Source organism: Elephas maximus, chromosome 5 (genome assembly GCF_024166365.1).
Source record: "Elephas maximus indicus isolate mEleMax1 chromosome 5, mEleMax1 primary haplotype, whole genome shotgun sequence".
Classification (NCBI taxonomy): Eukaryota; Metazoa; Chordata; class Mammalia; order Proboscidea; family Elephantidae; genus Elephas; species Elephas maximus.
The window spans coordinates 12,534,501-12,606,589 of record NC_064823.1 but is presented as its reverse complement, the minus strand read 5'-3'; positions in this window follow the sequence as shown (position 1 = coordinate 12,606,589).

Sequence of the window (72,089 nt, the reverse complement as noted above, 5' to 3'; positions counted from 1 at the left end):
ATCAATCTATATGCTAAACATATAATCTGAGAGACTGGGCTATATGAAGAAAAATGTGGCATAAGAATTGGAGGGAGATTCATTAACAACCTGAGCTATACAAATGATACAACTTTGCTTGCTGAAAGTGAAGATGACTTGAAGAATTACTAATGAATTTCAAAGACGACAAGCTTCACATGGATTACAGTTGAACATACAGAAATAAAAAATCTTTACATCTGAGCCAATAAACAACATTGCAATAAATGGTGAAGAAACTGAAGTTGTCAAGAATTTCATTCTTCTTGGATCAACAATCAATGACCAGGGAAGTGGTAGACAAGAAATCAAAGGACTATTGACTTGGGCAAATTCACTTATAAAAGACCTCTTTAAAATGTTAAAAGGCAAAGATGTTATTCTGATGATGAAGATGCACCTACCCAAGATATGATATTTTCCATCTTCTCATATGCAAGTGAGAGCTGGACAATAAAAAAGGAAGATGGAAGAAGAATCGGACATTTGAATTGTGATGTTGGTGAAGAATATTGAATATACCATGGACTGTCTAAAGAATGAACAAATCTTTATTGGAGGAATTACAACCAGAATCCTCCTTAGAAACAAAGATGGTAAAATTTTCTCTTGCTTACTTTGGACATTTCATCAGGGGGGCCACTCACTGGAGAAAGACATAATGCTTGGTAAAGTAAAGGGTCAGGGAAAAAGGAGACCTTCAATGAGATGGATTAATACAATGGCTGCAACAATGGTCTCAAACATAGTCACAGTGCCTGGCAATGTTTTTTTCTGTTACACATAATGTCACTATAAGTTGGAGCCGACTGAATGGCACCTAACAACAACAATTTAATATTTTCATGTGATGTTCAATAGTTTTATTATCAAATAATTATTTTCTAGTAATTGTTTTATTAGAAAACCTTGCTAAGTTTACCTTTTTAAAATTTATTCTTGCTCAGTTTACTTTTTGGCTAGTTTTTCTATAGATTAATTTGGATTTTCTATCAACGTCCTATAGAAGTTAATCATGCTAGTTTTATCTCCTTTTATCCAAACCTTATATGTTTTGTCATTTAGTTTTGAATTTAATTTGGATTTTCTATGTATGCAAACTCAACATAAAGAAAACAAAAATCTTCACAACTGGATCAATAAGCAACATCATGATAAATGGAGACATGACTGAAGATATCAAGGATTTCATTTTACTTGGCTCCGCATTCAACATGCATGAAAGCCGCAGTCAAGAAATCATAATTTTTATTAAATTTTCCATTACCATAAAAAGAAACTCAGTGCTCCCTAAACAATGATTCCTCCTTTCCCTTTTCCCCCTCCCACTTTGATCCCTATACTTTTGCTATTCTAGACATGTCATATAAGTGAGATCACACAATATTTTTCCATTTTTGATTAACTTACTTCACTGAACACATTTTTAATACTCATTCGTATGTAGCACGTATCAGGACTTCATTTCTCTTTATGGTTGTGTAATATTCCATTGCAAGTATATGCCACATTTTATTTATTCATTCATCAGTTGATGAGTATAGGTTTTTTTTTTCCCACCTTTTATCTATTGTAAATAGTGCAGAACATTGTGAATATATTAAATACCACTGAATTGTACACTTTAAAATGGTTAATTCAATGTCATGGAAATTTCAATTCAATTAAAAAAAATAATTACTTTGAAAACTGAAAGGACAGAATGTTAAGGAGCAAACAAGTTTATAAGGAATGATTCCATTTGTGTATTCATTGAGAAATATCCAGATAGTTAAAATTATGTTAATGTGTGATTAATTCTCAAATTCCTGTTTAATAAAGCTTGTTTACTTTTTTCAACAACGTATTTTATTTTAAGCAAAGACTCCTCTGATTAGGGTAACTATAGTTTCTGGCTTTTTAGACTGATAAATGAGTGCATTAGACATATCCCACAGCTAATAAAATTTCATACTTCAGTTCGGATGACATCAAATGTGTCACAGATTGTTTATTTTTCTGAGCATAATTTGTAATGTTACCTATAATTTGTTATGATCCACACAGTTGAATTCCTCCTCATGGTCAATAAAATGCAGGTAAAAAATTTTATTTGGTATTCTCTGTTTCCGGCCAAGATCCACCTGACATCAGCTTTAATATCCCTTTTTCTACATCCTTTTCTGAATCCAATTTGAACTTCTGGCAGTTCTCTGTGAATGTGTGGTAGCGGCTGTTTTTAAATTATCTTCAGCAAAATTTTGCCAGAATGTGATAGTAATAATATTATTCAATAATTTCTGCCTTCTGTTTGATTGCCTGTCTTTTGAGTGAGGAAGAATATGGATGTCTTCCAGCTGGTTGGCCAGTTATCTGTCTTCCAAATTTCTTGACATAGACAAGTAAGTGCTTTCAGTGTTCTGTCTGCTGTTGAAGCGTCTAATGGTATCCACCAATTTCTGGAGCCTTGTTTTTCACCAATGTCTTCAGCGTAGCTTGTACTTCTTCCTTCAGTACCAGCAGTTCCTGATTATGTGCTACCTTCTGAAACAGTTAAAAATCAACCAATTTTTTTTTCTTTTTAAATTTAATAATAATAGCATTCAACAACACATAAAAATACTAAATATCTGTGAACAAATCTAATGAAATAGGTACAAATCTTCTTTACAAAAACTAAAAACAAGGACAAAAATTAATAGCAATCAAATAAAAAAGTTAAATAGTGCATTTAGTCTATAAAATAAATGCACAGATTCAAAGAAATTCCAATCAAAATCAAGCATATTTTTAAGGAAATTAAAAAGTCAATATTAAAATCTGTATTCATTATCTAAAGTATTCGCTATTTCTCTAACTTAAAAATAACTATCTCTATTTTAATTAGTAAAAGGAAACCCTGGTGGTGTAGTGGTTAAGTGCTATGGCTACTAATCAAAAGGTCAGCAGTTCAAATCCACCAGGTGCTTCTTGGAAACTCGGGCAGTTCTACTCTGTCCTATAGGGTCGCTATGAGTCAGAATTGACTCGATGGCAATGGGTTTGGTTTTGGTTTCTATAATTTATAAAAAGTGATGAATAGGATAAGGATAAGGAAAACTTCCTATTAACACCAGAAAAGCATATTTGTGTTTGCAACAATGCATTACTTGGCACTTTATGTAGGCATTCAGTCAATTAATGATTTATACAATTGTACCAGCATACTGCCAATATTTGTACATCTTTTTGCCAAGGCAAACACAGGGGGTAAGTATTTTACTGGATAGGATATACTGGAAAAGGATACCTCTATTGAAATTGTCAGTGGAATAGAGACACAGAGAGAGGCATACACAGACGAACCAGGGGTCCTGTGTTAAGAAAGCCTTAAAAAGCATCAGTCTTATTTGTGTGGTACTAAATATATTTTGAATAAAATGTTTCTGTACTGAACACCTGCTCTCTGCCAAACAACATTTTCAAACTATATGCTTTGGCAGGTCAGCAGGTGAGTAGAATTTACCATCAAACAATGTTTAAAATGACATTATTAATTAGTTATTTTAAAAGACCATCTTACTTTGACTTGATTTTCCAAAAAATAATTTTCTTAAAATTATGTTAATGTGTGATTAATTCTCAAATTCCTGTTTAACAAACCTTGCTTACTTGTTCCAACAATGTATTTTATTTTAACCAAAGACTCCTCTGATTAGGGTGACTATAGTTTCTGGCTTTGTAGACTGATAAATGAGTACATTAGACATATCCCACAGCTAATAAAATTTCATACTTCAGTTCGGATGACTTCAAATGTGTCACAGATTGTTTATTTTTCTGAGCATAATTAATTAGAAAAAACATCTCAGATATGATTATGGTTCTAAACAATGCATATCTTTATTGATATTTAATAGATATCTTACTTAAAGCAACACTATTGGAACATATCTTTTTGATGCAACAGATGTTGAGTTTACACAAAACAGAAATAAAACCAAGATTCTATACTTGGAGTATTCATCTAATTTTAAGGATAAGAATTTCAGTAGCAGATGGCATTCCACACTGTCTTATGAAATAGAAAAAGAATGTTTGCCTTGATACTGTAAATTAACAGATTGGCTACAACTATGCACATATGGATTAATACATTGGAAATCTGTTTTTTAATGAAAGTAGAAAAAATTCCCACACAGGGCTATAAAATATTTATTTGGCATCTATTTCTAATCCTTACATTGAAAAATCAATATAAATGACATGTTTGCTAAACACAGATCTCAAAACTACAAGTTTATTCTGACTCATAGCGACCCTATGGGGCAGGGTAGAACTGCCCCACAGGGTTTCCAAGGAGCAGCTGGTGGAGTCGAACTGCCGACCTTTTGTAGCAGCTGAGCTCTTAACAAATGAGTCCCCAGAAATCCATGTTTTGGCTTTAGTTGACATTAATTAATAGTAAATCTCAACTTTCGTAGGGAGAAATTAATCATTTGGCAATGTATCAGTTTTACAACTGATCCTGTTAAGAACATATACAGGGTCGCTTTATTTATTCTATCGTAACATAGAAGGGCTATAGGATGTTTATCTTCTAACCACAGTTTACAGTAAGATTATAACTCAACCACTCAAAAATCTTTTCCAGGAATTTTCAGTGAGAGATGTGCAGAACTCTGTTTAAAGCCCAAGTCTCTTCATTCCATTATGCTATGTACATCATTTTTCCATTATGAAAGAATTTCACTTTAATGATAAGGGAAAGAACATAATTATATTTTCATTACATCTCTACCATTGAAATGGTTTAATATGTTACTTTTTCAACAGTATTTGTGTTCCCTTAAATTATCACAGCCAAATTATATAAACATACATCCCATTGGGAAAACTGAGCTATTAGCTAAAAAATTTTATGTCCCCCAAAACAAAGTCATTTTTTCAGTATTTTTATAGCTATGAGATTCATTTACATATCAGCAAAGGAGTCCATTTAAGATGTAATCATAAGCAATGTCCATTCTCTTCCTATCTCTGCAATAATTTCAGCACAATGCATTGTCTAAGTACTCTTAGTTTTAAGTACTTTTGTTTTCCATTAAAGAATGCCTTTCTCAATATTAACTAATTAATACTTTATCAAAACTCTGTGTTGAGTTTTTTAAAATAGATTTTCAGTATCTACCTACCTATCTATCTAGCCAGCTAGCTAGCTATCCAGCTATCTATCTGGTAATAGATGCTGATATATACACATATATATGTATAGATATACAATTTCATGGGATTTGTGGTGAAGTCCTCTCTTTCATTCTCAGTATTGGTAAATTGTATCTTCTGTCTCCCCCCCACCCCAGTCAGTTAGCTGCATCAATGATCTTCAAATTTATTAATTTTTCACCAGATTTTTGTTTCATTGGTTTTCACTATTGATTATTTTCTTTTTCATTGACTTGTAATGCTATCTTTATTTTTCTTTTCTGTGTTTTTAATTTAGGTTTTAGTTTGCTTTTTCTTATCTAGTCACTTATGGTAGAAGCTTGAAACATTAATAAGTGACTTATCTTGTCTAATATAAGTATTTAAGAGTATACATTTGCACTTAAGCACAGCTATAGTTCATCTAAAAATCTAATTTGTCATATTTTTATATTAGACGATATAGACTATATTGGTATTTCATATGCACTTGCGGGGAATTCGAAGTATTTTCTACTTTAATTGGGCATGTTTTATAAATGTCAAATAGGCTATGTTGATTGGCAGTACTCTTAAAGTCTTCCACATCCTTACGGATTTTTCACCTACTTGAGCTATCAACCGCTGAGAGAGCATGTTAAATTCTCTACTACATTTGTGAAGTTGGCTATTTCTCATTGTCTAGTTCTATCAGTTTTTACTTCATGTAATTTGAAACTGTTTTTTTCCCTTTAATGTTGGCCATGCTTTACTTACTCATCTCAAGTCTAGTTTTTCTTTTTTTGTGTGAAATAGACACCATGATATAAAAATATTGGTGGCTTCAGATGGTATCTTCCAGAATAGAGTATTCATCTTCCTCTAAACTGAAGGTAAGATGATGAAAGCAATCACCTAATTATAATCTGAGACTGAGCCAGAGGGTGCTGTTTTGCAATATGACTCTCTTCATCTCTCATTTGGTTCTTATCTTCTCAATTTATTGAATAAAGAAAGGCGGGTTGCTATTTTCTTGTCTTTAAATATCTGGAAGAGACTTGATTCTGACATTTGGATATTTTTAAAATAACTCTTTGTATTACTATTCAATGAAGCTCCACAGTGTGTCAAGCCTTGAAAGAGAGAATGCCTACTTGTTTGAGGCAGTCCCCCTCATCTCTTCGTACTTTGTCTCCTAAGCACTGCAAGACTTCCGGAAAATTATTGTTTTTTTTGGAAGCTTTGGCCCAATGCCCAATTCTCCTGTAGATCCCTGGCAATCAACAAATGCATGGAAAAAACTAGATTTGCATTTGAGAATACTTCCTGTTCTCTCCAGCCAGCCCTCATGACAATCAACAGTTTTAATAGTTTCTTTTTCACCCAGTAGAGACCTCTGCCTGGAAAGTCAGATCCTCACCCTATCCCAAGCATAACAGATGTTTCTATGGAAGAAAAATAAGTCTATGTCTGCTCTCTTTGGAATGGCCCTTTCCTTTCTGAAATTTTAGTTGATATAGTCATTCTGAATCCCTGGCGGTACAGTGGTTAAGAGCTGGCTGCTAACCAAAAGTCGGCTATGGAATCTAGCAGGTACTCCTTAGAAACCCTATGGGGCAATTCTGTGAGTCGAAATCAACTCGACGGCAATTTTTTTTTTTTTTAATGTAGTTATTTCTGTTTCCACAATTCTATGTCTTTTAAAATAAATTTTTTGTTCTGATTTTACTAATTGTTGCAGTGGGAATATTAGCCTTCCACAGAGTATCACATTTTACCAATTATAACAATCCACTTTGAAACGTCATTAAAAGGTGCAATTATGACTTGCATGTTTTTCGTACATTATATTTCCATAAAAGTGTACGTAATTTTGATTTCTATGAGTATATTCTCTTCAGAACCTTGAGATCAAGAACATCTCCACTCTTTCAGTCTGCATGCTGTAGATTTGTTTGCACACACAGACACACATGCATTCACACACACACACAACAACGTATACACTAAAATACTTTCTTGAACATTTATATTTTGGTATTATGATTTATATAATTCAAATACCATATAGGGTTGCTATGGGTCAAAATTGACTTGGCGGCCATGGGTAATGGCTTTTAGCATACGTGTATAGATTAAAGGCAGACCCTGGTGGCATAGTGGTTAAGTGCTACTGCTGCTAACCAAAGGGTCGGCAGTTCAAATCCGCCAGGCGCTCCTTGGAAACTCTAAGGGGCAGTTCTGCTCTGTCCTATAGGGTCGCTGAGTCGGAATCAACTCGACGGCACTGGGTTTGGTTTATAGATTAAAATATCGTCCAAAAACAAACCAAACATGTTGCCTTTGAGTCAATTCCGACTCATAGTGTTCTATACGACAGAGTAGAACTGCCCCATAGAGTTTCCAAGGAGCGCCTGCTGGATTTGAACTGCCAACCTTTTGGTTAGCAGCCGTAGCACTTAACCACTACATACCAAAGTTTCCTAAAATATCTTATCTCTGAAAATTTGGTTATTAATATCACTAGATGTTTTCATTTAAATTGGCAATGCCTCCATGTAATTATTGCTAATTTCCTGCACTGCATTTTTTAAATTTTATTGTGATGAAAATATACGTAACAAAATTTGTACCATCTCAAAAATTTCTTAATGTACAATTTAGTGACTTTGATTGTATTCTTCAAGTTCTGCAACCATTTTCACTATCCTTTTCCAAATCATTCAGTTACCACTAACATAAATTCAATACCCTCCAAACAAAAACTTACCCTTTTCCCCTCCTTCTCACCTTTGGTAATCACTAATAATCTTTAAAAAAAAAATAGTTTCTATATATTTGCTTATTTTATGTAAGTGAGATAATACAATATTTGTCCTTTTGTGACTGAAGTATTTCACTCAGCGTGATGTTTCCAGGATTCAACCACATTGTGGCATGTGTCAGAACTCCATTTCTCTTTATGACTGAGTAATAAAGGAGGGCTGGTGGCAGTGGTTTAGCACTCAGCTGTTAACTGAAAGGTCAGGGGTTTGAACCGCCAGTGCTCTGTGGGGGAGGGATGTGGCAGTCTGCTTCCCTAAAGATTAAATTGTGGAGTCGATTCTGAGTCATAGCCACCCTATAGGACTGAGTAGAACTGCTGCATAGAGTTTCCAAGGAGCAGCTGGTGGATTAGAACTGCCAAACTTTTAGTTAGCAGCTGAGCTATTAACCACTGTACCACCAGGTCTCTGCATAAAAATTACAGTCTGGCAGCCCTGTGGGGATTTTCTACTCTGTTATATAGAGTTTCTATGCTTTGACACCTAACAACAACACGTGTTGGAACTGACTCAACAGTAATGGGTTTGGTCTGGTGTACTAGTTCATTATGTGCACATACCATGTTGTGTTTATTCATTCACCTGTTGATAGAAATCTGAGTTGTTTCCACTTTTGGCTACTGTGAAAAGTGCTACAATGAACACCGCATTCCTGTTTGCGTTCCTGCCTTCACGTCTGGATATATACCTAGGATTGGGATTGCTGGGTCACGTGGTGGTGAAATTTTTGTGGAACTGCCAAACTTTTCTACAGTGGCTGTACTATTTTCCATTCCCACCAGCAATGGATGAGGCTTCCACTTTCTCCACAACCTCACCTACTTCTGTTGTTCTTCATTTTTCTGATCATGGCCATTCTAATAAGGATGAGGTTGTATCTCACTGTAGTTTGAATTTGCATCTCTTTAATGGCATTGGGTATCTTTTCACGTGCTTACAGGCCATTAGAATGTACAGTTTGGTGAAGTGTCTGTTCAAGTACTTTACTCATTTTTTTGAATGTTGTGTGCTCTCTTTTTGTTGTTAAGTTGTAGATGTTTATACATATGAAGCCCTGGTGGCACAGTGGTTAAGAGCTCAGCTGCTAACCAAAAGGTGTGCAGTACAAATCCACCAGCTACTCCTTGGAAACACTGTGGTGCAGTTCTACTGTGTCCTATTGGCTTGACAGCAAGGGTTTTTTTTTTTTTTGGTTTTATGTGTATATGTAAACATACATGTATATTTGTATATATATACATTTATACACACAGAGATGTATATGTATTGAATATGAGACCCTTATCAGATATGAAGTTTGAATTTTTTATACATAGAGGGTAACAATGACTACCATGGAAACCCATTTAAAAACAATCTATTTTTCTACATATTTTTTGTCAAAATGATGACAGAAGTAATATTTTAATATATATAATTTTTTGGCTATAAAAGATGTTTCACTTGAAGGTCTCTAAAGAATTACAATATAGTTTCCTGATAAAAAAGTGTTTTTCTCTTAATTTTTTCTGAATATCATTTTGATAATCTTATATTGGACTGGGAAGCCCTCTTGGTGTAGTGGTTAAGAGTTTGGCTGCTAACCAAAAGGTCAGCAGTTAGAATTTAGTTTTTGGACATTTGGCTGATGTTTGTGATACTGTAGTATAAATTACTGAGTGAGCATATTTAATAATAATTTATTTTTAACAATATCATAGAATGTTTCCCAGAAGCACATGAAATTTCAACTTTTGAGTATTTGAATTTTCCATCCTCTCCTAAGTATGTGCATTAAAATTTATCATATAATTCTGATATTTAAAACTTGTCTATAGCCATTTTCATAATTTTTAATAAATTATTTTTTCTTCATGCAAATCTTAAAAATAAATTTGATTTTACGTTAAGAGTATTACATTAATGTTAGTTCTCTTCTAATTCTGTATTTGAAGTAATCACAACCCTATTCTTTCTCTTCCTCTTTTTCTAGCCTCTCCTCTTCTTCCTCTCCTCTTCCCCCTGCCTTTCCTTATTCTATTTCTCTACTCAGTAATTAGTCAGTACAAACAGTAGCTCAATTGTCATATGCTTCCAATGTGCCCTTGGTCTTTTAACATTTTTTATTCTACATTCAGAACTGAGAGATAAAAGGTATAATTGTTACAATAGCCAGTCTTGGGCTTTTGGGCAGGAGAAATCTAATGTAAATATAATCTTCTGAAAATCTTGATGATAAATGATGGCATTTTTAAAAATTTCTTCCTCAGTTTACAGCACAGAGCTCAACAGAGATGAATATTGTTTCTTCAGACACAATGACTTGAGAAAAAATTTGTTTTCTAAAAGAAGCCACTTATACACAGCTAGTCAATAGAAGATTTTGATAAATACTAAAATTAAGATTCCTTGTTGAATTTTCTTATGAATATATATTACATATTATTATAATTGTTATGAACATTTTTTGCTTTTTCCAGTATAATAAAAAGCTTAACTTCCTTCCTTTCAGTTATGTATCTTCGGTTAAATAATATTCATAAATTATTCCTTCAATTGATGGCTTTTTAGTCTGAAAAAAGTTTTTGAGCTTTTTTATAGATAGAATTACTATACACACTATACAGACTATATTTCTCCTTATTCTCTGTCACTTTTAGTTATTATTGCAGTAACTCTATTACGCTGATGGAAATTTAATCCTCTGGTGTGCCGTTTACTACACTGAAATTATAAATATTTTAACACCATGAGGATAAAAAAAATTAGTCTATACACAAAATATTATGTCATAATGGTAAAAGCTACTAAAACAAAACTAAACTTGCTCTTTGAGAAATTGTAGAAAATATTTATTTAAAAATAAATACCAGAATAGTTTTTTTTTAAGTTATAAGTTTTTGTTTTTTTTTTTTTTAAGTTAACATCTGTAAACTGTACCTGAATCACTATTAAAGGAAAGAGGTATTTATGATTATGACAACTTTGATGGGATAGCTTTGAAGTGGAAAAATCAGTAATTAAGCCGTGGAAGCCTTCACCATTTTTGGTCTCCTCTGCCAAGGAATTATGCTTACCTTGCTCAATTAAACAACACAAATGGTTGTATTTGAAAAGAAAGTATATGAAAGTCAATGTTTCCCTTTTGGCATGTATAAATCAAATACAGATAACTCCAACTTAATTTTTATAAAATCATGCAAAGTAAAACCAACTGGTAAAGTTTAAATATAATCCAAACATACATACATACATGCAAACAAACATACATCGGTATGTTATTATATTTTTACAGACTTTAAGGTAACCGCCTTAGATATCTAGTGCTGCTGTTACAGAAATACCACAAGTGGATGGCTTTGACAAAAAGAAATTTATTTCCTCATAGTACACTAGGCTAAAAGTCCAAATTCATGGCTTCGGCTCCAGGGGAAGGCTTTCTCCCTCTGTCGGCTCCAGAGGAAGGTCCCTGTCCTCAATCTTACTCTGGTTGAGGAGCTTCTCAGGTGCAGGGACCCCAGATCCAAAGACTGTGTTCTGGTCCCAGTGCTGCTTTCTTGGCCGTATGAGGTCCCCAACTCTGCTTACTTCCCTTTCCTTTTATCTCTTGAGAGATAAAATGTGGTGCAAACCACACCTCAGGGAAATTCCCTTTATATTGGATTAGGGATGTGACCTGGTAAGGGTGTTACAATCACACCCTAATCCTCTTTAACATAAAATTACGATCACAAAATGTAGGACAAACAGAAACTGGGAATCATGGCCTAACCAAGTTAATACACATTTTTCGGGAGACATAATTCAGTCCACGACAGTAACTAATTTTGGATCCTTCGAATCAGCATAGACACACTGGATGCCTAAATAGTAGTCAGCATTTGTCAAAGGGAATCGTATTTTGCAGAAGTTGAAATGGCCCACATAGTCGTGCCCTTCTTATCATTCCAAATGGAAAGTATACAAAGGTCCATAACTTGAAGAAGATAACCAAAATTCATCTCAGCCTCTAGTTCACAGTTACGTAATATCATTCCAAGTTAATTTTACTTATTTGCCTGTAAATGAAACCCATTGATGTAGACTCGATTATGACCCCTAAAGACCCTATAGGACAGAGTAGAACTACCCCATAGGGTTTCCAAGTCTGTAACTATTAATGTAAGCCGACTGCCACTACTTTTTCCCACAGAGCTGCTGGTAGGTTCAAACCACTGAGCTTTCAGTTAGCAGCCAAGCACTTAACAGCTGTGCGACCAAGGTTCCTCAATTTGCCTATAGTTACATAGAATGATATTTCTGTAAATTATGTGGAATCAGGTAAAAGATTAAATGACTTCAATCCATTTAATGTGGAATGTCTCAAACACTAGTATGCAATTTACCAAAAGGGGAAGTACTTAAATAATATTTCTAAGGTATTGGTGACAATTTTGCCTTAATAAATTAGAAAATGATAAGGCAGCCTCAATTTCTATCAAATAAAAAACACCTGTAATAGAGTTTTTGATCATATTCATTTCTCTGGCAATAAATATTAAGTTAGCCCATCCAGACTGATGACGTGAAGTGAAAAAATAGAAACTGAAAATCCAGACTTGATGTGCAAAGCATTCACCTGGCGTACATATACCAAGTAATTCTCATACGGGTAAGCATTGCCTAAGGCTTTATGCATAGTCATTGATAATGAAGAAAAGAGCATCTCAGAAAAGATGTGGCTTGACAAATACAGAAATGTTAAGCATGAATAACACACTGACAGTTGGACTTATTTATATTTCCTTAATTTTAGATCATAAGTGATTTTCCCCTTAACACACATTTCAGCGTATTTACCAACAACTCAAAAGTGACAAATATAAAAACTTCAAAACTTCTCTTCATGTTTTGAGAGCCCCAATCAAATGTATGTCATTTTCATTTAACAGGTATGTCACCTCAAAGCACCCTCTCACTGCCTTTGTTCCTTTATGTGGAAAGTGGAAATAATATTGGTACTTATTTCCTTAGTAACCACTCAATATATGGTCATTATTATTTTAATATACTACTACTATTAATGATACCAAATGACAATTAAATATTTAAAATTAAAATGTGTTATTATTATATTTTCTTCTTGAGAGTACAGAATTTGGTTAGTGTACATACATTTTTAAACGCTTAAAATTCCAGGTATAATCATTGGGCCACAGGACCCATGAGTCTATAAATATCACAAGACCTAAGTTTGGAATTGAAAACAAATCTGTTTTCTAAAGTGTAAACACATAAAAATAGAAAACCACACAGCAGTTTCAGAAGAATGTTTCAAAACCATGGTTAGGTGTATCTCACTACAGCCCTTCAAAATTTGTAGCAAAGATATTCTATCTTCTGCAGGTAACATTTTCCTTTTGAGTAGAAGCTTCTGACTTGCTATGGTTCTCCAGCAGAGACTGAATAATTTTCCATGGAAACAAACTGTTAATTATTGGTTAAGCTTATGCCTTGGTATTTAATTTGTGGACTATAAAAGGGGGGTGTGACTCATCTAGGAAAGGAATGGATGTCATCAAAGATGGATAAAATGTCATGCATTCTTTTGGGGGAGGAGTTAGCATGTTTTGGATATATGTGGGATATTTTATTATGAGAAAACATTATTTTGTTAATTCCTTATCTCAAAGTTAAGTATATTTAAAAGGAGAACCCATGAATGCCAAATATAGTAAAAAAGCTACGTATAAATGGCAAATACATTAAAATAGGTGCATATGAATGCCAAGTTGACAAAGGGTAGATTGCTATGTTACTTTTGTTAAGCTGGGAGCTACATTTCCCAGAATCCCTCCTCTGTCTTTTCTAAATTAATATTGACAAAAATAGAAAGTTATAAGAGATTTGGAAAGCCATATTAACCAAATAAAGAGACAGATAGACACACTTCCTGGTTTGTCCTGGCTTGTCATTCTCTTCTAATCACGTCTAGGTCTTCTTCCAGACGGCAGGGGCCGCAGCAACCAAAGGAACCCCAGGCTTACCATTAGATACTATTTGACTTTGTGCCAGCGTAATAGTAGCCACAGAAAGGCAATACTTATTCATAGACCTCTCTACAAGCTCTGCCAAAGTGATCTTCCCTCCTTCTCTTCCTCCTCTTCTTTCTTTTCCTCTGCTGCTGCCACTTCTTCTTCTTCTCCTTCTCCTGCATCTCCTCCTCCTGCTTCTTTCTTCTCCTCCTCTTTCCCCCCTTCCCATCTCCCTCCCCTCCCGTTCTCCTTTTCTTTATCTTCTTTCTCCTCTCCCACTAGTTCTTGCTATTTTCATAGATGCTAATGGCATTCATTTAAGTTGTAGAAGTTTCTCAGCTGCGATGAAGGTGATATTTCTATTAAGGGTGAATTTCAGGTGTTATAGTACAGAAAGTACTTGCAAACCCTTTGAATACGAAAGGAATTTTTCATATGACAGTTGTATAAGGAAACCCTGGTGTTAAGAGCTACAGCTGCTAACCAAAAGGTCCACAAGGTGCTCCTTGGAAACCATATGGGCCAGTTCTACTCTGTCGTATAGGGTCACTATGAGTCGGAATAGACTCAACAGCAACAGGTTAGTTGTATAAAGTCCCTGGCACCACTTAAGAGTTAAAGTAAACTTTTCAGTGAAAAATTATGGGCTGCTGTTTCTCCAATCTCAGAATATTTTGGAGATCCGTTTAAGGAAGAAAGAGAGAGGTGGAATTTATAGTCTAAGAAAAACACAAGAGAAGGTCCTGGGGACTCTGAATGTTTTCCTGTACTCAAGTCATGTGATGATTAAATTTGTAGTATCTGAAATCAAGGGAAGGGAGGTAGATTAGAGGGAAGATTTGAATTTCTCTTGATGCCTTCTCTCACTTCATTGCCTTTCACTTACCACAGTGTTATGTAGTACATATTTGTATTCATTATTTTGGGTAGGATAATATTTAGTTAACATATAAAGTCATATTGGATGCTTAACTGATGAAAACAGATGAAAGCTGATCAGCCTCTTCACCTCTTCTTCATCCAGAACCAATGGGATTTTACAAACTAAGCTGACTGTCTCCTCCTGACTATGCTGCTTGCTGAGAATTTAGAGTTGTTTTTTCTATCTAGGAATAGCAAAATGGATACAGTAGGGATTTTTTTTTTTTTTATTTTGGAATTATCTCTCGTTATTTCTTTAAATTTACCTGGACATACAAAGTTTAAGGAGAAGTTTGTAGTATTAAAGTTATACAAACAATTTCAAGCCATCTGACTTTCAAGCTGTCTGAATAATACAAAACTGTCCAGCAAACTGACCAACACAATAACTACAGATAGCAAAATATTTTAAAATATACGTGATGCTTAAGAATATAAAGGGAGGTATTAGCAACACAGTACAATAAAAACTGCCAAAGTTGGTGTCTGTCTAAGGAGGAAACCTGTCAGAGAAGGGAAACTCAAATTTTTTCCACTAATAGAGAGCAATAGAAAAGTGGTAAGACTTTACCCTATCAAAGGCAGAAAAATTGCAAGACTGGAAAAACAAGGCCATTTCATCAAATTTTGGCCCTCACGGGTTTACTGTTTAAGAAAAAATATATATATATATTTTTTAATGTAGAGTTCTGCTTTTTCTTAGGCCATAGAAAGCCACAAAAGAACCTTACTCCCACACTACCTTTGAAAATGGCCAAATAAACTTAAACAATCATAACTTTTCTTAAGTCCATTGGAGAACTGAAGTCACAAGGTGATCTGAATTTCAGAGAGACAAACCACTGAAAAGAGGTGTGACATGTGAACTGTCTTAGTCATCTAGTGCTGCTATAACAGAAATACCACAAGTGGATGGATTTAACAAAGGGAAATTTATTCTCTCACAGTCCAGTAGGCTAGAAGTTCAAATTCAGGTGTCAGCTCCAGGGCAAGGCTTTCTCTCTCTGTTGGCTCTGGAGGAAGGTCCTTGTCATCAGTCTTCCATTGGTCTAGGAGCATCTCAGCACAGGAACCTCAGGTTCAAAGGACATGCTCTGCTCCCAGTGCTGCTTTCTTGATGGTATGAGGTTCCCAACTCTCTGCTTGCTTCCCTTTCTATCTCTTGAGAGAGAAAAGGTGGTACAGGCCACACCCCAGGGAAACTTCCTTCGTATTAGATCACAGATGTGACCCGGTAAGGGTATTATATCCCACCCTAATCCTTTTTAACCACAGGCAGAGATTATGATTTATAACACATAGGAAAATTACAAAATGGAGAACAACCACACATGGCCTAACCAAGTTGACATATATTTTGGGGGGATACAATTCAATTCATTACATGAACTGTTACACTTTTGGCAGTGCATAGGAGGAAGACATGGCCACTGTAAGAACAGGGGAAAAAAGTTAATAACAAAACACTAAAGACCAATTTTGAGCTATTATGACAGTTAAGAGTCTCTGAAAGGACAGACACATATAGTCTGCATTAAGTGACAAAACGTTTTCAATAGGGCTGCACCAGTTTCCCACAAGAAAAAGCTGGAGTCAGGACTATTTCCTGGAACTTTCCCTCATAGAACAAAAAAGGTTTTAGAACAAAAGTCTTAAACAACTGAGAAAGCCCTCCCATCAACAGCCTCTGGAATATGGGTGGGATCAAAGTCATCTGGCACTTGGGAGAGGCAAAAAACACTCTCTGGGCTAGGATTCTGTACAGGTACGAATAAGAGCTCATTGAAAGAGGGCCGTAAACTTTCTCCCATGCACAGTGCTCCACAGATACAAAAAAGAGATTTTCTACTTTGAGGAAGAAGGAGGAATGCTAATAGAATCCTACCTCTGAGGCCCAGTTACATAAGCCTACTTAGGACTGAAGTTGGACCAAGACAGCAGAAAACTCACCCCTCCTGTCTGAGAATAAGACTCTCACCAAGTAATAAGAACAAAAATTTAGCTCTGGGCAGTGCCAAAAGAATAGAAAAAGACTTGATGTGATAGTATTGTGCAGAACTTACTGAATACTGAGGCCAAGGCAAGAACATGGAGAAAAAAATTCCGGTGCCCAGAGTTCACACTAAATTAGAATTTGGCCTGTGCAGTGCACTGAAGATAATTTTAGCAACAATGAACCCCAGGCCAAGGTCAACTATTGACTAGATCCACTCAAGCTCACACGCTAATGGTGTGACAGAAAAAGAAGCATGTTTATTTTCTATCAATAATATTATTGACCTAAGTCTTGATACAAGGTCTGGAATTTAAATATAAAGCACACAATAAAGTAAAACAGAAGGTAAAACAGTATCAAGAGACTTAGCATTTGACAGAACCAGGCCCGGTAAAACCAAGATGATGAAATTATCAGATAGGGATTATAATGCAACTATGATTAATATATCCAGTAGACAAGGTAGACAACGTGCATGAATAAAACAGAGATTTCAGGTGAGATATGGAAAACATATGAAGAAGCAGACGTTCTTGAAATAAAACACATGATAACAAATGAAGAATTTGTTCAACTGATTTATCAGTAGACTGGACACAGCAGAAAACGATTCAGTGACTTTGACTATATCAAAATAAACTTTCCAAGTTAAAAGAAAAGCTAAGGCGGAGCCAAGATGGCAGACTAGGCAGACGCTACCTCGGATCCCTCTTACAACAAAGACACGGAAAAACAAGTGAATCGATCACATACATAACAATCTACGAACCCTGAACAACAAACGCAGATTTAGAGACGGAGAACGAACTAATACGGGGAAGCAGCGATTGTTTCCAGAGCCTGGACCCAGCGTACCAGTCAGGTACGGCACAAGCACAGAGAGCTGCTCCACCCCCCTGAACTAACCCCAGGAGGGGGACCAGCCGGTTCCACGGGCAGTGTGGGACACAGCCGGTAGGAGAAGTCCCCGGGAGGCAGTGACTGGTCTTGGAGCAGAAAGAGCAGCGTCTGAGCCGGGGAACCGTCCCGCAGGGATTTGGACTGGACGCAGGTACGGCATAAACACGGAGAGTTGCTCCACCCCCCTGAACTAACCCCGGGAAGGGGACCAGCCGGGTCGCGCGGGCGGCATGGGACGCAGCCGGTAGAAGTCCCCGGGAGGCAGCGACTGGTATTGGAGTGAGGAGAACAGCGTCCCAGCCGGGATACTCGGTCACGGCACAAGCACGGGGAGCTGCTCCACCCATCTGAACTAACCCCGGGAGGAGGCCCAACTAGTTCTCGGAGGCGGCACGGCCACGCGGCTGGAGGGACGAGAAGTCCCCGGGAGGCAGCGACTGATTTTGGAGTCGAGAGTGCATCATCCCAGTAGGGGAGCCTTGACGCTGGGCGTGGGGCTGGAAGCGGAGGATCTGACCGTGACTCCAGTGGGCCAGACCCCCCGGGGGCAATCTCCACACAGCCAGCACACATAGGCAACGCGCCCGTGGGAATCTCAGATATAATAGTCATTCCAAGCAAGACAAGCAACTCTGGCTATATTCTGAGGTGCTACTCTCCTATCTCTCTGTTCCCTCCCCCACCCTCCCCAGGTGGCTTCATTAACATCTGAATAGCCTGAGCCAGAGGGAGAACTCTGATAGGGATCTGACTGCATTTTTTTTTTAGCGGATTTTCTGGAAAAACTAGTTTCCCAGTGATGGCTCGGAGACAACAATCCATATCAAACCACTTAAAGAAGCAGAACATGACAGCTTCTCCAACCCCCCAAACAAAAGAATCAAAATCTTTCCCAAATGAAGATACAATCTTGGAATTATCAGATACAGAATATAAAAAACTAATTTACAGAATGCTTAATGATATCACAAATGAAATTAGGATAACTGCAGAAAAAGCCAAGGAACACACCGATAAAAGTGTTGAAGAACTCAAAAAGATTATCCAAGAACATAGTGGAAAAATTAATAAGTTGCAAGAATCCATAGAGAGACAACATGTAGAAATCCAAAAGATTAACAATAAAATTACAGAATTAGACAACGCACTAGGAAGTCAGAGGAGCAGACTCGAGCAATTAGAATGCAGACTGGGACATCTGGAGGACCAGGGAATCAACACCAACATAGCTGAAAAAAAATCAGATAAAAGAATTAGAAGAAATGAAGAAACCCTAAGAATTATGTGGGACTCTATCAAGAAGGATAACCTGCAGGTGATTGGAGTCCCAGAACAGGGAGGGGGGACAGAAAACACAGAGAAAATAGTTGAAGAACTCCTGACAGAAAACTTCCCTGACATCATGAAAGACGAAAGGATAGCTATCCAAGATGCTCATCGAACCCCATTTAAGATTGATCCAAAAAGAAAGACACCAAGACATATTATCATCAAACTCACCAAAACCAAAGATAAAGAGAAAATTTTAAAAGCAGCCAGGGAGAAAAGAAAGGTTTCCTTCAAGGGAGAATCAATAAGAATATGTTCTGACTACTCAGCAGAAACCATGCAGGCAAGAAGGGAAAGGGACGACATATACAGAACACTGAAGGAGAAAAACTGCCAGCCAAGGATCATATATCCAGCAAAACTCTCTCTGAAATATGAAGGCGAAATTAAGATATTTACAGACAAACACAAGTTTAGAGAATTTGCAAAAACCAAACCAAAGCTACAAGAAATACTAAAGGATATTGTTTGGTCAGAGAACCAATAATATCAGATATCAGCACAACACAAGGTCACAAAACAGAACGTCCTGATACCAACTCAAATAGGGAAATCACAAAAACAAACAAATTAAGATTAATTAAAAAAAAAATACACATAACAGGGAATCATGGAAGTCAATAGGTAAAAGATCACAATAATCAAAAAGAGGGACTAAATACAGGAGGCATTGAACTGCCATATGGAGAGTGATACAAGGCGATATAGAACAATACAAGTTAGGTTTTTACTTAGAAAAATAGGAGTAATTAATAAGGTAACCACAAAAAGGTATAACAACTCTATAACTCAAGATAAAAACCAAGAAAAACGTAACGACTCAACTAACATAAAGTCAAGCACTATGAAAATGAGGATCTCACAATTTACTAAGAAAAACGCCGCAGCACAAAAAAGTATGTGGAAAAATGAAATTGTCAACAACACACATAAAAAGGCATCAAAATGACAGCACTAAAAACTTATTTATCTATAATTACCCTGAATGTAAATGGACTAAATGCACCAATAAAGAGGCAGAGAGTCACAGACTGGATAAAGAAACACGATCCATCTATATGCTGCCTACAAGAGACACACCTTAGACTTAGAGACACAAACAAACTAAAACTCAAAGGATGGAAAAGAGTATATCAAGCAAACAATAAGCAAAAAAGAAGAGGAGTAGAAATATTAATTTCTGACAAAATAGACTTTAGACTTAAATCCACCACAAAGGATAAAGAAGGACACTATATAATGATAAAAGGGACAATTGATCAGGAAGACATAACCATATTAAATATTTATGCACCCAATGACAGGGCTGCAAGATACATAAATCAAATTTTAACAGAATTGAAAAGCGAGATAGATACCTCCACAATTATAGTAGGAGACTTCAACACACCACTTTCGGAGAAGGACAGGACATCCAGTAAGAAGCTCAACAGAGACACGGAAGATCTAATTACAACAATCAACCAACTTGACCTCACTGACTTATACAGAACTCTCCACCCAACTGCTGCAAAATATACTTTTTTTTCTAGCGCACATGGAACATTCTCTAGAATAGACCACATATTAGGTCATAAAACAAACCTTTGCAGAGTCCAAAACATCGAAATATTACAAAGCATCTTCTCAGACCACAAGGCAATAAAACTAGAGATCATTAACAGAAAAACTAGGGAAAAGAAATCAAATACTTGGAAAATGAACAATACCCTCCTGAAAAAAGACTGGGTTATAGAAGACATCAAGGAGGGAATAAGGAAATTCATAGAAAGCAACGAGAATGAAAATACTTCCTATCAAAACCTCTGGGACACAGCAAAAGCAGTGCTCAGAGGCCAATTTATATCAATAAATGCACACATACAAAAAGAAGAAAGAGCCAAAATCAGAGAACTGTCCCTACAACTTGAACAAATAGAAACTGAGCAACAAAAGAATCCATCAGGCACCAGAAGAAAACAAATAATAAAAATTAGAGCTGAACTAAACGAATTAGAGAATAGAAAAACAATTGAAAGAATTGACAAAGCCAAAAGCTGGTTCTCTGAAAAAATTAACAAAATTGATAAACCATTGGCTAGACTGACTAAAGAAATACAGGAAAGGAAACAAATAACCCGAATAAGAGACGAGAAGGACCACATCACAACAGAACCAAATGAAATTAAAAGAATCATTTCAGATTACTACGAAAAATTCTACTCTAACAAATTTGAAAACCTAGAAGAAATGGATGAATTCCTGGAAAAACACTACCTACCTAAACTAACACATTCAGAAGTAGAACAACTAAATAGACCCATAACAAAAAAAGAGATTGAAACGGTAATCAAAAAACTCCCAACAAAAAAAAGCCCTGGCCCGGACGGCTTCACTGCAGAGTTCTACCAAACTTTCAGAGAAGAGTTAACACCATTACTACTAAAGGTATTCCAAAGCATAGAAAATGACGGAATACTACCCAACTCATTCTATGAAGCCACCATCTCCCTCATACCAAAACCAGGTAAAGACATTACAACAAAAGAAAATTATAGACCTATATCCCTCATGAACATTGATGCAAAAATCCTCAACAAAATTCTAGCCAATAGAATCCAACAACACATCAAAAAAATAATTCACCCTGATCAAGTGGGATTTATACCAGGTATGCAAGGCTGGTTTAATATCAGAAAAACCATTAATGTAATCCATCACATAAATAAAACAAAAGACAAAAACCACATGATCTTATCAATTGATGCAGAAAAGGCATTTGACAAAGTCCAACACCCATTCATGATAAAAACTCTTACCAAAATAGGAATTGAAGGAAAATTCCTCAGCATAATAAAGGGCATCTATGCAAAGCCAACAGCCAATATCACTCTAAATGGAGAGAATCTGAAAGCATTTCCCTTGAGAACGGGAACCAGACAAGGATGCCCTTTATCACCACTCTTATTCAACATCGTGTTGGAAGTCTTAGCCAGGGCAATTAGGCTAGACAAAGAAATAAAAGGTACCCGGATTGGCAAGGAAGAAGTAAAGTTATCATTATTTGCAGATGACATGATTATATACACAGAAAACCCTAAGGAATCCTCCAGAAAACTACTGAAACTAATAGAAGAGTTTGGCAGAGTCTCAGGTTATAAAATAAACATACAAAAATCACTTGGATTCCTCTACATCAACAAAAAGAACACCGAAGAGGATATAACCAGATCAATACCATTCACAGTAGCCCCCAAGAAGATAAGATACTTAGGAATAAATCTTACCAAGGATGTAAAAGACCTATACAAAGAAAACTACAAAGCTCTACTACAAGAAATTCAAAAGGACATACTTAAGTGTAAAAACATACCCTGCTCATGGATAGGAAGACTTAACATAGTAAAAATGTCTATTCTACCAAAAGCCATCTATACATTTAACGCACTTCCGATCCAAATTCTAATGTCATATTTTAAGGGGATAGAGAAACAAATCACCAATTTCATATGGAAGGGAAAGAAGCCCCGGATAAGCAAAGCACTACTGAAAAAGAAGAAGAAAGTGGGAGGCCTCACTCTACCTGACTTCAGAACCTATTATACAGCCACAGTAGTCAAAACAGCCTGGTATTGGTACAACAACAGATACATAGACCAGTGGAACAGAATTGAGAACCCAGACATAGATCCATCCACATATGAGCAGCTGATATTTGACAAAGGACCAGTTTCAATTAACTGGGGAATAGATAGCCTTTTTAACAAATGGTGCTGGCATAACTGGATATCCATTTGCAAAAAAATGAAACAGGACCCATACCTCACACCATGCACAAAAACTAACTCCAAGTGGATCAAAGACCTAAACATAAAGACTAAAACGATAAAGATCATGGAAGAAAAAATTGGGACAACCCTAGGAGCCCTAATACAAGGCATAAACAGAATACAAAACATTACCAAAAATGATGAAGAGAAGCCCGATAACTGGGAGCTCCTAAAAATCAAACACCTATGCTCATCTAAAGACTTCTCCAAAAGAGTAAAAAGACAACCTACAGATTGGGAAAGAATTTTCAGCTATGACATCTCAGACCAGCGCCTGATCTCTAAAATCTACATGATTCTGTCAAAACTCAACCACAAAAAGACAAACAACCCAATCAAGAAGTGGGCAAAGGATATGAACACACATTTCACTAAAGAAGATATTCAGGCAGCCAACAGATACATGAGAAAATGCTCTCGATCATTAGCCATTAGAGAAATGCAAATTAAAACTACCATGAGATTCCATCTCACACCAGCAAGGCTGGCATTAATCCAAAAAACACAAAATAATAAATGTTGGAGAGGCTGCGGAGAGATTGGAACTCTCATACACTGCTGGTGGGATTGTAAAATGGTACAACCACTTTGGAAATCTATCTGGCATTATCTTAAACAGTTAGAAGTAGAACTACCATACAACCCAGAAATCCCACTCCTGGGAATATACCCTAGAGATACAAGAGCCTTCATACAAACAGATATATGCACACCCATGTTTATTGCAGCTCTGTTTACAATAGCAAAAAGTTGGAAGCAACCAAGGTGTCCATCTACTGATGAATGGGTAAATAAATTGTGGTATATTCACACAATGGAATACTACGCATCGATAAAGAGCAGTGACGAATCTCTGAAACATTTCATAACATGGAGGAACCTGGAAGGCATTATGCTGAGCGAAATTAGTCAGAGGCAAAAGGACAAATATTGTATAAGACCACTATTATAAGATCTTGAGAAATAGTATAAACTGAGAAGAACACATACTTTTGTGGTTACGAGGGGGGGAGGGAGGGAGGGTGGGAGAGGGTTTTTTATTGATTACTCAGTAGATAAGAACTGCTTTAGGTGAAGGGAAAGACAACACTCAATACATGGAAGGTCAGCTCAATTGGACTGGACCAAAAGCAGTTTCCGGGATAAAATGAATGCTTCAAAGGCCAGCGGAGCAAGGGCGGGGGTCTGGGGAACATGGTTTGCGGGGACTTCTAAGTCAATTGGCAAAATAATTCTATTATGAAATCATTCTGCATCCCACTTTGAAATGTGGCATCTGGGGTCTTAAATGCTAACAAGCGGCCGTCTAAGATGCAGCAATTAGTCTCAACCCACCTGGAGCAAAGGAAAATGAAGAACACCAAGGCCACACGACAACTAAGAGCCCAAGAGACAGAAAGGGCCACATGAACCAGAGACCTACATCATCCTGAGACCAGAAGAACCAGTTGGTGCCCGGCCACAATCAATGACTGCCCTGACAGGGAGCACAGCAGAGGACCCCTGAGGGATCAGGAGATCAGTGGGATGCAGACCCCAAATTCTCATAAAAAGACCAAACTTAATGGTCTGACTGAGACTGGAGGAATCCCGGCGGCCATGGTCCCCAGACCTTCTGTTGACACAGGACAGGAACCATCCCCGAAGGCAACTCATCAGAAATGAACGGACTGGTCAGCGGGTGGGAGAGAGATGCTGATGAAGAGTGAGCTAATTATATCAGGTGGACACTTGAGATTGTGTTGGCAACTCTTGTCTGGACGGGGGATGGGAGGATAGAGAGAGAGGGAAGCAGACAAAATTGTCAAGAAAGGAGAGACTTAAAGGGCTGACTCAAGAGGGGAAGAGCAAGTGGGAGTAGGGAGTGAGATGTATGTAAACTTATATGTGACAGACTGATTGGATTTGTAAACGTTCACTTGAAGCTTAATAAAAGTTATTAAAAAAAAAAAAAGAAAAGCTAAGGAAAAATAAATTTTATAGAAAACAGCATCAAAGAACTCAGACAAAATCAAATGGCCTAATATATATGTGTATTGATTCCTAGAAAGAGAAAATGAGACTAAATGCTTATTTGAATAGTAATACTCATATTTTTCCAAAATAATGAAAACAACAAACCATTGATGCAAGAAGACAGAGCATTCCAACCACTATAAACACGCAATAACACACACACAGTTATACAGAGGCACAAACACATACACACACATGAAAATCCACACATACCTTTAAAGTTAAAAGTAAAAAAAAAAAAAATTTTTGAAAGAAGCCCGTTAAAATATAAACAGTATCTACATAAAAAAAAAAAATTTTTCTTATCTTCTTGTCAGAATTTATGTAAGCTAGAACACAATTTAGTGACATCTTTAAAGGAGTGATAACAAAGAACAAAAGAAATAAACAAGCAAACAAAGAAAACACCTCTCTACACAAAACTCTATACTCCGTAAAAGTATATTCCAAAATAAATATAAAGACCTGAAAAAGCTGAAAGAATCCATTGCCAACCCATTTGCGTTAGGGAAGTGTTAAAGGAAATTATTCTAACTGAAGGAATGTGATACTAGATATGAATTCTGGATACACACACACACACGCAAAATCACAAACTTTGTACAAACATTTATAAAAGATAAAAGAGATATGAACATGTAGCAATTCATTTTATGAGGCCAGTATTGCTCTCACTGTATGACCAGACGCGGACATTACAAAGAAAAGAAACTTTCAAACTGTATCCCTCATGAAAATAGAGGCAAAAGTATTTAACAGGGTATTAGCAAAAAGAACCTAGGAATATATAAAATCAATAGAACACCATGACCGTCTTAGTCATCTAGTGCTGTTACAACAGAAATACCACAAGTGGATGGCTTTAACAAATGGTCTAGGAGGCTGGAAGTCCGAATTCAGGGTGCCAGCTTCAGGAGAGGGCTTTCTCTGTCTGTCAGCTCTGGGGGAAGGTCCTTGTCATCAATCATCTGCTGCTCTAGGAGCTTCTCAGCACAGGACACCAGGTCCAAAGGATGCTCTATTCTCCTGGCTTTTGTTTCTTAGTGGTATGAGGTTCCTCTCTCTTTTTTTCTGCTTCTCTCTTTTATATCTCAAAAGAGATGGATTTAAGACACGGTCTAATCTTGTAGATTAAGGCCCGCCTCATTAAGATAACTGCCACTAATCCCACATCATTAACATCACAGAGGTAGGATTCACAACATACAGGAAAATCACATTCCATGACAAAATGGTAGACAATCACAAAATACTGGAAATCATGGCCTAGTCGAGTTGACACACATTTTGGGGAGACACAATTCAATCCATAACAATGTCCAAGTGGCTTTTATACCTTAAATGGAACAATCATTTTATTTTTGAAAATTATCCAATAGATTTCATCATATCAACAGATCAGAAAAAAAAAACTCAGTAGATGCAGAAAAAGCAGTGATAATCTTTTTCATCCATTCATGATAAACAAAATTCTCAACAAATTAGGAATAGAAGAAACCTCCCCTAAGTGATAAAAGAAATCTATAAAAATCTACAGTCAATAATTGTATTTAATGGTGGAAAACTGAATGTTTTCTACTAAGATCTGGAACAAGTCAATGAGTTTTGCCCCCACCCATTCTATTCAGCATAATATGGATTCTCTAGCCATTCCAACAAAACAATAACAAGAGACAATGGACATATCACATTGAAAGGGAGAAATATACATTGCTGTAAATATAGAAAATCATAAGGAATCTAAAAAAAACTAAGCTACTAGAATTAATAAGTGAATTTTTTTACAGCATGAAAGAACAATGTATTAAAATTAATTTTATTTTTATATGTTATCAACAAACAATTAGAAATTGAAACTGAATAGAAAATAGCATGTACAAAAGCATTAAAACCCATAAAATATTAAGGATACATCTAATAAAAAATGTGCAAGGTGTGTTTGCTGAAAACTATAAAACACTGCTGTGAGAAATGAAATAAAACTAAATAGACCAAGAGGTATAGAGGATATATGGACAAAGAGACTCAATATTTTGAAAATATTCTTCCCAAATTGATCTCTGGTTTCTTCACAATTCATATCAAAATCTTATTGCTTCACTTTTCTCAGGAAAGTCAAATGCAAGGTCATCAGCTGAGGTTAATAATGAGGAAATTTTAGAGATTAGGTGAAAGGGAAGTTATGGATAAGTTATCGAAATAGGAGAGTAAATGGGCTGAAAATACAGGACGCATTTCAGGTTAGTGATTGTGTGTTTCATAATGCCTAAAGAAAACAGAAGAGAACAAAAATTAAACAAAAGAAAGGGGAAAATTATAAACATAAGAACAGAAAACTAAGCCTAGATAATTTAAACAGTGGAGATTCTGGGTAAGAGAGATTATAGGACATATACTAAAAGATCTGTCTTGTAAGGGGGAAATTATAAATAACTATAATTTTTGTTATTAATAAACGTAATTAAGCATTTGTTGGCGTTAGTTGCTGTTGAGAAAGCTCTGACTCATGGCTACCCCAGGTATAACTAGAAACCTTGCCTGGTCCTACACCATCTTTACTATCATTGATAGGATCCAGTCCATTTTTGCGGCCACCGTGTGCTCTGAATGCCTTCCAAACTGGCAGGCTGATCTTCTTCTACTCTAATGGACAATATTCTGTTGTGAGGCAATGGTTTTAGTTGGTTAAATTTCTGAAGCAGATTACCAGGCCTCTCCTTCTAATCTGTCTTGTTCTGGATCTTCTGAGGAAACCTGTCTACCATGGGAGATCTTGCTGCTATTTAAAATAATGGTGGCATAACTCCCAGCATCATAACAACATGCAAGTCACCACAGTATGACAAACTGACAGATGAGCGATGAAATTCAGCATTAGTGTGGGACAAAACTTAAAGGCAAAGACTAAAATAACCAAAATAAAATATAAGCATTGAAATATGGAAAAAAAATTATCTATCCAATGAAAAAGATATTACAGTAAATGCAAAAATAATAATAATAAGATGCCATAGATAAGTTTTACTCAAATTGTAGTTTTAATAAATATGAATGTTTTTAAAGTAATCAACTATAGAATAGGTCTCTCAGGTTTGATAAAAATACGAGGTCCAAAATTATGCTGCATATAGAGAAACACATATCAAAACGATATGAACAAGTTTGAAATAAAGTAATTAAAAGTATTTATTTTATAAAAAAAGAATCATAAGAATGAAGGAATAATATTCTTAATATTTGACAAAATATAGAGAAAATATCTAAAGTGACGTTAAAGGATGTAAGCTGTTTAATGGAACAATAGAACTAAATGATATGTGTTTTAACATATATATTCAGCAATTAGAGTAAATACTATCAAGCAAAACTGGCAGAACTGCAGGGAGAAATAAACAAATGGTTTTAGCTGGAGAATTCAATACAATGTTTTTAGAAAATGATAAATCAAGTGGACAAAAGATATGCAAATAAATTGATAATATGAAAGTTAAAGAAGCTCAAGGAATTCATATGTATTAAAAATTATACCCCAAAATAGTAGAGTCTATATTATATCTTAGAATACTTGACTGAACTAAAGTAGACTATGAAAATCCCGTTGCTATCGAGTTGATTCCAACTCACAGTGACCCTATAAGACAGAGCAGAACTAACCCCATAGGGTTTCCAAGGAGTGGCTGGTGGATTGAAACTAACACATTTTGGTTAGCAGCCAAAGGCTTGTTTTAATTTTTTTCTCAGGTGGTGGCCCCACACTATGAAAGGTGTTCTCAAATTACAAATAATATCACACAAACAACATTCTTTAATATAATAAATAAAATACTGGCAAAAAAAAACTATATTTAAACAGTGTTATTTCATGGGAACATAAACGACATAGTAAATAATATTTGTATTACAAAAGAAAAAAAAAAAGAACGGAAACCCTGGTGGCATAGTGGTTAAGAGCTACCACTGCTAACAAAAGGTGGGCAGTTCGAATCCACCAGGAGCTCCTTGGAAACCCTATGGGGCAGTTCTACTCTGTCCTACAGGGTCACTATGAGTCCGAATCGACTCGATGGCACTGGGTTTGGGATTTTTTACAAAAAGAAAGTAAGAAATCCTCGGAATTTGTATTTATGAATCTATGAAACAGGCTTATGTTGAGCTTACAGGTAAATTTACAGACTTAATTATATTAAATAAGAAAAATAATAAAAAAGTTAACAACCACCTAATTGTTTGGCTAAAATGTTGGAAAAAGACATAAAAGCAAATCCAAAGAAACAAGTAGAAGAGACAATGAATACAATAGACACAAAATAAAACATATGAACATAATGCATGAAAAAAATCATTGGTTTTAATAACAAATTAGGGCTTTATCAATAATACTTAAGGAACCAAAACATAAAAGAAGATAATACTGAAGGAAACATGGAAAATACCTACAAACACAAATTTTTAAAAAATAATAAAGTCTACAATAAAACAAACAAACAAAAAATACATTGCTGTCCAGTTGATTCCAAATCATAGTGACCTTATAGGACAGAGTAGAACTGCTCCATAGGGTTTCCAAGGAGCAGCTGGTGGATTCGAACTGCTAACACTTTGGTTAGCAGTCCAGCTCTTACCGAGACAACGTGATATTTCTTATTCCCACAAATATGTTAATTAGTGTTGGAATAGTTAGAACATTTCCCTCCTTTTTATTATCAAGTAAATGGTTACTATAATGAAGAAGATTCAAATACTAGAATGCAGAACTAAGGTTAAGAAAGACCTAGACCATAATTCTCTGTTGTCTGTCAGTGTCAAATAAATAGATCCTTAATAAGCAATGTATGTCCCAATATTCAATAGCAATAACAGTAGGTAAGACCAGACACGGTGTAATTTTAAATGGACTACTTGAGAATAGTTGACAGAATTCCAATTGAGACATTTTGACAAATGAATGCAGCACTGCAAGTATTCACTCGTCTATGCCAAGAAATATGAAAGACTGGAAGAGATCCATATTTATGCCTATTCTCAAGAAAGGTGATACAACCAAATGCATAAATTATTAAGTAATATCATTAATATCACCTGCAAGTAAAATTTTGCTGAAGATCATTCAAAAGTGGCTGCAGCAGTATACCGACAGGGAACTGCTAAAATTCAAGCTGTATTCAGAAGAGGACATGGAACCAGGGATCTTAATGCTGATATCAGATGGATCCTGGCTGAAAGTAGAGAATACCAAAAAGATGTTTACCTGTGTTTTATTGACTATGCAAACACATTCGACTGTGTGGATCCTAGCAAATTGTGGATAATGTTGCAAACAATGGGAATTCCAGAACATTTAATTGTGCTCATGAGGAACCTGTACACAGATCAAGAGGCAGTCATTCAAACAGAACAAGGGGATATTGCGTGGTTTAAAGTCAGGAACGGTGTGCGTCAGGGTTGTATCCTTTCACCATACTCATTCAATCTGTATGCTGAGCAAATAATCTGAGCAGCTGGACTCTATGAAAAGAGCTGGACATCAGGATTGGAGGAAGATTCATTAACAACCCGCATTGTGCAGATGACACAACCTTGCTTGCTGAAAGTGAAGAGGACTCGAAGCACTTACTGATGAAGACAAAAGACCACATCATTCAGTATGGATTACACCTCAACATAAAGAATACAAAAATCTTCACAACTGGACCAATAAGCAACATCATAATAAACAGAGAAAAGACTGAAGTTGTCAAGGATTTCATTTTACTTGGATCCACAATCAACACCCAGGGAAGCAGCAAGCAAGAAATCAAAAGATGGATTGCACTTGGCAAATCTGCTGCAAAAGACCGATTTAAAGGGTTAAAAAGCAATGATGTCACCTTGAAGAATAAGGTTCTCTGACCCAAGCTATGGTGTTTTCAATCGTCTCATATGCATGTGAAAGCTGTGTGATGAATAAGGAAGACTGAAGAAATATTGATGCCTTTGAATTGTGGTGTTGGCAAAGAATATTGAATATACGATGGACTGCCAAAAGAACAAACAAATCTGTCTTGGAAGAGGTATAGCCAGAATCCTCATTAAAAATAAGGAGGGGGAGACTTTGTCTCATACTTTGGGCATGTTATCAGGAGGGAACCAGTCCTGGAGAAGGATATCATGCTTGGCGAAGTAGAGGGCCAGTGAAAAAGAAGAAGATCCTCAGTGAGATGGATTGACACAGTGGCTGCAACAATAGGCTCCAGGGTAACAACTGTTGTGAGGATGGCACAAGACCGGGCAGTGTTTCCTTTGGTTGTACATAGGGTCACTACGAGTCCTAACGGGCTCGACAGCACCTAACGACAACAACAACAGCTTGAAAATAGTTACCTCAGCTAAAGTAATGCGTATCAAAATGATGATTTGAGATAACTCTAATTTCATTTCACTGCAGAGGTCTTGTGAAACCTGTCTACATGGGTGATCCTTGGTAAAAATTCTTTTTTCTTTGAAAAAAGTAGTTATTTTGCAAAGAACAAATTAAATAATTAAAGAGTTTTGCTTTGTTTTCTACTATATTCTATTTAAGCAGAAGCTAGACACTCATTTAAGTTAACATTGTCAGGACCGAAGTTTACTTGAAAAGTGCCAGGAAACAGTATTGTATACTCATTATTTTTAAAAAATAATGTGGTAGAATGAAAAATGACCTTTGGTGCATCTATGAGTCATTCCAGTCGAAGCATAATGGAGGCTGTCTTAGCTTTGTGGGATAGAAATACCCTAAGTAGCTGACTTAAAGAACAGAAACTTATTTATCGCACAGTTTGGAGACTACGAGTCAAATCAGGGTGTTGACTCTAGTAGGGGGTCTTTCCCAGTCTCTGACAAGCTTTAGCAGTTGCTGCAAAACTTGGCTTTCCAGCTCTTACAGACCTATCTGCCTCCATCCTCACATCATGTCTCCTCCTGTGTGCCCATTCTCCTTTTATATACACTTAAGATCACTTCAAATTGATGAGGTTTAGAAACCAACTCTTCTGGTTGGTATAAGTTCAGAATATAATTTAAAGTGCCGTTTTCCAACTACTTTTTTTTTTTAATAGATATTTCAGGATTTGAAAGGCTGCTTTATATGATTATAATAACAGAGCACAGAAAGAGGTATATGTCTCTTCGTCATGTATCTTTTCTCCGTACCAATTGCTAGTTACCCTATTGAATGTAATTTGACATTTATAATGAAATCATTTGATTAAGGTTGGTGTGTCCCACAAGATTGTAAATCTATAGTGGCAATTCACTTCTGTTTCTGCTTGACATTGCAACCTCAGTGCCTGAAATCTTATAAATACTCAATAAAAATGTTTGGATGAAGAGAAGATTAGATGAATGCATGAATGATGACATTATCTTCCACTGGATAAAAGAGTGCACATTTGTTAGATGACTGGCAGTAATTAATCTCTGCAGTGGGCATAGAGAAAAAAATCATCATCATAGACTTATTATTCATGTGCTGTTATACATTATCTGAGAAACTATAAAATAACATTCTTTCTACTGTTAAAATTGTAAATGATCTTACCTCCTAAGCAACGGCACAATAGGCCATTTTTCTTTGTTTCTTATTTTATGTTTCTCTTTCGCCTTGTAGCTGTTCTCTATATATCAAAACTAAGAACAGTTATATGACTTTAGTATACAAACACCATCATACAAATAAAAGTACTTATCTTAAAAAATATAGTCAGGAATATTCTAGTTAAAATACATGTATTACAAGACCTCAGTAAAGAAAAGAAATTTGAATGTAAAAAGCTGCACACAAATCTGACAAATTTAACTTTAATTTTTATTTGAAATGTTATTTGCAATCACTTTTCTCCTAAAAAGACAATTTATTTGTACAGTTAATCAGTAGAATGCCCCAAATAGATTTCCTTTTTTACGGAAAGAAATCTTTTGTAGTTTGCAAGTAATGAAATCGTTTTATCAAGGTTCTATGGTGATTGATAGCCTTAGTTCAGAGGTATTTTTCTTATTCTTTGTCTAAACAATTCATTAATTTCTTTCATTCATTTTTGTAATATCTTACGTATAGCTTCTCATTGTTTACTAGTACAGGTGTTTCCTCTATAATGTCTCCCAATTATTTTATAAAAAGACACCTATTTATAAATACATGCACAGAGATATTAGCTTTTAACACTTTATTTTACTGCTATAAACAATAAGCTTATTAAAAAATTTACACATTAAAGATCCATTTACCTAATAGTTATTTTAGAGAGATTTTAGAATTTGAAAGCTCACCTTCTATGGTTATGAAGGTGGAGCATAGAGAAAGGGAGGTTTATATTACTGTGTTTAATAGATATTTTACATTATGAACAGACAGCAGTTCTCATCATATCCGTACATTGTAATTAGAGGTCAATTTGAAAGAAGGTTTAAATTTGTCTTGCCATTAAAATAGTATATATTTTATAACAGTACCAACTAATCTTCAGTGAAGTTATTTAGCTCTGAATTGTTGAATTCTGTAACTACTACAAAATGGGGTCCTGGGGCAGTATAAATGGTTGACATACTCAGCTGCTAACTTACAATTTGGAGCTTCAAGACCCCACAGAAGAACTTGGGAAGAAAGACGTGGTGATTGACTTCTGAAAAATCAGCCACTGAAAACTCCGTGGAGCACAGTTCTACTCTGACACACATGGGGTCACCATGAGGTGGAGGTGACTTGATGGTGACTGTTTTTTGTGGTTTTGTTTTTTGCTTTTTTTAAAATTTTTATTAAATAAGGAGCAAGGGGAAGCATAAACAAGTGGCAACCCTACCGAAAATTAAAACAAGAAAGTTGACCGCTAAGAAACGTGTGCAATTAAGACAATGGCTCTACTACCCTGTCTTATTTCATCTAAGTCATGCCTCCTGCTGAGCCCAATCAAATGTTTTTGTTTGCATAATTTACTGGAAAGTATTAAACTCTGATGAGGTTTAAAAAGCAGTTTGTTCTAAGGAAAGCCTAGATTCTTAGATTGTATTTTACAAAAAAGTTAAATATACTCATTATTTCCAAGAAAAATAAATTATACTGTAGAAAAGTATTACCAGAAAGAAACACGCAGAATTTATCTGATACATACTTACGTGCATGCATGTACAAGCATTTCAAATAATTAGTGTATAAACAAAATACAGGTAGATGTTTCCTAAATTCTCAAACAGTATTATACTTACTAAGGAAAGTATGACAGCAAGCTCCGTATCATTATGTTAAATTGCATACTTTTTTGTTTAGACACCTTCTTCATAGTGATACGGGGGGAAAAAATACTGCTATACTCCTCCCGAATTTTCACAGATTTCAAATTAATTATTAATTGAGAAAAAAGTTTGTAGGTTAATGTCTGAGTTATCTAGTCCTGCTATAACAGAAATACCACAAGTGGGTAGCTTTAACAAACAAAAATCTCTTTGCTCACCGTTTAAACCAAAAGACAAACCTGTTGCCATCAAGCAGATTCCAACTCACAGCTTCTGTGCAGCACAGAGTAGAACTGCCCCACAGGGGTTCGTGGGCTGTAATCTTTACGGAACAGACTGTCGAATCTCTCTCCTTTGGATACTGGTGGTTTCAAGTTGCTCGCCTTTTGGTTAGCAACCAAGAGCTTTAAGCACTGCACCATCAGGACTCCTTGTTCACTATTAGCAGGCTAGAAGTCTGAAGTCAGGGTGTGGCTCTTGGGAAAGTTATTCTCTGTTCACTTGTGCGAAAACCATTGTTTTAGTTTCTCTAACATTTGTCTTGGCATTTCTTGGAGACCTTCACGTGGCATCTATTTTTTCCCCATTCATGCTTGCTGCTTCTGTGCCTAATCAGTTTTTTTAATATCTCAAAAGAGATTGGCTTAAAATATACCCTGTTCTGATCTGCCCTCATGAACATAACAAAAACAAAACAAAACAAAAAATTCTATTCTTAAACGGGATTACATTCACAGGTGTAGAGTTTGGGATTTACAACACATATTTGGGGGGGACACAATTCAATCCATTAAGGTAACAATTCATTGTTTTCCCATAGATTATTGAACTGACAAATTCAACCATATGACATGTACCACTAACTTTGAAGAAAACAAAAATAATAATACAACAGAGAGAAAAATCGGATAATTGGATATATACATGTTCAACACTCAATTTTAGCACAGTGCTTTAATAAATGACCATAACATTCCTGGACTATTAAAGAAAAAAAAATTGTGTAGTAATTTGTCAAAGGTACTGTACTCTTAGCAGTAATAGTTGCAACCGAAAATCATTTTTTGAAAAAAAAAAAAAAAATCCCGAAAAGCTCCCTTCTCATTTAATAAGATGGTGACTAGCTGGCAGACACTAATTTGGATACATTTTCTTCTATGTAAACAGAAAAAAAATTGCAACAAGAACAGAAGTTAGGCCACACAATATAGAGAAGACTCTTCAGTATTTTTTTTCAGAAGGGACCTTGAAACAGCAGAGTCTAGGAAAAAAAAGAAATGTGATGAAGTTTCTACTCAATTCAGTATTAGATTTTCTTCATCCTTTTCTAGGTAATCAGGGTCATTTCAAGGCTTGTAAACCAATACTGCCCGCTCACTGCGTGTACACAAGCCTTTATCACAGGCCCTACTTTTTTTTTTTTTCCTACGTTCTAGGGGCAACAGAATCCCATACAGCTGGGAATTAGGGCCCTTATGTCCTCACATTCTTTTTATCACATACATCCTCATTCAACATTGCTGAGGTGATTGTCATAGAATCACTTCGTCAGATCTCCTCTTGATCTCTCACAGGACAATAGTTCGCAATCAGTAGACAATGGCACAACATTTTTCCTTAAAAAGTTCTAAATTCTCTCATTTTTTTAATCTCTTGTTATACCTATATCCATCTATCTACCTATCTGTCTATCTATCTATAAAACCCTAAGAAAAGATGTCGAGTCAATTCTGACTCCAGGAGACACTGTAGGAGGAAGTAGAACTGCCCCATAGGTTTTCCAAGGCTGTAAATCTTTATGGAAGTAGACAGCCACATTTTTTTTTCCTGTGGAGTGACTGGTGTGTCTGAACCTCGAACCTTTGAGTTAGTAGCAGAGCATTTATTCACTGTGCCACCAAAGCTACTATGTATCTATATATATGTGTGTGTGTATAAATGTGTGAACAATCAAATTGCTCAATCAAGCAAATTATACAAGAGACATTGTAACTCAACTATATCCATTACTAATTTAGGCTTTAGATAGACAGAGAATGTATTCCAAAACGGACTTGTGCTAGAAGTTTATCCTATTCTGTAAAATATATTTCCTCATTTGTAGTTTTCTATCTTTTAATTTCAAGTTTTTTATGGCTATAATAAATATGACTAAAATCTCATTAAGTCTCAACCTTTATTGTATGTTCTGAACATATGAGATCCTATATTATGATTGGTTTGCAACTTTCTAGATATAAGCCTGAGCTGTATTCCTTTAGGTTCCTCAAGTCTTCACACTATCATTTGTTCCCTTCACAAAAAAAGTCCATTAAGATGTAATGCACAGTGAATGTCTGTAATTCCTCTTGCCCTATTCTCTCTTGAACCTACTTTAATTAGACTTTCATGTCTTCAGTTGACAAAAACACCTTTTGTCAGGATCACCAACAATCTCCATGTAAATAAAGCAATCAGTTTTTACCTTCATCTTGCTTGACTTGTTAGGAGCATTTAATACAATTGATCAGTCCATCCTCCTTGAAACATTCCCTGTAATTGTCTTCGCAGGAATCGTGCTCTCCTCATTTCCCTCCTATCTGATTTGCTTCTCCTTCTCTGTCTCCCTAGCTGCTTCTTTCTCTTTCCTGCCCGTGTAAGTGTGTGAGCACCGCAGGGTTCAGTCTTTGGAATTCCTTTTGCTCTCTTCTTAAGTCACCTCATCATGTCTGGATCTTTAAGTATTATGTTAATGACTTCCAGGCCAGCAAATCTCCCTGAACCCTGGGCTCGTATATACAACTGCTTACTCTGTATCTCCACGTGCATGCGTATATTACACACCTCAAACTTATCAGGCCCAAGTCTAAGCTGGTAAACACTTTTCAAAACCTTGCTCTTGTACTCTTCCTCATTTTAGAATAAAGCAGTGTGGTTCTTCGAGGTCTTCAGCTCAAAATCCTGGTGTCTTTGATACCTCTCTTTCTTACCTCCAAAACTTCAAAATACTCTAGATATTCTACCTTCCAAAAATATCCGTAAGACCATGTTTTGACAATCTCACAGGTAACCAGTGTTCAAACCAACCTAATTTCTTACCTGGGTTATTGTAAATACTTTGAAAATTGTCCTCCTGTTCTCCCCCTTGCATACCGTACTTTACTTTCATCACAGCAGTCAAAGCAACCCGTTAAAACGGTCAATCTGAGTAGGTCACTATTTTTCTTCCACTGACTTCACATCCCGCTCAGGGTTCTTTCAGTGTCCTACGAGACTTTTCCTATTTTGGCATCCTGCTTCTCTTTAGTTTTATCTCATGTTACTCTCAACCTGGCCCAGCCATCTACTATTATGATGCCCTCGTTGCTACACCTCTAATTCATCAAGTGTAATTCTATATGATCTTTGTATTTGCACAGAGAGTCACTATGCACTACGCCTTCTTGGAATTTTTCTGTAAGAGGAACAAACAAGCTTCACCACACTGGTTTCCAATCACAGCTCATATATGCCCTTTTAGATAGGCCTATTCTGACAACCCTCCACAAAACTGTAACCCTACGCAATTACGTATGCACACACAACGTCTTTCTCATTTTTTTCTGTGAAGCACTTTGTATTTTTGCTTATAATATGCATTTATTTGTGAGTTTATTTCTCTCTCCCTATAACTAAAATAAAACAGCCATGATGAATGAAACTTTTTGCTGTTTTGTTCATTGCTGCATCCTAAATGCCAAATAAATGTTTTTGAAAGGAAAAAAAAAGAAAAAATTGGGGCATAGATGTCTTAGTGTTCATTAGAGAAACAGAACCATGGTATATATGGAGATAAATATCCATCTATCTATCTATCTATCTATCTATCTATCTATCTATCTATCTATCTATCTATCTATCTATCTATCTATCTATCTATCTATCTATCTATCTATCTATCTATCATCTATCTATCTACCTATCTTCTATCTATCTGTCATCTATCATCTATCTATCTACCTATCTATCTGTCTATCTATCTATCTACCTATCTATCTATCTATCTATCTATCATCTATCTATCTATCTATCTATCTATCTATCTATCTATCTATCTATCTATCTATCTATCTATCTATCTATCTATCTATCTATCTATCTATCTAGTGGTGTAGTGGTTAAGTGCTACGGCTGCTAAACAAGAGGTCAGCAGTTCAAATTTACCAGGCACTCCTTGGAAATGCTATGGGGCAGTTCTATTCTGTTCTATAGGGTCACTATGAGTTGGAATCGACTTCACGGCAGTGGGTGGTGTGGTGATGAATCTATATATCTATCACCTATCTATCATCTATCTATCTATCTATCTATCTATCTATCTATCTATCTATCTATCTATCTATCTATCTATCTATCTATCTATCTATCATCTATCTACCTAATCTATCTATCTATCTATCTATCTATCTATCTATCTATCTATCTATCTATCTATCTATCTATCTATCTATCTATCTATCTATCATCTATCTATCTAATCTATCTATCTATCTATCTATCTATCTATCTATCTTCTATCTATCTATCTTCTATCTATCTATCTATCTATCTATCTATCTATCTATCTATCTATCTATCTATCTATCTATCTATCTATCTATCTATCTATCTATCTATCTATCATCTATCTATCATCTAATCTAGATAACCAAACCAACCCATTGCCGTTGAAGCAATTTTGACTTATAGTGACCCTATAGCACAGAGTAGAACTGCCCCGTAGGGCTTCCATAGAGCAGCTGGTGGATTCAAACTGCCGGCCATATGATTAGCAGCCAAGCTCTTAACCACTATGCCACTAAGGCTCCATATTAGAGATAGAGATAGAAGCATATATACATCTGTATCAACATCTATAACTATTTCTAGAGAAAATTTCAATTGTGATGGGTTGACAGTTCAAAATCCATACATCAAGTGAGAGATTGGAGACTCATGCTGGCTCACAGGGTTATGGGTGACTGACATGTGAAAGATCCTTAGGATAGGTGATAGGCTAGAAACTCCTATGGGCTTGTGCACCAAGATTCTAAGTCATGGAATGGAAAAAACAAACAGAGGAAATTTGTGCCAAAATATTTTTACATTCTTGAGACAGAACACACACTAAGAAACTAATTCTTCAGCTAACTGATTACAATACCTTGCATTATGAAAGGTAATTACATTACCATGTATATGGTAATGTAGATTACATTATGAACCAGCAACCATAATAGTGTTTGGTGAAACAACTGGGAACCATGGCCTAGCCAAGTTGACACATAAAATTAATCATCACAATGGATATTTTGTTGTAATTCTTTGTGGTCAACAACCCAAGTAAGGAATGGTAAGAATTGTGAATCAATTGCCACACATGACGGCCCCATGTGTGTAAAAGTAGAACTATCCTCAGTAGGGTTTTTAATGGCTGATTTTACAAAAGTAAATTGTCAGGTCTCTCTTCCTATCACCTCTGAGTGGACTCAAACCTCCAGACTTTCAGATAGCAGATGAGTACATAAACCATTTTCTCCACCCTGGGATTCGGAATTGGTGCTAGTTATCACAAAGCCTGGTCATCCCTGAGGGTTCTTAGATTCTTCACCATTTCAGCCATGAGGCAAAAAGGACATCACTAAGCATTGGAAACCCATTTCCTGTCAATAGTATCAGATAACAGATGCCTAGGTAATAGGGGAAAATCATTCCTCCGTGGTTGATTTAAGGCTTAATTCATTGGTCAGCCTAATTCTGAGAAGGGTTCCATCATAAAATAGGCAGATCAACCAGGATCAAATCATATCTCCCAAGTGAAACAATTTTTAAAGACTGTCACCTTGTGGTGAGCATGGATTTGTGAATTTCTTTTCAGTTGCCACCGTTGTCATCAGAGTCATTGGAAATCCTCTATCATGAATATGCTGAGGGCCTTTATTAAAGTTCTAGAAGAGGAAGTCTTGTTTTAGTCTAATTTTATACCATTTATGTTTCTAAAGATTCTGAATCAGTTTTTTGATTCTGGAAGCACTGACTACTAAATGCCAAGCAACTGAGACAACACCCACCTGGCCAATCAACTGGAAGAGATCCATATTTGTGGCCATTCCAGAGAAAAGTGACCCAACAGAATGCAGAATTATTGAACAATATTTTTTATCATTGATATCACAGTCAAGTAAGATTTTGCTGAAGATTATTCAAAAGTAGTTGAGGCAATACATTGACAGAGAAACACCAGAAATTCAAGCCAGATTCAGAAGAGGACATGGAATACAGAATATCATTGCTGATGTCAGATGGATCTTGGTTGAAAGCAGAGACTATCTGAAACATATTGATCTATGTTTTATTGACTATAGAAAGGCATTTAGCTTTGTGGGTCATAACAAACCATGGATAACATTTTGAAGAATGGGAATTCTAGAACACTTAATTGTGCTCATACAGAACCTGTGTGTATATATATATATACCAAGAGGCAGTCTTTCAAACACAACAAGAGGATACTGCATGGTTTAAAAAATGGAAAGGTGTGTGTCAAGGTTGTATCTTTTAACCATACTTATTCCATTCTCTATCCTGAACAAATAATTCTAGAAGCTGGGCAATATGATTAAAGGAAGATTCATGAACAAATTGCAATATGCAGATAACACAACCTTGCTTGCAGAAAATGAAGAGGAATTCCAGCACTTACTGATGAAGATCAAAGGCTACAGCCTTCAGTGTGGAATACACCTCAACATGAAGAAAAAAATCATCACAACTGGACCAATAAGCAACATCATTATAAATGAAGAAAAGATTGAAGTTGTCAAGGATTTCACCTTACTTAGGTACGATATCAATGCCCATGGAAGCTGCAGTCAACAAATCAAAGGATGAATTACATTGGACAAATCTGCTGTAAAAGACCTCTTTAAAGTTAAAAAGCAGAGATGTCACCTTGAGACCTAAGGTGCGTCTGACCCAAGCCTTGGTATTTTCAATGGCTTCATATGCGTGTGAAAGCTGGGCAATGAATAAGGAAGACCAAAGAATTGATGCTTTTGAATTTCGGTGTTGGTGAAGAATATTGAAAGTACCATGGACAGCCAGAAGAACAAAAAAGCCTGTCTTGGAAAAAAGATAATCAAATAGCGTCTTGGAAGTGAGGATGGTGAGACTTTGTCTCATGTATTTTGGATGTGTTGTCAGAAGGGACCAGTACCTGAAGAAGGATATCACGCTTGGCAGAAGGTCAGCGAAAAAGACCTTTAAGGAAGTGGATTGACATAATGGGTGCAACAATGGGCTCAAACACAGCAAAGAGCATGAGGATGGAGCAGGGCCAGGCAATGTTTCATTCTGTTGTTCATAGGTATCCTGTGAGTGGGAACTGACTCAAAGCACCTAACAACAACGATTCTGGAAGTAAAATATATGTGTGACTTTTTGTTGTTATGTTGTTCAAATAGATTTCAGTTTGAAAATTTCAAAGTTCTTTTTTATTTCTTTGCCTAATGGTAAATGCTTTATATGAAACAATTCTATTATTTCAAAAGTATGTTATAATTTGATATTTCTAAAATTTCCCATGCTTTTAGGCATATACCAGACTTACTAAAACACTTGAGTTTTATAATAACTGGTATTATAAGGAACAGGCACAAATTGAGTACCTAAAATGCTTCATCACTATTTTCACTGTGAACAGAATCAGCTTTATAGACTCAGAGCCAGTTTCTTATGGACAATTATCATGAATACACACCCATTGTGTTCATTTTCCATTTACGCTGCAAATAGTCAATACTAGAACTGCAGTATAAGAACTTAATCAGCATACCTCAATGGTCTTTATTCTCTTATGACTGGATTTTCCTAAATCAAATGATTTATACGCTTTAAATATCAAAATTAAAGGTGCAATAATGGGAAATTCTTTTTGATGTTTTCTTTTGTCATAAGTACAAAACTAAGTACTGGAATCCTCTAACTTACAAATAGGTCATGTTCCAAACAGCCATTTTAAAGTCAGGTGGGAGGAAATCAGAATGCCTTTTCTTACAAAAATAGCAGTTAAGCATCTTAGCTGATTTAGGGGAAATAGAGAAAGTACAATTTCTTGCACACTAGGATTTGTGACCAAAGATTTATATTCACTCAGAAACAAAACTTCCTCTGTCTGTCTTAGCTCCATTTTTTCACCCAGACACCTGCACTTCCTTCTAGTCATTGTGGTGGTGGGGCAGGCTTGGGGATGCTGTGAATGGTAGACTATCTCCCACAAATGGATTCAAAACACAGATTCCTTAAAGTGATTGTTTTAAATTCTAAGCTTTAATGGGTCCAGCTATCCTGAAACTCAAATTCTACTTCAGTGGCACATATAATAAATAAATAAAAATACAATAAATTATAAGATCATGGTAGAAATATTCTTGTTAGGTGCCATTGAGTCAGTCTTGACTCACCATGATCCTGTGTACAACAGAATGAAACAGTGCCCTGTCCTGGCTATCCCCACAATCGTTGCGATGCCTGAAGCCATTGTTGGAGGAACAATGTCAATCCGTCTACTTGAAGATCTTCCGTTTTTTCACTGACCGTCTACTTTACCAAGCATGATGTCCTTCCCCAGGGATTATCCATCCTGATAACATGTCCAAAGTATGTGAGATGAAGTCTCAAATACGTGAGATGCAGTTTCGACATCCTCCCTTTTAACGTGCATTCTGGCTATACTTCTTCCAAGACAGATTTGTTTGTTCTTCTGGCAGTCCATGGTATATTTAATATTCTTTGCCAACATCATAATTCAATGGCATCAATTTTTCTTCTGTCTCCCTTATTCATTCTTCAGCATTTGCATGCATATGAGGCAATTTAAAATACCATGGCTTGGGTCAGGAGTGCCTTAGTGCTCAAAGTGACGTCTTTTCTTTAAAAGAATTTAAGAGGCCTTTTGGAGCAGATTTGCCCAGTGCAACATATCCTTTGATTTAATGACTGCTGCCTTCATGGGAGGAGCCCTGGTGGCACAGTGGTTAAGAACTTAACTGCTAACCAAAAAGTCAGCAGTTCGAATCTACCAGTAGCTCATTGGAAACCTTATGGGACAGTTCTACTCTGTCCTACAGGGTCCCTGTAAGTTGGAATCAGTTCAATGATAGTGGGTTTTGTTTTTGTTTTTGGCTTCCATGGGTGTTGATTGTGAATTAAGTGAAATGAAATCCCTGACACTTCAAATTTTTTTTCCTTTTACAATTATGTTGCATATTGGTTCAATTTATTTTTGTCTTCTTTATGTTGAGGTGTGAAGAAAATAGGTGCTTGCCTGCTAAGCAAAAGGTAGGCAGTTAGAATTCACCTGCTGTGCCCTGGAAACCCTATAGAGCAGTTCTATTTTGTACTACAGGGTTGTTATGAGTTGGAATTCACTGAATAGCAAAGTTTTGGGGTGTTTAGTTTGTTTGTTTTTTATGTTGACATGTAATCAATACTGAAAGCTGTAGTCTTTGATGTTCAATAGTAAGTGCTTCAAGTCCTCTTCCCTTTCAGCAAGCAACGTTGTGTCATCTGCATATCACAGGTTGCCAAAGAGTATTCCTCCAATCCTGATGCCGAGTTCTTCTTTTATATAGGCCAGCTTCTCAGATTATTTGCTCAGCATACAGATTGGATAAGTATGGTGAAAGAATACAACCCTGATACACACCCTTTTCTGCCTATTTCGACTACTGCCTCTTGGTCTATAAATAGGTTCTGCATGAGCACAGTTAAGTGTTCTTCACAATGTTATCCATAATTTATTATAATGTATAAGTTCATATGCTTTCACATAGTCAATAAAACACCAGTAAATATCTTTCTGGTATTCTTTGCTTTCAGCCAAGATACATCTGACATCAGCAATGATATCTTTCTTTTCACATCCTCTTCTGTATCTGGCTTGAATTTCTGGCAGTTTCCTTTGGATGTTCTGCTACAACGATCTTTTAATTGTCCTCAGCAAAATTTTACTTGTGTGTCAAAATTATATTGTTTGATAATTTGCACATTTTGTTTGATCACCTGTCTTTGAAATGAGCACCTATATGGATCTCTTCCAGTAGGTTGGCTATGTAGATGTCTTCAAATTTTTTGGCATAGAACAATGAACACTTCCAGGATTGCATTCATTTGTTTAAACATCTCAATTGGTATTTCGTCAATATATGGATTCTTGTTTTCTCTAATGCCTTCGGCACAGCTTGGACTTCTTTCACCAATACCATCAGTTCTTGATCATACACTACCTCCTGAAATGGTTGAACATTGATGAATCTTTTTTGGTACAGTGACTCTGTGTATTCCTTCCATCTTCTTTCTATGCTTTATTTATCATTCAATATTTTGCTTATAGAAACTTTCAATATTGTAATTGAAGCTTGAATTTTTTCTTCAGTTCTTTCAGTTTGAGAAACTCTGAGCTATTCTCCCCTTTTCAATATCAGATAGGGGATCAGTTAGGGAAAAAAAAAAAAAAAACTAAACCTATTGCTGTTGAGTCAATTTTGACTCAGAGCCACCCCATAGGACAGAGTAGAACTGCCCCATAGGGTTTACAAGGAGCACCTGGTGGATTTGAATGGCTGACCTTTTTGTTAGCAGCCATAACTCTTCACCACTATGCCACCAGTTAGGAGATTTTAAATAATAAAGAAAAGAGTTGAAGGATACTTGGACAAAATTGTAGTTGTCGAGGTTTTGAGAAGTAGGAGATTTTAGACATATTTTAAAGGAAGGTTCTATATGATTCCTCAAAGGATGTGATAAAAGAAAGCAATCAATGAATAGTCCAATTTTTTTTTTTTTTTTTTTTTGCCTAAGCCCTATGAAGGAAAAGATTAGCATTGATGAAGATGGGGAACAATGTAAGACAAGCTGAGATTTATTCATTACGAATAGGAGTGGGTGTGGACTCAGGAGTTTGTTTTTTAGTATGTTAAATCCGGAATGCCTATTAGATATCTGTGATACAAAGAATTCAATTTGGTCTATGTCTTCATTTTTTGGAAGTTAAAAATGAAAATGCATTAACGTCGAGTTGATTCCGACTCATGGCTACCCCATGTTTTACAGAATAGCCCTGCTCCATCATGTTTCCTTGATTGTAATCTTTATGCAAGCAGATTAACAGGCCTTTCTTCCACGGCATTGCTGGATAGATTCCACTGCCAATCTTTAAGTTAGCAGCGTTTTGCAAACTGTTTGTGCCACCCAGAGAAAGGGTAGCTCTTGGAATTTCTTGAGCAATCATGATGTCTTCTTTTTTTAAAACAGTCAGGAAACACTTAAATGTGTGCAAATGAGTGAGAACACCAAAGACCACACCTGACAACTAACCTCAGAAGAGAAGGGGACATGATACAATCAATCAATCATCCATATTCATTTATTCAATCGATCATGACTATGCAATGAAGCAACAATCATGACTATGTGATAAAGCCAGTAGGACCTCAGACAAAGAAGTTCCTTTGAGCTTTCATACTGATTTGATGATGCACATGGGAGAGTTGCATGTCTCCGGGTACATGAACCTTTGCACTGAACCATACCCTCTCATCCTTGCCTGTGTATCTCTTCATGTGTATTCCTTTGTGATTATATTAAAAATGTTATTGTGAGTATAGCCCTTATCGTGAGTTCTACAAGTCTGTCTAGCAACTCCTTCAACCAACAGGTGTCAGAGAGATGCCAGCAGAGTTTAGTATCTCCTTATTTAGCAATCAAGAGGACTGAATCCTTCTAACTTGTGAAGATCCAGCCCTGGGTGGCTGAGGTTGCAATAGAAAGACTGTGTGGAAAAGTATCTGGAGGTTTGTGTCTTTTTAATTTGTAGGATCTGACTTAAAAAATTCTGGATAATTAGGCCCACAGAGAAAGTGGCATGTGGGTAGCTGGTGTCAGAGATAATGGAAAAGTAGAATAAGTTGGCATATTAATAATATTTGCATTTCGAGAATCAGTTTTATTTTAATTTTTATTTACTCAATTTTCAAGTGAACATAAAATTTAAGCAATTCACTGTGTGACTATAGAGACCAAGAGAGAAATCTGTATATAGATGATATTTGAAATCATGACAAAAATTTAGGTTATTAAGAAAGTAAATGTAGAATAAAATGAGGAAAGATCCAGGGGTAAATACTTGGAACACTGAGACTTCAAGGCCAGGAAAATAAAAATTAATTTTTGCACCAGAGATATACAATGAGCAGTCAGTGTGGCTTTATAGAATAAAAGCCAGGGGGTCATAACCGACTCTCCATTTGCTCTAATAGACCAAGTTTAATTTGGACTAATTATTGACAACCAGATTTTATGATATGAAAAAGAACATTTGAAAGGAATATTGGAATCAAAAGCACAATTGGAGATGATTCAGGAAAAAAATCAGAGAAGGATATTTGGAGACATTGACTATAGACATCTATTTTGAAGTATTACACTATACCTAAAAGAAAGGAGATAACATTAACATGAAAGATAGAAGGAGGTCAAGAGATGGCTTTTTTAATTTTAATTTTTAGGAGGAAAAAATAGAATTTTTTTTTTCTTAATGATCATAGGTACAATCTATGAAATAATAAAACAGCATGAAGGAGAAGATAGATGGTAGAACAACATACATGAGCCAGTGAGAGAGAATGAAATCTGTAGTACAAGAGGAGGCAACAGCCTAGTACATGACCAAAAAAAATTATTTCACAGTCACAAATGAAAAGTCTAAATGTATGAACACAGACAAAACAGTAGTGATAAGAGACTGTGCAAATTATCTTTTTATTTGATCCATTTTTTCTCAGTTAAATATTAAGCAAAGTAATTCTTCTCAAAGTGAAAATGGGAAAAAAACAACAACAAAGCAAAATTAAAAAAAAAAAAAACAGTTTAGAGAATTCCAAAAAAAGGAGGAGATACATAATTATTATCTAATAGAGTGGGAGAGTCATTGGGATAGGGAAACAGAATGACACCTGAAGAGACAACTTAAAGTTACCCAAAAGCAAACCAAACCCAGTGCCGACGAGTAGATTCCGACTCATAGAGACCCTATAGGACAGAGTAGAACCGCCCCATAGAGTTTCCAAAGAGCACCTGGTGGATTTGAACTGCCAACCTCTTGGTTAGCAGCTGTAGCACTTAACCACTGCTCCACCAGGGTTTCCAACTTAAAGTTAGTGATCCTTAATTAAAAACTGTGCTGTCTTCTGGCCATTTTCAGCAACGAAAGTAAAAGCTGGATGCTTTTGTTGCCTATGTTCTTTGTTTATTTTCAACAACATGGTGTTGTGCCTAAATTTTTGTACTTTTATTTTGTGCAACACATATTGACTATTTTATTTTAACAATAATTGCTATCTAACTCTGAATCTTGTTCCTTACCCCCTGCCCAATTATGCATTGAAAATCACTGTTGTGGTGTTTAGGCTCACCATATTTAAAGAAAGATAAAGAATACTTGAAAAATGCCCTCATAAAAAATTAATTGACCAATGAAATACATCAAAATTGACTTCTTTACTGAGTAACAATTGCTGAATGCACATTTTAGAAAAACAGTGAAAATATACTTACTGAATTCCAATAATACATTTTTTAAATATTATACAAATTTATAAGTGGTTATCATATTGCCTATCATGCAGCCAGAAATCAATGTTAACTAATAACTAACAAAAACAACACTACTATTATTGTGCTTAATATTGATAATATATTAATTCCCAAATCTATTTATTCCCTTAGTGGGTTTATTTATTCCCTTAAAATTCCTATACCAAAAAACCTGTTTCCATCAAGTTGATTCCAACTCAAATTACTCTGGGTGTCATCTTTGTCAACCCCTCCATTTTCCTCAGCCCTGCTATTTTAGATATTTACTCATTACCTAATTTTTATTCCACTTCCAATATCTTGGTTTGGGATCCCCTAATTGTTATTCTTACCTCTAATTTTAACCTTCTTCAATATAACTTCCGTTGATTTACTCAGGTTATATTGCTGAGTTATAAATCTAATCATAATTTACTTACTGAATCTTCCTGAATGGCTGCCTATAACCTCCAGAATGTAGTTCACATTCCTTTTCATGATTCTATAATATTCTATGTGCCTCCTTGTTATCAACTCCCAAAATAGTCTCTTGCATCCTATACCAAGCAGTACCAGACTGCATAAAATTATGAAAACATTTTTTTTCTACTCTACTTTTACGTGTAAATAGTTTCATCTCATCCCTCCAGATTGAACTTAAGCATTATTTCTCCTAGGCAACTACACTTAATCATAAGCTATTGAAATTATTTTTAAATCGTTAAAAAGAAGAAAAGAAAAACTTTCAATCTTGCCTTCATTTAGTACACAGTTGATTATGGGTTCTTTAAGAAAATAAGTTGTTTGGTGTTTATTTCTAATTCTCTATATAAAACAATATCGGAGATATTACAGAGGTACAATAAATAATTGTAAAATGAGTGAATTAATTAATTGGCAAAGCCATCACCCGTTGAAAAAAGCAAATACAGAAGCAATGAAAGAAATGAGAGCCTTACTCTTAATAAAGTAATATAAACTAAGATTACAAAAAAAGGCTAAAGTGGATTTAAAACCAAATTTATAAATTAGTTCATTATGTTCAGTTTTTGGAGAACATTTTAATTTTACAAATTGGTAAGCTTTCTGTTTAAGAAGCGGAAACAATGGAGCACCACATTTTTTAAACTTGTTAATTAGAATATTACAGACAATTAGCAAGATGAAAAAGTAGCTGACATAGGGGCATCTAATTCAACAAATAGTCCCTAAAGTATAAATATGGTGGATCATGAAATGGCCTGATTCGGCTTAGTAAATACAGTAATCTTGACCTACCACTGAACTTCCAGGGCTAGTCAACAGAACAGTAATTATCAGTATAAATACTTCTAAAATTATGCAGAGTTAATTGTTATTTTAATAAGCACTTTCAGACTAACAGGTCGTTACATCCATTTTGGATGATTAGTTTAGGGAAACAACACTTTGAAGACTAACAACACGATGGTTTTATAAACTGATAAGTATAAATTTTATTTCAAAGCAAGATGAAAAATTAGGTTCTTATGATACTTTTCTTGGGTGTTGGATTCATTTTAAAGAAAAAAGTAAATGTGATGACGCTACTCTCCTCTCGTATGTTTTTTTCCTGAATCAGTTATAAGCTTCTATTGACACTTTTTAGAACAATTTCAGTGCAGCTCGTTCTTCTAATTCTTTGCCAGAGTACCTCTAATCAATGCCTCAGGAAGAAAATGTCATCAAGAATTGTTTTTTTCTTTACACGATGTAACCAAAACACATATGGTTTAATCAACAGTGGATGAAAACATAAGTGATGTATTCCTTAATAAACACCTGACTTTCAAGATTTCATGTCATGCCAGAAATATTTTATGGTATTTTAAGGAAGGAGTTTTTGGGTGGTACAAATGGTTGAGATAGTCAGCTGCTAACTGAAAGGTCGGTGGTTCAAATCTATCTAGAGGTGCCTGGGAAGGAAGCCTGGTTTCCTTTCAAACAGTCTTTGAAAATCATATGGGACACACGTAATTTCACCATGAGCTGGAGTCAACTCTATGCCTACTATTTTTTTTTTCCTTTCTTTTGTTCCTTCCTTCACTCATTCTTTTATTTTTACCTTATGAGAAGGCCCTTTCTGATGTCTTTATATTTCCATAATGAATTTCCATTCCACTCCTCAAGGATAAATAGACTTTGGTCAGTGTTTTCCCTTTTATACTCACTCCTTCTGAGTCGGAATTGACTCAACTGCAGTGGGTTATGGGTTCTTTCCAAGACAGAACATATAACTTTTCTGATGGAGAAATTAGGATGAGTAATTGCATAAACATGGATCAGCCCTCCTTTTCCAAGTTTTTGGCACCTTTCTGCTTGTAGAATATTCACATTCCTAGCTCCGATTGCTAAGGACACCAGCAAAAGTTGTCAGGAGGATACCCCTAGTGATATCCAACAGCCTAGTAGGTTAATTCTTTGAAGAAATACCTTCAACTTGGTTCTCTGAGATCTGTCTTTGGAAGTAAGTGTTAAAACCCTGATTGAGGTGACTGCTCATGCCAGAGTCTACAATCACCCTAATACTGTTCATATTTTGATTCTCATGTATAAGACACCTGTACATATTTCTCAACTTATTCCAAACCCGGTGGGAAAAGAAAGGGGTGTTATGCATCACAATAGCAGGTGAATTGGCCAGGAATCAAACCCAGGCCACCAACACAGCAGGAAGAATGTTATATTTTAGGTAGTTATTTGTAATCTTTGTCAAATATTGTGATTAAAATACAAAGAAATAAAAATGAGACGAGGGCGCATGACAGAGGGAATTGCATGCTAAACCAGCTGACCTTTGATACCTCTCTGCCATGCTCCTGGTGAGTGAGGTTCCACCTTCCCAGACACCTTCCCACCAATTGCGCAGAGTCTTGTCACCAGCCTATGGGCCCCCCAGATCATTTGTGCTGATATTCCATCTAGATTGTCTTTCTAGCATAGTGCCTTACACTTTTCGAAGATATTAACTAATGTTATCCTCTTCCAGTGCAAAACTTGCTGTTCAAATTGGTAGCCTTTGTACAGGTTATATAACCAATCTTGGCATTTTGTAATTTGTATAATAAAGCAATTATACTAGACTTTTTCAATGCCAGCTTCATGAGTCTCTGATTCTAAAAATTAAGGATTTACTAGTCTGATAAAAATAATTGGAAATATATATTAGGTGTTATTGGCTAAATGATTACAAACTATGGAGTGTTGGCCACTGATTTTATGTGAAATAATTTTTAGGTACTTAGCAGAAACCATATTTAATACTGAATCACATAGTGAGAATCTTTTCAAATCTCTCTAAGTCTTTCATATTACCTTGAGCAAGATGTTTTATTTGATACAGTCTTGTCTTTAAACCTTATTGATTCTTGATAAATTCCCCTTGTAATGAGAGATGCATGTATCTTGAATTTACCTCAAATTAAAAAACAAAACAAAACACTATTTTGTTTGTAAAGTGTTTCTATTTTATGTGTACCTCTTACTTTGGAAATGTGGCAGTAGTAGTGGTATAAAGTTTCTTTTTAAAATAAATACTTGTCCAGTTTTACAAATGAGTTAAAAAAAAATAAAGAGCAAATTCTTTCTTAAATATAGCAAAAATCATCAAGTTATGCAGGATTTACTTGGGAATGGGGGCCCTACTTCCTTCTTTTAAGATCCTATCCTAATATTTACACCACGAATTTCAAAGCTGAGAGCCTAGAAATGGGTAAAAGAAGGACTATTTATGGAAATAACTAGTTTCAGCTGAATATGTAGGAGGTCCATCCCATCATTTTGTCTTCAATGTCTGAGCATTTTTTTTTTTTTTTACCATGTTGTTATATTTGATGGTGTGACTAATAATAGGATTGTGTGGAGCCCCTGGGTAGTGAAAAGAGTTAATGCGCTAAGTTGTTAAGTGGGAGGTTGGAGGTTCAAGTCCACCCAGAGATGCCTGGGAAGAATGGCCTGCAATCTGCTTCCACAAAACAGCCATTGAAAACTCTATGGAGTATAGTTCTACTCAGGCACACACGGGGTCACCAGGCATCAAAATCAACTCAATGGCAACTGTTTTTTTTTTTTTTTTTTATTTTTAAGTGATTGTAGAGAAGAATATAGGAGTTAGTAAGCCTTCTAGCAATCCAAGTGGAATTAAAATGGGCCCTGGCTAAACACTTATTTAGTTTACAACTTGTAACTATTTAGTTTACTAAATAGTTTTATTTAAAAATACCCACTTTATCCCAATAGCCAATCAATCTTGCCAACTCTACATTCCTAGTAAACTAACTAACCCGTTGCCATGGGGGCGATTCCGACTCATAGCGACTCTATAGGACAGAACAGAACTGCCCCATAGGGTTTCCAAGGAGCAGCTGGAGGATTGGAACTGCCAACCTTTTGGTTAGTAGCTGAACATTTAACTGCTATGCCACCAGGGCTCTACTTTCCTAATAGATTACATGATGTTTCCTTGCTCTGTGTGTGTGTGTAAGAATGAGAGAGAGAGACAGAAAAGAGGGAAAGAGAGAACTTCATTGTCTCTGAGCAGATCAATTAAAATCTGAACCATCCACTTTCACTGCTTTCAGTCTCGCATCACCTTCTCACATCCCGCTTCCATGGCAATCTTCCTAAAATGTCAGTTTGGTCATGTTATTCCCATTCTTTAAAAACTTCCACTTGTTTCTCGTTGCCTACCTAACTCTATTGCGTGAGTGTAAGTCTTTAACTGATCTGTCTCCTGCTCACATCTCTCACCTTATTCCACCACTTCCTCAAGACAGAATTGCAGGTCAGTGTATGCACCAAGATATTACTTTATTTTTTTCCATTCATAGGCTGATTAACACTTTTTTTTTTCTTAGCATTAGAGTAACTAGCACTGTCTCTGTGGAAATTTTTCTGCGCACTACTTTTCTCTGCTTCTTTGTACTTAAATGTTTGTCTCCTCTTCTAGATCAGAACCTACTAAAGAGCTAGTAACAAATAATGGCCTAGGGAACTACTGCCAAAAATATCAGCTATTGAAAATGCTATGGAGCACAGTTCTGTCCAGATACACATGGGTTTATCATGAATCAGAATCAATTTGACAGCAACTTTTGAGTTTTATGTTTTATTGGTTTTGAAGGTCTGTTTATAGGTTTTATCCAGTGACGTGTCCAATTTTTCTAGTAGAGTTTCTGACACACATCTTGGACAAATGATATCTCCAGAATTGATAGTTTGATAAAGGTACAGTTAATCTAAACTTTGTAGGTATCCTGCTTTATTTAATATTATTCTACTTTGGCCTGGCAAAAAGCATGAAACAAGACGGTCATTTAAAATTAACAATAAGTATTTCAATACACCTTACATATAAACTAATATGGAAAGATAAAAACTCATCGGTTTCTGTAGAGAGAACTTCAAAGGAAAAAGTTCTTTAAAAAGATTACATGAAAAATAAGTTAATCTCTAGCAGAATAGTAAAACCTACTATTTGGAATGGAGTCCTGGTGGCACAGTGGTTAAGAGCTCGGCTGTTAAACAAGAGGTCAGCCATATGAATCTACCAGCCGCTCCTTGGAAACCCTATGGGGCAGTTCTTCTCTGTCCTATAGTGTCACTATGAGTTGGAATCAACTTGACAGCAATGGGTATTACTTGGGATTTTTTTTTCTGTTATTATTATTATTGTTGTTTAATGCATTTCCAATTTCTGGTTCTTGAGAGGTTAACTAACTCATAAGAATTTATATACAACTCTAATTAGGCTTTTCAGTCAATTCTTTCTGTGAAATGGGGGATAATTTATATTGATTGTTTACTAAGTTGTTCAAATTAAATTCACTCTAAGTTTGACATTTACATATGCAGTTTAAAAGCCTCTGCATTTCTATCAGTGGTATTGAGATTGATGATACATTAGTAATTATTCTCAGTCATTTTTAAGGTAAAATTTCAGTTTTGCTATATCAGAGAAAAATAGAACCTTGTTATTGCCAACTGTCCTATAAATTGACATTGGCAATATTCCAGATTTTAGGTAAAACATATACATATTACTATGTTTTATATTTTCCAAATTTAAATGCAAAAAAAAAAAAGCTTCACAGTAGTTATTACATATAAAATGACTATTGTAGTAACACAAAGCCACTTTGAAAAATATGACTAGCTACAATTCACCTTGGCATTTCAGATATGCTGAGAAAACTATTTATTTATTTATTTTCATAACAATTGTTATTACATATTCTACTTTTTTAATTTGTGGACTTTCAAATGTTTAAAAGAGCTAATGATAATTTTTGCTTATTTTTAATGCCAATTTTTTTTTAAGTTTGAAAATACAGGAGAATAATAGGCAAATTTTAAAATAAAAATTATGTATATGTTAATGGATCTTGTGGTTAGGATGTTGAGAATTTAAAAATATACATATATAAAAATATATATATATATGTGTGTGTTATTTGACTGGAAAAAATAAAATATCATCCAAAATTATTCAAGATTTTCAGTAATAAAGAAGTTGTAATGAAATTTTTGTCTAGGTAAAATATTTCTCTTTCTCAATAAAATTGTGTTAGTAATGTCTTTAGAATACATGTATACTGTTAAAATAATTTATAATTATTATAGGAACAGCAGTTATATTTTATGTTACAGTTTTCGAGATATAAACATTGTTTTTCAATTCACTTATGCTTGTTACACAATTCTTATTTAAACATTGCCTCCCTTTGCTGAAAACAAAATACAAGGATTGTGCACACTTGGGGGGATGAAGGGAAAAAAACAGATTTAAAGAAATCTTTAATGCAAATTGAATTCAGTATGCAAACAAAAAATAAATGAATGTAATAACTTAATGATGGCTCCCAAACAACAGTCAATAACAAATCACAAAGAGGCAGACTATGATGGCTTCAGCAAAGGACCAAAGAACCAAGAAACCTCCCACAGGAGGATAAATTCTTGAAATTACCAAAGGTAGAACTCAAAAGATGAATACACAGAGCTCTTCAGATCAGGCAAAATGAAGACCAAGCTAAGGAACACACAGACAAAGCAGTAGACACCTTAAGAAGGTTATAGAAGAGCATAATGACGAATTTAACAGAAAGTAAGAACCCATAGAGAGACAACAAACAGAAATCCAAAATATTAACAATAAGATTTCAGAATTAGATAATTAAGTAAAAAGTCATAGGAGAATTGAGATAATGGAAGTCAGAATTAGTGAGATTGAAGATAAAGCACTTGGCAGCAACTTATTTGAGGAAAAAGCAGATAAAAGAATTTTTTAAAAATGAAGAAATCCTAAGAATTATGTGAGACTCTACCAAGACGTATAACCTACGAGTGGTTGGAGTACCAGAATGGGGGGAGATAACAGAAATACAGAGGGAATTATTGAAGATTGTTGGCAGAATACTTCCCTGATATCATGAAAGATGAGAGGGTATCTGCCCAAGAAACTCATCAAACCCCACAGAGGGTAGATCCCAAAAGAAAGTCATCAAGACATAATCAAAGACGAAGAGAGAATTTTAAGAGCAGCTAGAGATAAATGAAAAGTCATCTACAAATGGGAATCAATAAGACTAAGCTCTAACTACTCAGCAGAAACCATGCAGGAAAGAAGTCAATGGGATGACGTATATAAAGCCTTGAAAGAAAAAAAAAAAAATTGCCAGCTGAGAATTATATATCCAGCAAAACTGTCTCTCAAACATGATGGCAAAATAAGGACATTTCCAGAAAAAAACAGAAGTTTAAGGAATTTGTAAAAACCTAACCAAAATTACAAAAAATACTAAAAGGATCCCTCCAGTTAAAAAATCAATAACATCAGAAAACAGCCCAAGATTAGAACACAGGACAGAAAAACCAGATTACCAACCCAGATAGGGAAGTCACAAAAATAAATCAAAGTTAAAACACTGAAAATAGTGAAACAGAGACATCATTATGTAAAAAATGACAAGGTTAAAAGAAAAAAGAGGGACTAAATACTGTCATCATAGACCTTTCATATGGAGAGGAAGCCAAGGCAATATAAAGAAATAAAAGATTTGTTTAAAATTAGAAAAATAGAGGTAAAATGAAGATAAGCACAAAGGAAACTAACAATACCACACATCAAAAAAAAAAAAAAACAAGAAAAACATAGTCTCAGCAAATTTAAAATCAACAACAAAGAAAAACATGAAATGAAAATCCATTAAAAAAATGACTCAGCAGGGACAATTAAGTGGAATAAAGAAATTGTTAACATCACACAGACATTCAAAATACATCAAACTTAAAGCACTAAACTCATACCTATACATAATCATGCTGAATGTAAATGGATTAAATACACCAATAAAAAGACACCAATAAAGAGATACCAATAAAGAGACAGAGAGTGGTAGGATGGATAAAAATACATGATCCATCTATATACTGCCTACAAGAGACATACCTTAGACTCAAAGATGTGGACGAACTAAAACTCAAAGGATGGAAGAAAATATACTAACCAAACAACAATCAAAAAAGAGCAGCAGTAGCAATATTAATCTCTGACAAAATAAACTTTAAAGTAAAATCCACCACAAAGGATAAGGAAGGACACTATATAACGATTAAAGGGTCAATACACCAGGAGGACATAAACATAACAAACATTTACATACCCAACAACAAGGTTCCAAAATACATAAAACAAACTCTAACGGTATTGAAAAGACAAATAGCTCCACAATAATATAGGAGAATTCAACATACCACTTTCATTGAAGGACAAAACATCCAGAAAGAATCTCAATAAGACACAGAAAATCTTAATGCCACGATCAACCAACTTGACCTCCTAGACATATACAGAACACTCCACCCAACAGCAGCCGAGTATATGTTCTTTGCCAATGCACATGGTACATTCTCAAGAATAGACCTCATATTAGACCACAAAGCAAGCATTAACAGAATCCAAAACATCAAAATATTGCAAAGCATCTTTTCCGACCATAAAGCCATAAAAGTAGAAATCAATAACAGAAAAAGCAAGGCAAAGAAATCAAAATACATGGAAACTGAACAACGCCTTGCTCAAAAACTACTGGGTTATAGAAGAAATTAAGTATGGAATAAAGAAATTCACAGAATCAAATGAGAGAGAAAACACATCCTGCCAGAACCTTTGGGACACAGCAAAAACAGTCAGACTTCAATTTACAGCAATAAATGCACACATCTAAAAAGAAGAAAGGGCCAAATCAAAACACACAAGCTGAACAAATAGAAAGAAAGCAGCAAAAAGAGCCCCCAGGAACCAGAAGAAAGGAAATAATAAAGATTAGAGCAGAAATAAATGAAACAGAGACTAGAAAAACAACCGAAAGAGTTAACAAGACCAAAAGCTCATTCTATGAAAAGATCACCAAAATCAATAAACCATTGGTCATACTGACAAAAGAAAGACAGGAGAGGAAGCAAGTAACTTGAATAAGAAATGAGTTGGGTGGTATCACGACAGACCCAACTGAAATTAAAAGAATCAGTACAGAATACTACGAAAAACTGTACTCCAGCAAATTTGAAAATCTAGAAGTAATGAACAAATTTCTAGAAACACACTACCTACCTAAACTAACAACAACAGAGGTAGAACAACTAAATAAACCTGTAACAAAAGAAGAGACTGAAGAAGTAATTAAAAAAAAAAAAAAAAACTCCTAACAAATAAAAGTTACATCACTAGAGAATTCTACCAAACTTTCAGAGAAGAGTTAACACTGCTACTACTAAGGGTATTTCAGATAATAGAAAACGATGGAATACTCCCAAACTCATTCTATGAAGCCAGCATTACCCAGATGCCAAAACCAGGTAAAGATACCACAAAAAAAAAAAAAAAAAAAAAATGATAGACCAATATCCCTCAAGAACATAGGTGAAAAAATCCTCAACAAAATTATACCCAACAGACTTCAACAACATATCAAAAAAATAATTCACCATGTCAAAGTGGGATTCATACTAGGTGTGCATGGATGGTTCAACATTAGAAAAACAATCAATGTAATCCATCACATAAATAAAACAAAAGATAAGGATCAATGATCTTATTAATTAAAGCAGAAATGGCCTTTGACAAAGTCCAACACCCATTCATGATACAAACTGTCAGCAAAATAGGAATAGAAGAGAAATTCCTCAACATAATAAAGGACATTTATACAAAGCCAACAGCCAACATCATCCTAAATGGAGAGAATCTGAAAGCATTCCTCTTGAGAACTGGAACCAGATAAGAATGCCCTTTATCACTACTCTTATTCAACATTGTGCTGGAGGTCCTAGCCAGAGCAGTTAGGCAAGAAAATGAAATAAAGCATATCCAAATTGGTAAGGAAGATCTGAACGTAGCCCTATTTGCAGATGATATGATCTTACACACAGAAAACCTCAAAGAATCCACAAGAAAACTACTGGAACTAATAGAAGAGTTCAGCAGTGTATCAGGATACAAGAAAAACATGCAAAAACCAGTTGGATTCCTCTACACCAATAAATGGATGTTTGAAGAGAAAATCATCAAAGCAATTATACTTACAATAGCCCCCAGGAAGAGAAAATACTTAGGAAAAAATCTAACCGGAGAAGTGAAAGACCTATACGAAGAAAACTACAAGGTACTATTGCAAGAAACCAAAAGGGACCTACATAAGTGGAAACGCATACCTCGCTCATGGATAGGAAGACTCAATATTGTGAAAATGTCAATTCTACAGAAAGCAATCTACAGATACAATGCAATCCTGATCAAAATTCCAATGCTGTTTTGAAATGAGATGGAGAAAAAAATCACCAAATTCATATGAAAAGTGAAAAGGCCCCAGATAATTAAAGCATTACGGAAGAAAAACAAAGTTGGAGGCCTCGCACTTCCTGATTTTAGAACCTATTATACCTCCAAGGTAATCAAAACAGCCTGGTACTGGTACAACAACAGGTACATGGACCAATGGAACAGAATTGAGAACCCAGACATAAATCCATCCACATATGAGCAGCTGATATTTGACAAAGTCCCAAAGTCCATTACATGGGAAAAAGACAGTCTCTTTAACAAATGGTGCTGTCATAACTGGATATCCATCTGCAAAAAAAAAAAAAAAGGAAACAAGACCCCTACCTCACACCATGCACAAAAACTAACTCAAAATGGATCGAAAGACCTAAATATAAAATCTAAAACAATAAAGATCATGGGAGAAAAAAAAATAGGGACAATGCTAGGAGCCCTAATACATGGCATAAACAGAATACGAAACATAACTACCAATGCACAAACACCAGAAGAGAAACTTGATAACTAGGAGCTCCTAAAAATCAAACACTTATGCTCAACCAAAGACTTCACTAAAAGAGTAAAAAAAGACAACCCACAGACTGGGAAAAAATTTTTGGATGTGACATATCCAATCAGGGCCCAATCTCTAAAACCTACAAGATACTACAAAACTTCAACAACAAAAAGACAAATAACCCAATTAAAAAATGGACGAAGTATACATATAGGCACTTCACCAAAGACGTTCAGGGAGCTAACAGATAGATACATGAGGAAATGCTCACCATCATTTTTTTTAGCCATTTAGAGAAATACAAATCAAAACTACAATGAGATACCACCTCACGCAACAAGGCTAGCATTAATCCAAAAAACACAAAATAATAAATGTCGAAGAGGTTGTCGAAAGACTGGAACACTTATACATTGCTGGGGGGAATGTAAAATAGTACAACCACTTTGGAAATCGATTTGACACTTCCTTAAAAAGGTAGATGTAGAAGTACCATATGATCCAGCAATCCCATTCCTTGGAATATATCCTAGAGAAATAAGAGCTGTCAGATGAATAGATATATGCACACCCGTGTTCATTGAGGCACAGTTTACAATAGCAAAAAGATGGAAAAAACCTAGGCATCCATCAATAGACAAATGGATAAACAAATTATGATATATTCACACAATGCAATACTACGCAATGATAAAGAACAGTGATGAATCTGGGAAATATCACACAACATGGATAAAGCTGGAAGCTATTATGCTGAGTGAAATTAGTCAGTCACAAAAGTACAAATATTGTATGAGAACACTATTATAAGAACTAAGAAAAGGTTTAAACACAGAAGAAAGCATTCTTTGATGGCTACAAGGGTGGGGACAGACGGAGAAGGGATTTCACTCACTAGATTAAAAAAAAAAAAAAAACTAGACAGTAGACAAGAATTATCTTAGGTGAAGGGAAGGACAACACACAATACAGGGGAAGTCAGCACAACTGGACTAACCCAAAAGCAAAGAAATTTCCTGAACATAACCAAACATTTTGAGAGACAGAGTAGCAGGGGCAGGGGTCTGGGACTATGGTTTCTGGGGACATCTAAGTCAATTGGCATAACAAAGTGTATTAAGAAAAAGTTCTGCATCCGACTTTGGTGAGTGGTGTCTATGGTCTTAAAGGCTAGCCTGCAGCCATCTAAGATGCAACAATCGGCCCCAACCCACCTGGAGCAAAGAAGAACGAAGAACACCAAAGACACAAGGAAAATATTAGCCCAAGAGGCAAAATGGGCTACATAAACCAGAGACTCCACCAGCCTGAGACCTGAAGAGCTAGATTGTGCCTGGTTACCGCTAATGACTGCCCTGACTGGGAATACCTCAGAGAGTCCCTGACGGAGCAGAAGAAAAGTGGGGTACAGAACTCAAATTCATGTAAAAAATCAGACTTAGTTGTCTGACTGAGACTAGAGGAACCCCAGAAGTCATGGTCCCCAGACTCTTTATTAACCCAGAACTAAAACCATGCCCAGAGACCACTCTTCAGACAAAGATTAAACTGGGCTATAAGACATAAAATGATACTAGTAAAGAGTATGCTTCTTAGTTCAAGTAGATACATGAGACTAAATGGACAGCTCCTGTCTGGAGGCAAGATGAGAAGGCAGAAAGGGACTGGACCTGGTTGAATGGATAGTGGAAATCTGGGGTGGAAAGGAGGAGTATGCTGTCACATTATAGGGATAGAAACTAGGGTCACATAATAATATGTGCATAAATTTTATATAAGAAACTACCTTGAGCTGTAAACTCTCACCTAAGCACAATAAAAAATAAAAACAATTGCTATATAAAATGAATCAAATGGCTATTTTAAATTTCTTAAGTTGGCCTGGAAGCCTGAGTTGAAACCGACACAAATTTCTATCCATAATTTTCCCTATATTCCACTAAACATTCTAAGCTCAAGTACCCTCAAGACAATATCGCCAAATTTCTCTCATTTTCCTTAAACCCTCTGCTTTCTTTTCTCCCTCTTTTTAAAAAAAAAAGAAAAAAAAACTCTTCCCTTCAGTTTCTGTATTAGGAAATTTCTCCCATTTTTCAATGATAACTTTAAAATGATTTTTTTCTAGGCAGACCTTTCTCATCTTCCCTTCAAAATTAATTCAAACATTTACTTAGACATCAAGTAAATTTATTTTTATTTCTCTTATTAAAAAACTCTCTGCCACATATTAACTTTACTACCTAAACTGTCATCTCCTACAAATCTGGAACTCTATATAAATAGCCAAAGAATTATGAGAAGTTTCTCTAACTCCTTGCTACTCAAAGTGTGGCCCAAGTCTGTTGGTATCACCTGGTGGCCTGTTAGAAATGAAGACTTTTAACACCATCACAGGTCTAATTAATCAGAATTTGCATTTTAACCAGGCATAAGGGTGATTTGTATTCACATCAATGTTAGAAAAGCATTGCTCTATTATTTTAGCCTACCCCAATAAATTGGCTTATAAAGAGTTTGTTTCTGCAGAGATTAATGAACTTTTCCAGGACCACCAGTACCTTTTATATAGGTATTTAGCAAATGATTGTTAAACTGAAAGACTATTATTAAAATTACCAGTACAATTGTCTTGTATTTAAAGATAGAAAGTATTTTGATATTGACTACAGTATTATTACTTTACATATTTAATTTATGTATATATAGCTTACTTATTTAGCTAATGATATTGCAGTAATAATTGTTAGATAATAATAATTTAATTTATTTTTCCAAAATGCTAGATACTAACTTATTTAAGGAAAATCTTTCCAAGCCACTTTAGAGCTATATGTAATATTATTTGTATTTTTCATTAAATTAATGAAAATTCTATAATGTTTAGGAAATTCTACTTAATCCTTATATTTATGCAATAGTTTCAATTTTTTATGTGTGCTTATTTTATTACACTACAGTAAACACTAAAGTTACTATAATAAGTATATATCAATTTTTATATGAATTATTTCTAGGTGGATTATGCATCTATACCAAAAAAACCAAACCCAGTGCCATCAAGTCGATTCCAACTCATAGCGAACCTATAGGACAGAGTAGAACTGCCCCATAGATTTTCCAAGGAGCACCTGGCGGATTTGAACTGCCGACCCTTTGGTTAGCAGCGGTAGCACTTGACCACTAGGCCACCAGGGTTTCCTATGCATCTATAAGATCTGCTTGTTAAAAAAAAAATACCTGTTGGTTTAAGTATTCTATCAGAGTATACTGACAATTTAAACTATTCACACATAGCTTTAGGGTAGCTTGAAGACAGCCATCTGAAAAGATGTTTTTCGGTAAGAAAAAGTTTGGAAAAAATAGGTCATTAACATAGCTTCAAAGCTTCCTTGAACAGTATAATTTTGTTTTTGGTATACTTGTTGGGAGCAGGAAATCAAAAATTGAGGAACAGTGGCATTTTGATTCAAGTTCTGGGACAGAAAATAACATTTTCATTCCATTAAAAATAATAATAATAATCTTGTTTGGTGTCAAGAGAAGCTGAATTCCAATCAGATTCAATTTAGCTTATCAGGGATATAGCAAAAACTTTACTATTAGTTTTACACACTAAAGGAATATATCAATACAATAAATAATCAGCAAAATTAAAAAAAAAATCCCCTGTGTTATTTTAGCTCTAGAGGTGTTTGGGGTATGCATTTCCACAAAAAAGACACTCCTCTTGTGGAAATTTTTTTTTCTCAGCTTTATGTTGCCTGAATATGCCCTGTGTTCTAAAATCTCCTAATAAAATATATTTAATCACCTTTTGAAACTAAAGCAATTTTAAGAGTTATCTAAGAAAAGCTGAACTAGTACTTGTATTCTTTTTAAAGCTCATCTGACTCAAAGCATTCAAGGGACAAGGAAGTAATAATTTGGGGTTTAGAAGTCCTTTTATAACACTTCCTACTCTGAAGGTATAAACAAAGTTGTCATACCAATAAATACTAAAGAAGATAGAATGAGGAACCATTTTGACATTACCTAAGTAAACAAAATATATAATTTAGAATATTCAGATTATCAAGATTAACTGTGTGGAGATGTATGAATGTCTATGTTAATACATGTCAAAGTATTAACTCCACTGTCTTAGTCATCTAGTGGTGCTATAAGAGAAATACCATAAGGGGATGGCTTTAACAAAGTTAATTTTTTAATGGGTTAATTCTCTCAGTAATGATATGTGACAACACAGGCAAAGTTGTGCCAACCAGCAAATTTACCTGAGTCTTGGTGTACAGGGGTTTTTGTTGGGGAGCAGTCATGTAGGAATGGAGTGCCTGTGTGATTCACCTCAGATACTCAGACCCTGTAACTGAAACAATGGGTCTATGCCCAGTGTGCAAGAAGCCAAACTCTCAGACACTGCTTTTTGAGAGGAAGAAAGTTTATTCTGCAGGCTAGCAAGCAGGAACTCAGAAGTATCGACCTCAGATTGAGTTCCTCAATTTGAGGCAGCATTCACATTTTATTCATATATTCACATATGAATATTAATATATTCACATATTCATATAGGGGTGGAGGAAGGCAGTGGGCAAGGTCAGGGAGTTTTACCTATTCATAGTTTCTACTGATTATTCATTATGAGGCACAGGTAAGACTTGGCACGGAAGTGGCCAATGGACTCTGCCTTTTTGAAAGGGGCTCGGCTACTGCAGATGACATATGTCCAGTGATTTTGGTTTCTTGACATAAGTCTTTTTGTTCCTTGACAAGAGTTCTCCTGTGTTATTGAGCATGCGTAGCAGCCTAGGGTCATCTGTTGGTCATCTTTGTCTGTTCTGCACATGCCTACCACTCTGAGCTGGTTAGACTTGGACTTGTCCAGGGCTCTCCAGAGGGTCTGCAAAACAACTTAGAAGAAGTGAATGATATGGTGGGGAGGTGACTAAGAGTGGCCTGATAACTGGTGGAGTACTAATAAATTAGATGTCTTCAGCCTGTAGGGTCCCAAAACAACCACAGCACCTCAAAGCAAAAACAGGCATACACTGTAAACAACACTGTTAGCACAAACTGTCTGAATGAACTGGTACTGTGTAGCCCAACACCTCATGCATACAAAAAAGATCTTATCAAGCAGTATATCCCAAAGACTCAGAGCTTATCTCCCAGGAACAGTCAAAAAACCAGTCCTGAAGGTCTTTCTTAGGTATATGCTGTTTTTGAACAAAGTGGGAGTTAGCTTTTCCTAAACAACACTTCCATTAAGAAGCTACACAATGGCACTGCCATTAGACCAAGTAAAATACTCAATTGCATCTTTCAGCATGATATTGAAGAACATCCTGTTGTGATCCATAATGTTCTCATTGGCTGCTTTTCTCAAGTAAACCTCAGGCCTTTCTTCCTAGTCTATCTTAGTCTGAAAGCCCCACTAAAACCTGTCTACCATGGATGATCTTGTTGGTATTTGAAATATTTGTGGCATAATTGTCAGCATGACAGCAACACAAGCCACCGCAGTACAAGCTGACCAGGGCAGGGTAGGGGGGGTAGTGCAATAGAGGAATATAATTTATAAATAGAGAATTTTAGTAGAAAAACAAAAACTGTAAACAAGAATCACACAGAAATCATACATAGAATTACAAAATATAAGAAATGAAATCATTTTATGATATAGACATAGCATGGGAAAATTTGATGACAGAATAATAGAAATCATACAGAGAAAGAAGCAGTGAGGAAAAGAAGGTAATTTAAAAATAAATACTATACATGTGATAAAAGATATGTGGAATGATATAGAAAAGTAGAACAGAATTTCTAGAAAGAGCAAAAATGGGACAGAAGAATATAGATGGAGATAATGATAGAAACTGCTTTTGAAATTGATGAAAGACATCTATCTGCAGATCCGAGGCACTCAACACACCTAAAATAAGATACGTACAAGAAAATCAATCCCTGATACACCATAGAAAGCTGATGAAAATGAAGGGCAAAGAGAAAACCTTAAAAAACAAATGGATTAAAAAAAAAGAAGTTGCCATTGAGTTGATGCCTACTCATGGTGACCCCATAATGTGTCCGAGTAAAACTGTGCTCCAATGGAGTTTTCAGTATTGGACATATTAAAATAAGGAAGCAAAAATAAAAATAACGGCTAATAGCTTATCAAAAACAATGAAAAACCAGAGGCAATGGGATAAATGGAAAAGAGAAAAAAAATCTAGAATTTTATACCCTGAAAGAATATCTTCAAAAATGAAGACAAAATGAAGGTATTTTCCAGACAGGCAAATCTTAGTGGATTCATCTTTAGCTCACTCACATAGTAAGAAATGTAGGGTAGGTACAATTCCAATTATTCAAAGTACAAAAATGAAAAAAAAAAAAAAAAACTGTCATAATTAGTGATACATCAGCAGATTATATAAATGCAAATATATGCAGAAAGTGATTACAGCAAAAGTTCGGAAAAAGTGAGGGGATCATGATTTGTAAAGGGAACATGGGGACACTGGAGTACCAACAATGCTTGATTTCCAGATTGGAAATGGTTACTCAGATGTATAATTTATAGTAATTCATTAGCATATGAAATTATTTTATGCGTATTTCTGTGTACATGTTATAATTCACAGTCGATTTTATTTTTAATACCTTAACAGGCTTATTTATTAAAATCAAAGCTAATATCACGGACAATTTATCAATTTAAGTAGTTGCACCCTTATTTCAAAAGATTTGAGGTAACATAAAAAATTAAGAGAAAATGATAAAATTTATGTATTTTGTGTGTGTGTGTGCGCACATGCATGTGTTTCATTTTCTTTTGTCATTACAGCTTGCTTTATTGAAGTGTAAAGATATATGAAAAATATTCTGTTGACATGTCAGTGTAAACACAGATGTCTTATTGACTCCTCAAATATTTTTGTAAAATAGCTAATAGAATATTTTAAATAATATGAAGATTTGGATCTATATTGGTTACTTAGGGATTTCATCCAGGTACCATATTCTTCAGGAATTTTCAAAAATATGTGCTACAACAGGGACCAAACAGAATGTATGAGATTGGTTGGTGAGATTTACTAATGTCACCTTCTGCCATATCATTTGAAATCAACTTTACTGTTAATCAGCAACATCTGGAAGCACTGTGAGGTTAAAAAAATTACGTCCAAGATCAGTAGCTATAGGATGGAGAACCCGGACACAACGTTAAAGTTATGCCCTTAACCCTTAATTCAGCTGTTAAAATCAGCCACAATGTAGTTTTACACTGCCAAAAAGCTGGATATTTTGAAGGCTTTCCCGGCAAAGACAGTTTTACTAAACAGTTTCAAAGAAAAGTCTCATTTTTTGAACTGCTCACAATGTACTCAATTGCCTCAAAATGACTTGGCATGGGGAATGAACATTACAATAAAATTCCTTTTTGCACATTTTTGTACCAATCTCAGAGTGCTTTAAAAAGAGCAATTGTCATAAGGCAAATTTGTAGCCTACTTACTAGTTTGCTGCCATCCATTAATTCCTTCTAGTTGTCCTTTGCCGTTCCAATCCACCAGGCGCTCCTTGGAAACTGTATGGAGCAGTTCTACTCTGCCTTATAGGGTCACTATGAGTCAGAATGAACTTGAAGGAAAGGGGTTTGGTTTTTTGGGATTTAGTTGTCCTTTGAGTTGGAATGGACTCCAAAGCAATGTTTTTTGGTTTTTTTTAGTTGTCCTTTAACACAGTTTCTGACATGACCGGTTACTATTTTATCACACAGCCTCTCCATAGTTGCCATCTCTAACTGGCCCTCCTGGCCACACCTCATATTTTTTCTGTGATAGAAACCTGTTACTATCTTGTAACTCAGTCTCTCAGTGGCTATAGTTACTGCTGGCCCCTCCAAGCCATGCCCTACATATGGGTTCCTATAAATAAAGCTTCTCCCTTTTCTCAGACTGACGTGCTAGAAAGGAAGCCTGGTGGAGCAATGATTAAATATTTGACTGCTGGTTTACAGTTTGGGTGTCTGAAAGGACTCAGCAGCTCCACAGTAGAAGGACCTGGTGATCTACAAAGATTCCAAAAAAAATGACCCATTGCTGGCAAGTCAAATTCTGACTCATAGCAACCCTATAGGACGGTGTAGAACTGCCCCATAGGATTTCCAAGGCTGTAATCTTCAAGGAAGCAGACTGCCACATCATTGTCCCACCAGGAGCGGTTGGTGGGTGCAAACCACCAACCTTTCTGTTAGCAGCCCAGGTTTTAACCACTGGCTACCATAAAGATCACAGCCTAGAAAAGCCTATGGGGCAGTTTTACTCTGTCACATGGGGTGACTATGAGTTTATATGGACGCCAAGGCACCTAAAAACGACAACAATGTGCTAGAAACTTTAAAACTTACCAGTATGACTTCATCCCACACTAACCATGAGACCCTACCCAGCTTGCCATACATAAGATCTTTCCCATAATTCCAGTTGTCCCTGGGTGCAACCTCCTGTGTGTCCCTGCATCAAGATATTGTTGTGGTTTCCTTCTGAGACCTGTGAGATATAAATTCTGTTTGTTCTTGTGCCTTCCTGGATGAGTCTAAATTTCTCCAAGACATTCACAGGCTACTTTTTGGTCAAACTTAATACAATAATTTTTAGAATGTATTGATATCTGCTGGGATAAGAACAGTCGTTTGTTTTAAAATTTCTTGGCAATTCTCACACAATTAAAATTCTTTTAGATTAACTTTAGAATAAGCTTATAAAATTGCTTTTAAAAATCCTCTAGGATTTTGATAAGGGTTGAATTATATTTATAGCTGTGTTAGTGGTAGACATGTCATTTTTTAAAATATTGAGGATTCCCATAGAGGAACATAATGTCTTATCACTTATTCAGGGATGTCAAATCAGAAAAACAAAATATGAAAAAAAAAAAAAATCACGTACTAATGCATCCAACTCTTCACTTGACATTTCAACCTCAATGTCAAAAATACATTGCAAAGGTAAATATGCAATTGGAACACCCTTCTCAAGTTTCTTCCTCTGGTGACGTTTCCTGTCAGCCTATGGCACTTCCATTTTCCCAAGAGCTTTCACTAATATACTTAAGTCATCCTTGATTTTGTCCTTTCCACATCACTGCCAACATCTAATGACTGATTCTTTTAAGTAGTCTTGGCACATATCAAGTACTCAATAAATATTTGTTGAAAGAATAAATGAATGAAACTATCCAAATTCCTTTAGCTTTTCTCTCAAGATTCATCCCAAATATATCCAATTTATTTCAGTATAATTGTCTCCAAAAAGTCCTTTTGTATTTGAAATAGATTGTTATTCCATTGCTTAAAATACCTGCGATTATCCCTTTTTTATTTTTTTGTTAGCTTCAGATTTTAACTTCTTTTTAAATATATAATGCAATCATGAGTTAAAAATTAAAAATGATAAATAATGAATATTTATTTTTGTCACATTTCTATCCAATTGTCCTCCCCATCCTTATGGGTTCTTATAAATCCATCCACAGTTTCTTTACATAGATACAAAGAAGTATAGAAATTTTGATTATACCATATTTCTAACAAAGGTCACAATTATATATACTATGCATCACTTTGGCTTTTTTTTTTTTACTTAAAATATATATGTTAGGTCTTTCTACTTCAGAGCACAGAGACATATATCTCTCTTTTTTTGAGCTATATAATTTCCTACTATATTTATTTAATTCATCTTGACTAAGCAAATAGATTTCATTATTTTGCCATTATAAACAAGATTTTAATAAATAACACATATACAAGTATATTTGTATGAAAAATTATTAGTAGCAACATTGTTTGGCCAAAGGCTACATTCTTTCACACTATATTAGTTATTTCTTTCTATAATATTGCTTACCAATTTGCATTCATACCTTCAAAATAGACAATGTGCTTTCCCGCAAGCCTCTTCAAAGAATGTCAAATTATTTTTTTTATTGTGGTTTAGTCCATTTTCTCAGTTTTATTCTCCAGTGATTACAACTCTATTTCCTATGATAGATTCTTTCTTGTGTGCCTCCTAATTTCATCTCCATGTCTTTGATGACTTTAACTTATCCATTTTTACCTAGGTTCTACTGGTTCATGTATAATGCACTTATATTATTTTCATTATATCTTTCCTGAAATTTTGTCCTACTCTTTTATGATCTCTCTTCACAAGAGTGATGGCAAAGTTAAGTGTGGGTGTGTGCATTAATTTCTGTTATTTCTGTTATTAAGTATTTGGTTCCCACATTCTCTGAAACAACATATCAGTTTAAAGAATTCTTTGGCAGTATGAAGGTTTTTTTTTTTTTTTTCTTTCTCACTCTCTTTTCTAAATTATTCTAATAGTAAAGTTATAAAAATATTCTAATATTTTATACTATTAATAAATATTGGCAAGATTTGTTTTATTGGACTAATAGTAGAGTTTTCCTGTTTGAGATGGGGGGGCAGGGTGGATTTCTAGGCCTAAGAATCCAAAGGACCTTCACTATGTGTTTAGCATACAGGCAGACACCCACAGCCTGTGAGTCGATTTCAACTCATAGCGACCCTATAGGACAGAGTAGAACTGCCTCGTAGGGTTTCCAAGGCTGTAAATCTTTATGTAAAGCAGAATGCCACATCTTTCTCCCATGAAGTGGCTAACCAACTTTTGGTTAGCAAAAGAAAGCTTAATGATTGCACCTCCAGGGCTCCTGTACACTTTTAAACCCAAAACCAAACCCATTGACGTAGCGTCAATTATGACTCATAGTGACCCTATAGGATGGAGTAGAACTGCCCCATAGAGTGTCCAGGGAGAGCATGGTGGATTCAAACTGCCGACCTTTTGGTTAGCAGCCATAGCAGTTAATCACTACATCACCAGGGTTTCCCCTTTACAGATAGCTTCCTGCAAATAGGACTTCTTTGTGTGATTCTTTGAAATTTCTTCTCCTGTTTCACTGAACACAGTGAAATCTAGAGCAGTTTTTGTTGCCAACCCTGAAATTTTTAGTTTTATCAAAAGCTACTGCAAAAGCAGAATTCATCACTTCACGGTGGACATATTAAACTCATGACATGATTTTTTCTAAAACTTGGAATTCTTCTCTGGTAGATTCTCTGATACTTTCCATACTTACTTTCTCCATCTCTTTGGGAACATATACTACTTGGTCTCAACGGACTGCAGTTACAGATCTGGTTATTAGTGGTAAATGTCTTAGTCATCTAGAGCTGCTATAACAGAAATACCACAAGTGGATTCCTTTAACAAAGAGAAATTTATTCTCTCACAGTCTAGTAAGCTACAAGTCCAAATTCAGGGCATCCACTCCAGGGGAAGGTTTTCTCTGTTAGCTCTGGAGGAAGGTACATGCCATCAATCTCCCCTTGGTCTAGGAGCTTCTCTGTGCAGGAACCTCAGGTCCAAAGGATGTGCTCTACTCCTGGCACTGCTTTCGTGATGTTATGAGGTCCTCATGCCTCTCTACTTGCTTCTCTCTTTTATATCTCAAAAGAGATTGGCTTAAGACACCATCTGATCTTGTAAATCTCACCAATATAACTGCCAATAATCCATCTCATTACATCACAGCGATAGCATTTACAACACATAGGGAAATCACATCAGATGAAAAAATGGTGGATAATCATACAATACTGGGAATCATGGCCCGACCAAGTTGACACATATATTTAGGGGACACAATTCAATCCATGACATAAGATATCATTTTTACCCTCAGGATTATTCTCTAACATGTGGGAAGTGTATTTTTGCATTATGTTTTGGGCTCTGCCATGCTGGGAGAAATAAATAACCTCACTTCTTCTTGCATGATGTCTCCATTCATTCAATGGATTGGAGTAACCCTTATACTTTAAAATCTGTGAACTATATCTGACTTCAAGTTTCAGAAAATGTGAAGACTGAAACATGTCATTTATTTATTATTTGTTATTTTGCATGATTTCTTGAAGAAGAGGAAAAAGATGATGATGCATGCAACTTCCATGACATATTTTAGTCCCTAACATATTATACACCTACTCCTCCCTTACCCACTATCTCATTATCCAACAATTCACATTTATGATAATAGCAAAAAATCTACTATGTGACTATTTTGTGCATTACCAACGTACATCTGACTATAACGAATGCTAAGGGGCAAGGTGAGAGTAACACTAGTCGTGCTGGTTAAGTTTATGTGTCACCTTAGCTGTGCCATGATTCCGAGCAGTTTGGCATTTATGTAATGATGTAATTTGGCAGTTACATAATGATGTAATCAAACACCATTTTGTGATCTGATATGGTCATCCTCCATTTTCAAATAATACTGATTTTCCCATAACAATCTTGGAACCTAACTATGTTAATAAATGAGGAGTGGGTATATCCCTTCAATATTCCTGTAGGCATCTTCCAACAAATTACTTCTGAAGTACACACAGATTTTTCTTTTTTTTTCCACCAATTCCTAATTTTTTTTTTTTAGTGAAAAGGGATTTTAAAAAAAAATTGTACTTTAAGTGAAAGTTTACAAATCAAGTCAGTCTCTCATACAAAAATTTATACATGCTTTGCTATATACTCCTAATTGCTCTCCCCCAATGAGACAGCACACTTCTTCCCTCATTATCTCTTTTTGTGTCTATTCCTCCAGCTTCTGACCCCCTCTGCCCTCTTATCTCCCCTCCAGGTAGGAGATGCCAACATAGTCTCATGTATCTTCTTGATCCAAGAAGCTCATTCTTCATCAGTGTCATTGTCTATCCCATTGTCCAGTCCAATCTCTGTCTGAAGAGCTGGCTTTGTGAACGGTTCCTGTCTTGGGCTAACAGATGCATCTTAGATGGCTGCTTCCTA